Here is a 63,419-nt window from a genome sequence, read left to right as displayed (position 1 = left end):
GATTGACTGATCTTTTAATCACCAGTCGATATAAGAACAAAACAGGTTTCACCGGTATTAAAGCCGATGAGCTGATCCGACAGCAGGTTAACAAACCCTGGAAATATAGTCCACCTAAGGTTTTATTTATAAATCTGCGGTATGTGTAGATTTAAATGAATAAAATAAATCCAAGTACGAACAATCCAAACCATTAGACAAAATTAGAAGTCCTAAAAAAAACGGTATAGGCAAAATAGTGCAATAAGGCAAAATAGTGTAATCAGCATATGTATAAAAATATACAAGATGCCCACAATTTTTTTGCTACTGTGTCATGCTGAATTGTCGCATAGTGGAAGTAATTTTTTTTTTATAAACAATATTTTTATTCAGTAAATATCTGAATTTGGACTGGGGAACAGGCTAAGCTTATGTATAACCCCTCTAGCTGATTTAGATACATACATACATACATACATGCAGAGAAATGGTGATTAACGTCTACTCAACACAAACTAGGTCATTTCGGGACTAACGTATGATTCAATTTTATTTCAATAATTCGCTTGCACGTAGGGGTACTTAGCAGTGGGGGAAACCGGACAGGCGCCCTACTACGGTTCACCTACAAGCCGGAAATCGAAACCATGCCACTTGACTCGATGACAGACCTTCCGGTCCAACGCGCACGCGTTACCCAATCCCTTATAATTATAAAACATATTGGATACATATAATGGATAATAGAGATATACTGGACCTCGGTTTTCCGTCCCATCCGAACGACTAGACATTGTCAATTGCCAGGCCCTTCGTCCTACGCGACTGACAAGGACGGGGGGGGGGGGTCACGCCGGATAATCCGACGAACCTTCTCGGCCAACGCAGGGATAGAACACTGGACCTCCAGGTTAGCGTGCCACCCTCCTACCCACTGAGCCACCGTGGTGCCATATCCACAAACGTATCCATGCTAACTATGTCAAATTTAAGTCGCCAGTAAATTTACATTACATGGCCCCGAGTTCACAAAGCATTCTCAGACTTAAGTTAAGATTTTACTCAAAATTGTTCCTCTTATTTTGAATAAAATATAACCCTTTATAAAACTTTGGTTGTTTTAATGTATCAAATACAACAATCAGTGGCGGCGCCAACCGTCGGTGATTGGAGGGGCAAAGCTGGGGCAAAGTCCAAGGTTAAGGGGGCAAAGGCACAAGCTTCAACTAGGGGTAGGGGGCCTCCCCCAGAAAATTTTGAAAAACAGGTTGCCGGAAATGCAGCCTGGCAGTATTTCAGGCACTGATCGATGAGGTAAAGTGTCAAACGAACGGATTTGCGAATCACGACGAAGCCCACTCACGAGCGTCAAAGTAGGGAGTCCTCCCCCAGAAAATTTTGAAAAATAGACTGCCGGAAATGCTGTCTTACAGTATTATGTCAGGCACCGATCGTCGAGATAAATCGATCTGCCCAGATACCGTTCGACGCCTGATCACTAGTTTATCCGACTAGAGAACAAAATGTCAAACGAACGGACTTGCGAACCTCAACGAATTCCCCTTGTGAGCGCCAAAGTAGCGAGTCCATTGGGGACCTCGCCAAGAAAATTTTGAAAAATAGACTGTCGGAAATGCTCAACAACATGCAAGTTTATGACTGAGTGGGGATGTGGGATTTATTCACCGTAGAAGGTATTGATTACCGAAACGTATCGCAAATACTTTTTTTTATTTTCTAAAATTATTATGGGGGGCAAACAGAGGTCGTCGCCACTAAAAACAATAAGGAACTGTTTGCAAAGTTTTGTGTTTCTGGATCAAACATATTTCTCATTGAAAGTTGAGTAAATTCTTAAAGATACATTATGGGAGATTCGATAACGAGTTTGCAGTTCTCACTATAATAGTAAGACGTTGGCTCGCTAACCTGGAGATCCCGTGTTCGATGCCATAAAATTCATCGAGATGGAAACCTAGGCCCCGTATACGTTGACGCAAAAAAATAACAAACAAACTCTTGATACTTGAGTAAGCCGTAGTACCGCTGTCCAGAAAAACAGTTCTCGCTATAATAAATAAAAAAATAAATAGATAATGAAAACAGAATATGATGAAATTTTCAGTCAAATTGCTTCACTCTGAACCGCGATAGTAGCCTTTCAATTTTAGGCTAATCCCGATCATCATTACGAACGTTGGTACGGTAATAAACACAATCTCGATTATCCACGTTTACGCTAAATTATCCATCACAAAATGTATTCAAATCAACTAAATACCTTAGGCTAACGATGCCATCGAGAGTGGATTATGGTCTGGATAAGTTAATTAATGTCTAATTAATAATTTAATAATTTAGATAACATTTCAGGCCTAAAGAAAGACCTACAAAAGGTAGATGATTTAGCTCTTGCATAATGCATGATTAATATATTTTAACGTCTGAAACATAACACCCTCACAAGCCTATGTGGCGCCCCAGGGAAAAACTTTCAGTGACGCCCCCCCCCCCCGTCACATACTGTAACTTCTTTGTTTGTTCGGTGTCTGCTCTCATTTGACTTTCAAATACAATATTTTAAACAATATCTAAATTACTATTTATTAAATCAACTTATAAGTACAAATTTTAAGGTTGTTTTCCCTTCAGCCCTCCATTTGATCCAAAAAAAAACCCTTATAATATATACTGGAAAAATCATAATTCTACCCTCTCTATTTGCTGAAAAATGATCTCGTTTACACAGGTTTGGGGGCGCGAAGGCCGGTGATGTGTTATCTCTACCGCCAAGGAGAATATTTCTGCTGGTCTGGTATGCACTTACTTAATTAGCCCCACCCCCTCCCCCAAGAAGTATCGCCCCCGGACATATACCCCCTCACCTCCCACCCCCTATATGAGGGCCTTGCTGAAACATATATTTTGATATGATGACATACAGTAACTTTCATTTGTAAGATCATAGTCGGGTAAAGATAAGCCATATGGAGTGGATACCTAGAACAAATTGCAACAGAATATTTCTGGATGGAATCTGGTAGAGGGGTCCCAGAAGGGCTCAAAACCAAAAATCGCCCAAAATAAAAAGATAGGTTTTCAAGTAATTAGTATAAATCCAATATGGTCGCCATTGGCATCTTAAAACTCCAATATCTCGGGAATGGTTGAGTTTGGAGGGTGTAAATGTATTACGGGTAGATAAGAAAGTGGTACAGATGGCTCAGAAAAACAAAGCGAAATGACGTCCCTATGACGTCATACCGCCATACGGCCAGCAATTTGAATAAATCCAATATGGCCGCCATTTGCACCTTAAAACTCCGATATCTCGGGAATGGTTGAGTTTGGAGGGTGTAAATGTATTACGGGTAGATAGGAAAATGGTACAGATGACTTAGAACAACATAGCTACAAGACGTTCCTGTGACGTCATACCGTCATACGGCCAATAATTAGCATAAATCCAATATGGCCGCCATTGAAACCTAAAACTCCAATATCTCGGGAATGTTTGAGTTTGGAGGATGTAAATGTATTACGAGCAGATAGGAAAGTGCTACCAAAGAACTAGAAAAACAATGCCATGCGACATCCTTGTGACGTCATAAATCATACGGCCAACAATTAGCATGAATTCAAAAAAAAAAAAAGATAGGTTTTCGAGTAATTATCATAAATCCAATATCCGATATGGCCGCCATTGGCACCTTTAAACTCCAATATCTCGGGAGTGATTGATTTTATAGGGTGTAAATGTATTAGGGGTAGATATAAAAGTGGTACCAAAGAATAAAAAAAAGCATAATCCATGACGTCCCTATGTAAAGTCATACGTGCAGCAATTGGCATAAATCCAATATGGCTACCATTGAAACCTTATAACTGCAATATATCGGGAATGGCTGAGTTCAGAGGGTGTAAGTGTATTGCTGGTAGATAGGAAACTGGTACAGATGACTCAGAAAAACATTGCCAAATTACGTCCATGTGACGTCATAACGCCATAGTCCAATCATTAGTATAATTCCAATATGGCCGCCTTTGGAAATCTTAAAACTCTGATATCTTATGTATTATGGACAGACAATGTGAAAAGGCGTAATGATTAAACGAAGAACCGGGACAACTCTTCGACAATGTTATGATAATTCACGAACGGGGGATTTGGAATTCGACCAGAAGAGATTTATCAAAACAGCAGCCACGCTAGTCTGCAGTAAGATTATTAAACAAAATCCATCACACATCCAGAAAAGTATTACCTGGACCAGAAACTTTCAACTGTTTAAACGATCCTATCGCATCATTCTATTTATCCGATTTGATTAAACAATATGTGCCTTCTCGTTCCTTACGTTCATCTCATAAACCCAACTTGTATGTCCAGTACAGAAGTCAAAGTTTGGTGAAAGAGCTTTTGCGCACGCAGCACCAAAAGAATGGAACAAATTGCCTCTGGAAGTCCAAACTTGGCTATATATTTAAACGACGTCTAAAAACCCGTTTTTTACCCAAACTTTAATACTATAATTTAAATGCTTCACTTTCTATTTGTATATTGTAACTTGTCTATTCCTTTGTATTCTTTTGTTTATTTGTATATACATGTATGTTTTTTTATAATCATATCAACGCTGTAAAGCGCCACAGAGCAGTCAGACTGACTGAATGTTCAGCGCTATAAAAACGGTTATTATTATTATTATGTTTGGTAAAAGCAGCGAGACCCCAAGCAATTTTAGACCTATTTCATTCAGCGTTCGCGATACAGCTACATTATATTTATGGGCCAGGATTTCTGATCGGTACTTTGAATGCGCACGGCTTCTGTATTTCTTATTTGAAATTATTTGTTTCCTTTCTGATCGTAAAATAAAACTACAGGTTAGTTCGTTTGTACAGCTTTACTATTAAACTGCTTGCAAGGCTTCTATGTTCCCCATTCTCAATAAAGCATTGATGATACTCGTAGCTATTGGAGTTTTAAGGTGCCAATGGCGGCCATATTGGATTTATGCTAATTACTCGAAAACCTATCTTTTTATTTTGGGCGATTTTTGTTTGGGAGACCTTCAGGGACCCCTCTACCAGATTTCGACGAGAAAAATTATGTTGCAATTTGTTCTAGGTCATTTATTATTTTTACCGGACTATCATGTGGGCAATCCGTATCCCAAGAAACATATAAACAAATTTTTTCTAAATTGCAATTAATAAACTGATCAAACATATTCTCTTTAATAGATCTACAAAATATAGTTTAAAAGATAATCCGTTTTAATCGATGTATTTTATTAACAGATTATCTTCTTAATAACCCAATCACTGATCCTTACTTGTTTCATTAATACCCAAGATCTATTGGCGTGGGAAATGGTTTTATTTTTAAAAAGGTCATTAATTTCACAGACTGACAGACAAAATGATTTTAAGATCGGGAATTTCAGAGAATGACATACAAAATGGTTTTAAGATCAGGAATTTTAGAGATTGACTGATCTTTTAATCACCAGTCGATATAAGAACAAAACAGGTTTCACCGGTATTAAAGCCGATGAGCTGATCCGACAGCAGGTTAACAAACCCTGGAAATATAGTCCACCTAAGGTTTTATTTATAAATCTGCGGTATGTGTAGATTTAAATGAATAAAATATATCCAAGTACGAACAATCCAAACCATTAGACAAAATTAGAAGTCCTAAAAAAAACGGTATAGGCAAAATAGTGCAATAAGGCAAAATAGTGTAATCAGCATATGTATAAAAATATACAAGATGCCCACAATTTTTTTGCTACTGTGTCATGCTGAATTGTCGCATAGTGGAAGTAAAAAAATTTTTATAAACAATATTTTTATTCAGTAAATATCTGAATTTGGACTGGGGAACAGGCTAAGCTTATGTATAACCCCTCTAGCTGATTTAGATACATACATACATACATGCAGAGAAATGGTGATTAACGTCTACTCAACACAAACTAGGTCATTTCGGGACTAACGTATGATTCAATTTTATTTCAATAATTCGCTTGCACGTAGGGGTACTTAGCAGTGGGGGAAACCGGACAGGCGCCCTACTACGGTTCACCTACAAGCCGGAAATCGAAACCATGCCACTTGACTCGATGACAGACCTTCCGGTCCAACGCGCACACGTTACCCAATCCCTTATAATTATAAAACATATTGGATACATATAATGGATAATGAAGATATACTGGACCTCGGTTTTCCGTCCCATCCGAACGACTAGACATTGTCACTTGCCAGGCCCTTCGTCCTACGCGACTGACAAGGACGGGGGGGGGGGTCACGCCGGATAATCCGACGAACCTTCTCGGCCAACGCAGGGATAGAACACTGGACCTCCAGGTTAGCGTGCCACCCTCCTACCCACTGAGCCACCGTGGTGCCATATCCACAAACGTATCTATGTTAACTATGTCAATTTTAAGTCGCCAGTAAATTTACATTACATGGCCCCGAGTTCACAAAGCATTCTCAGACTTAAGTTAAGATTTTACTCAAAATTGTTCCTCTTATTTTGAATAAAATATAACCCTTTATAAAATTTTGGTTGTTTTAATGTATCAAATACAACAATCAGTGGCGGCGCCAACCGTCGGTGATTGGAGGGGCAAAGCTGGGGCAAAGTCCAAGGTTAAGGGGGCAAAGGCACAAGCTTCAACTAGGGGTAGGGGGCCTCCCCCAGAAAATTTTGAAAAACAGGTTGCCGGAAATGCAGCCTGGCAGTATTTCAGGCACTGATCGATGAGGTAAAGTGTCAAACGAACGGATTTGCGAATCACGACGAAGCCCACTCACGAGCGTCAAAGTAGGGAGTCCTCCCCCAGAAAATTTTGAAAAATAGACTGCCGGAAATGCTGTCTTACAGTATTATGTCAGGCACCGATCGTCGAGATAAATCGATCTGCCCAGATACCGTTCGACGCCTGATCACTAGTTTATCCGACTAGAGAACAAAATGTCAAACGAACGGACTTGCGAACCTCAACGAATTCCCCTTGTGAGCGCCAAAGTAGCGAGTCCATTGGGGACCTCGCCAAGAAAATTTTGAAAAATAGACTGCCGCAAATGCTCTACAACATGCAAGTTTATGACTGAGTGGGGATGTGGGATTTATTCACCGTAGAAGGCATTGATTACCGAAACGTATCGCAAATACTTTTTTTTATTTTCTAAAATTATTTGGGGGGGCAAACAGAGGGCAGACCAGATTGATGGGGGGGGGGGGGGGCGCCGCAACTGAAAACAATAAGGAACTATTTGCAAAGTTTTGTGTTTCTGGATCAAACATATTTCTCATTAACAGTGATTGAAAGTTGAGTAAATTCTTAAAGATACATTATGGGAGATTCGATAACGAGTTGGCAGTTCTCACTATAAAACTAGATAACGTAAAGGCAATTTGCTGAAAATTTCATACGATAAACAGCATAGTCTCGATTATCTATTTAATCGTTTAATCGAGAAGGAAAGTTATGCAGTAAATCGGCTCACAATCCACTTAAGATCACAGGCTAGCGATGCCATCTAGAGTTGATTATGGTCTGGATAAGTTAATTAATGTTTAATTAATAATTTAGATAACATTTCAGGCCTAAAGAAAGACCTGCAATAGACAGATTTAGCTCTTGCATATTGTATGTTTAACTGAAGTCTGAGAATGCTTGGGGCCTGTATTCATGTTCTTCCATTACGTATTATCTTGTACTTCTCTAACTTCTTCCAATACAAATCTCCCAATTTGATTAAAACACAGATCCTATTTCGTTTCGTTTTTTATAGTTCAAAATTTCGTTACGAAATATAGATCTGTATTTCAATCAGATTGACAAATCTCCGTATTTATCAAATACAATGTTTGAAAAATCCATTTTAATTAATTTGAAAGAGGGGTAGGCTTAACATTTGTTAAAATATGGAATTTGAAAAGTCCATTTCTTAAATTAGTCGCCAACCAATATGGCATATACGGTAAATATTTAAATTAAACCGTGGGAAGAACATTTTAGTTTTTTCTTTTTTTACAAAAAAGACAGTTAAATTGCAATTAGTAAACTGGTCGAACATAGATCTACAAAATATAATACAGATATTTTAAATAGTTTAAAAGATAATCCGTTTTAATCGATGTATTTTATTAACAGATTATCTTCTTAATAACCCAATCACTGCTCCTTACTTGTTTCATTAAGATCTAATGGCGTGGGAAACAGTTTTAAGACTAGTATAGGAATCTCAGTGATTGACTGATACCATAACAAAATTGTTTTTGAGATCAGGAATTTCAGAGATTGGTTGATCGTTTAATTACCAGGCGATAGAAGAATAAATTAATTTTTTGGCTGTTTATTTATACACCACGGTAGTCGTTCGGATGGGACAAAAATCCGAGTTCCCGTGTTCACATTTATACGCCCCCGTACTCGTTCGGAATCACAGTTACGATATGTAGTAATATTTTTTGATTTCGAAGTTTTGTTTTGATATTCTCGGATATACGTGTACATTCATTTTATTAACCACTAATCTGTCAACCGGTTCCTTGATTTGTCATGTATTGAGTTAGATTTCCGACTCGGGGTTGGCGCCTAAGGAGCTGCCTTGTCTAGTTTGCCTAGTTGTTTGAATGGTACGAAAATGCCGACGTCCCGTGGAGGCTATACATACAAAATCAAACGCATGGATACGGAGGCCAGTCGTGAGAGACAACTGCAATCCACAGTCTCGTGCCAGGGCTATGTAGATTATTGTCTAAAAAAAAAAGCACTAATAACAAGAGATACAAGCGATAAACGAGGGGCCCTCAGTGTACAGGGTTAGTGAGCCAGCTCTCCATTCGCTGAGCCACAATGGCTTCCAAATTAAATGAAATGAAATAGGGCTTAACTGTTCTGCTCCGACTGGGAAAATGAAGACGGACATTCCCCATCCAGTGTGTTATTAAGGAGCTGCCTTGTCTAGTTTGCCTAGTTGTTTGAATGGTACGAAAATGCCGACGTCCCGTGGAGGCTATACATACAAAATCAAACGCATGGATACGGAGGCCAGTCGTGAGAGACAACTGCAATCCACAGTCTCGTGCCAGGGCTATGTAGATTATTGTCTAAAAAAAAAAGCACTAATAACAAGAGATACAGGCGATAAACGAGGGGCCCTCAGTGTACAGGGTTAGTGAGCCAGCTCTCCAGTCGCTGAGCCACAAGGGCAGCGGCGCTACGGTTTACATTTATATCGAATTCAAGCTGCCAAGAGATTTTTAACGCGCACACCAATGTGCACACGGGACCTCAGTTTTTCGTCCCATCCGAACGACTAGACAGCTGTAATTGTCAGGCCCTCTGCAGGAAAACCCCTATGAAGTTTCTCTGCCAACACGGAGATCGAACCCGTGACCTCCAGGCTATAGCGAGCCAACGTCTTACTCACTTAGCCACAGTGGCTACCAACTACCAACACAACAATCGATTAAGAAACATACGTGTGAAGTCTAATCTATCGATAAGTAACAGATAAACACATTAAAATGTTAAAACGATTAGGATTATTGTCAAGAGGGGAGAATTCGGTCACTTTTATTGGTGATGTATTCATTGTGAAACTTGTATATTTATCAAGTCACAAGGAGCAATCAAACCGTCGGTGACCACAGGGCATTTTAATTTAAATGTATTTTAACGGCCCCCTCCCTCGCTATCTCTATCAAATCAACCAATAGGCCTTTAAACTATTCTTCAATTCCAGTATTGTTTATTTTATAAAGACGGCCGTCCCACGTGATCATCGGAACCATGGGTGGTTAATCTGCGACGAATTGTCGATGGCTTATCGCTGTTTTCTGTACGAAGGACTAAGAGAACTAGATATACGGGTATAATGAAATAGCCAGCGGTCACAATGATTACATTGGATATGTTTCTTTACATATGTGTTGGTTAGATTGATGAGTATTGATATAGTTTACTCGCGTGCATTAATTGATAAAAAAAATGTGTAGAGAATTGTACACTTCATCCGTCGTCGTAGCAGCAATTAAGATGACGGCGGTTAATGTCTCGACTCCACCTTCTTGTAACTTGAAATGAATATTCATGAAAGAAAGAAATGAGTGACAGATTATTTTGAGTGACATTTTAAACAAACAGATTTATTTTTTGTATGAGATACCGAATCAAACAGTTGTTTCTTTTTCTATTTATGTTAAATCTTTAAATATTAAAATCAATTGTCATTTAGCTGGTAATATCCTATTGTAATGATTAATCGTTTCTATTGTTTCCAGTTAATCACGTTGAGTTGTACCTATTTATGATAAGATCCGTGTCTCTGTAAGGAAGGAGAGCTGTGCTGTATGTTAGGTTAAGGTCCCTTAATCCCTTCAAACCCCTCTACACAGTACCGCCATTGTCTAGAAATTAATGTCACAGGTAGATCGAGGTGTATTTAATCGTCCCCTGTTCTTCAAGGGGTCATACAGTGTCGAGATGATACAACCCTACAAGCTACTTCAATCCTTCTATACAACCACCAACATCAAATCAAATATGTACCATCATCTGTTCACGTTATTTACCAGTTTTATGATTATCCTGGAAGTTACTGCTCGTGATTTAAGAGTAGGAACATGGCCAAACAACGTTCCAGATAAATCCAGCTTCATTATTTCCGAGGACCAAGAGTTGATCACCACCAATCAAGATATTTTACAATTGTTATTTAATAATGGTAAATCAGTCGTAGATTATCGTAAAGCATCCACGGTTTTTATGGTGAAATTATTTAATGAGTTACAGCGAGGACAGACTGTAACACAGGGATCAGATCAATCGTGGAACAAACCGGATATTTCTCAATCAGATACAATACGAAGTTTCTCAGCTAAAGGTAAGATTGTCTTCTTAAAAAGTGTTTTATATTATAAAGAATTGTCATGTGATATTTGTATTATATGGCACTGTTCTGGGACCCTTCAATAGAAAATGAAATGAAATGGGGTTGAACGTCCTACTGTTCTGCTCCGAACTGGGCTAATGAAGACGTGCAAACGCCAAACAGTATACTATCAGTTAAATATTTGCCAGGCTCCGGCGCTACACCCTACTCTTATATCGAATTCCAACTTTCAAGGGATATTTTACGTGAACGTCATTGTGTACACGGGACCTCGGTTTTTAATCCCATCCAAACGACTAGACAACTGTCCTTGTCAGGCCCCCCTTCCTGCACCACTGACAAGGGGAAATCACGTCGGAAAATCACGATGTACTTTCTCGGCCAATGCTGGGATCGAACACACGACCTCCAGACTAGGGAACCAGCGTCTTACCCACTTAGCAACCGTGACCCGACCCCCTAAATATAGGCAAACTGGGTATCTTCGACAACACTCACGAGTGCTATGATACCGTGCTAGTGGAAATAATTATCAGTATAGTCTGCCCAAGATTGCTACAATACCAAGCTATAAGTATAGTCTGCCCTTTGGACAACATGCACCACTACTATAATAAGTATAGTCTGCCACGTGGACGACATCCACCAACACTTTAATATCATGCTAGTCGGGGTTAAGTTATAAGTATAATCTGCCCTGTGGACAACATTCAACACTGCTATTATAAATATAGTCTGCCTCGTGGACGACACCCACACATACTATAATACCATGCTAGTGGGGGTTAAGTTATAAGTATAGTCTGTCCTGTGGACTACACTCACCACTACTATAACACTATAACCATAGGGGAAATACAAGACTTCAAACATAACTGTCTTTAATCACAATCTTTGTTTGGTTTTTAAAAAATCATATTAATATAATTTACGATTATTTTCATTTCAGCTAAAATCAGTTCGACAAAGAACTCCAATAAAAATGTTTACTTTCAAATACCAGAGCTACCAGAAAATGAACGACTGAGGTCGGCCGAGATCAGATTTTTACGTCATCCTATCAAATACGTGCCAGGTGTAAAGATGAGGTTCAAAATTGAACTAAAGCGAGGCGATACCGTGATCAAAAAATTAGCTTTAAGGACAAAACCAGAAACCCAAGGTGAACACGAAGTTATTGATGTTAGTAGAGTTGTTAGACCTTGGATTAATGGTTACCATGGAAATATTACAATTCACATGAAAGTTCCAAGAAAACTTAAATTAACCAAAAAGCGCGGTTCGGGGGATTCCGGTTCTTTAATAGTATTTTATTTAGAAGATGGACAATTTTTATCAAATGTTTATAAAACTCAAGAGAAACACAACAAAGAATCCGGTTTAAACAATGTTCTCTCCAGACAGAAACGACATAAGATCGAACGTAAAGGTCGTAGACGCAACGGAGGAGAGTGTAAACTCTACAATTTCGAAGTGGATTTTAATGTCATAGGTTGGGGCCAGTGGGTTATTCACCCTCAAAAGTTTAATGCTGGATTTTGTCATGGAGAATGTGCTTCTCCTATCGATGTAAAATATAAACCTACAAATCACGCCATGTTGAAAGCCTTAATGCGTAGTAAGGTGAAGAATATAGCGCCCAGTGCATGTTGTGTACCAACTAAATTAAAGCCATTAAGTATGTTATATTATGAATATGATGAGATAGTTGTCAGACATCACGAGGAAATGATTGCAGCAGAATGTGGCTGTCGATGAAATTGTATTCAGGATTATTGTTGGCAATAAAAGTGCAAAATTTGGAAAATTTTAAACCATCTATTTTTATTTACCAGTTTATCTATTAGTAACCATGGAAACAGTAGAGTAACTATGGTGATCACATGAATCACTAAAAGTGCTCAAACATGGAAATATGTAAGAAACTCATTCTTTTCTGGTATAAATTATATATAATTGCATTTTAAATAGGCCCTTATATAAATTGTACATACTTGTATATTTAATATTTACTAGTATTAATTATATATACGTGTTTATTTACTGGCATAAATTGTATATACGTGTATATTTACTGGTAAATTCAATATTTACTGGTATATTCAATATTTACTGGTATAAATTTTATATACTTGTATATTTACTGGTATATTCAATATTTACTGGTATGGATTATATATACTTATATATTTACTGGTATATTAAATATTTACTGGTATAAATTATATATACATGTGTATCAAATATTTACTTCTGTATAAAAATATTGTCACTCGGTGCAAACTTTAGCCACGCCCACTCACTCTAAAGCTAGGCTAAGGGCTGGGTGGGTATAAAGATATAAAGGAGAGACACAGAGTGTCACAAACTCAAGCCACGCCCACTTAATTGAAGTTGGCACATCACACGGTGCTGTTTTATAATATATATTTTGTGAAGCTGATACAGGCGTATAATGTTGTTTATTATTTTGTATTGATCAGATTCTAGATAAATACAGATTATGTTGTTTATTTTTATTGTTCGTTATTTATCACATCCGAAGTTTAATTAAATAAAAGTTGAAAACGAAAACCTATGGCCTTGCGGACTTTAATTAATGAAATGAGGTTTAAGGTCCCTTCTTTCTTGCATCAAAAAGATTACGTACTAGAATAAAAGACATGGGGTGGGGGTCACGGTGGCTAAGACGCTGGCTCGCTAGCTTGGGGTCGCATGTTCGATCCCTGCATTGGCCTAGAAAGTTCAACGGGGTTTTCCGACGTGGTTTCCCCTTATCAGTGGTGCAGGACGTATGGCCTGACAAGAACAGCTGTTTAGTTGCGAAAAACCGGGATCCCTTGGCAGCTGGAATTGGATATAAGAGTAGGCCGTAGTGCCGCCGCCCGGTCAAAATTTCCCTCATAGTACACTGTAAGATGTCGGCTCGCTGACCTTGGGGTCCCTTGTTCGATCCCCTCTAGAAAGTGATTTTCCAGATCGTTCCCCTTGGACACTGTATGGCGTATGCCCGTCTTTATTAGCCCAGTATAGGTGCAGAACAGAGGGCTTGACAAGGACATCTGTCTATACGTTCGGATGGGACGAAAAACCAAGGTTCCGTGTATACATTGGCGTGCACGTAAAAGATTCCCTGGCAGTTGGAATTTGATATAAGAGTAAACCGTAGTCCCACTGCCGGGCAAAAATTCCCTCATAGCATCTTGCGTTTGCCCGTCTTCATTAGCCCAGTCTAGGAGCAGAACACTAGGACGTTAAACTCCAATTCATTTCAAAAGAGAGGAGTGGTGGGTGGTGAATGGTTTAATGTTTACGCTTAAGATCATAAGGTCTATCATTGAATCGAGTGTCAGTAAGTCTATAATGGTGTGGTTTCAAACCATGAAATAGAACGTGAAAATTACATCGCCGTAGATTATATCTAGAGCACTTTCCTGTGAGTTTCAGATAGAAAATGGAACCAATGATTTCGTTGTCAAAATCTTTCGACAATACCCGCAGCAATTGGACTAATGAAGATGGACATACGTCATAGAGTGTGCTATGGCTGCGATTTTGGCCGATAAAGATGGAAGCCTCCAATGGAAGAGTGATGTTAAATACAATGAAAGAGAGAGAGAGAGAGAGAGATGGGTTTTAACGTCCACTCGACACAAACTAGGTCATTTCGGGCCTAACACATAGTTCAATTTTATTTCATCAATTCGCTTGTGCGTAGGGGTCTTTAGCAGTGGGAGGAAACCGGAGGGCATGAGGTTGGACAAGCGACCCTACTCCTTGTCACGTAGAACCGGGGACTCGAAACCCCGCCAGTTGACTCAATGACAGACCTTATGATACAGCGCGCATGTGCTAACCATTCAGCCATCCAAGTCCCCTAAATACAATTAAACTTAACACATTTGATTAGGGGACCATCAAAGGTGTTACATTTTAATTGTATTTTATTGTTATTTTCATTGCATATTCTGTATATATTTGCTTACAATTCACATATTTGTATCATTTGCTTGATAAAGACGAGAGTATCCTCGTCGAAACGTCACTTAGCATTAAACTCAGTAATTGTGTATCCATAAAATTGTACACTGTGTTAATATGTTCAATTACTAAATGCCAATCAAAGAAGATCATCTTTAGACTTCATTAGGTCGTCACCCTGGCCGTCTGTGAACAATTGGGTTGTGAACGCGACAGAAGCTACAGTTTTGGACGGATTCATTTTCAATTTGGTATGAAGCATTCTGGTCATGAGCATGAGAAGACAAATCCTATCGATATTCAGCGTTCCGTAACCTTTCATACCAGATTTGTGCCCCTTTTTGCGAAAACATTGTGAACACCACTGAGTCTGTATATTATAACAGATTTTTTAATTAAAAAAAAACTTGCGGGAAAACTTATGGGTAATGAGGGGGTGACACCCCCACCCCACCCAACTGAAAACCTTGTGAATGCGACAGAGGCTATAGCTTTAACAGAACTTTTCCCACATTTGGCTTGATGCATTGGATGTATGAGACGACCAACCCTGTCAATATTCAGCATTCCAGAGTTATTCCCCCCCCCCCCCTGTCTAGCAACCTGTCCTTCATTTTGGGATTTCCCAGTGTCTTATTCTTTTCGGTTAGCAAATAAAATCATTTGCATTACATGATAACTTGAGTTTGCATAATTGGATTTTGTGTAAATTTCAACAGGTTTATATTGTCCTTTCTACACAGAAAGTGAGAGAGAGAAGGAGGAGAGAGAGAGAGAGAGTTTAACATCCACTCAACACAAACTAGATGATTTTTGGACTAACATAATACGGTTCAATTTTATCTTAATAATTTGCTTGCATGTAAGGGTCTTTAGCAGGCAGTGGTAGGAAACTGGAGGACCCGGAGAAAACCTAATAAGGTTGAAAAAGTGATCATAGTCCTCGAAATATTCAAGTGGGGCCTCAAAACCTAGCCATTCAACTCAATTACAGATATTATAATCTAATGAGCATGCACTAAAACATTCGGTCAGAATCCTCAACACCCCCTCCTTTTCTACTAGAAACAATAAAATAAATACAAACAGTGGACATTTGCCCTGTGAACACGTAAACGAACCCTTGACAGCTGAAATTCAATAAAGATTAGGCAGCCACAATTCTCCTTATAGCACACTGCATGGCCTATGCTAGTCTACAAGTTCAGTAGGCTGGTGGGTGCAAAAGAGTAGCATATTAAACTCAACTACATTCATTTCATTTGATACGACTAATTTTTATTATCTTGATATTTTGGGCGAATTTTTATCCAGCGTTCACCAGTATGAATCTTCATATGTTCTGTCAGTTGATCTCCAGAGGAGAATGATGTCTTACAAGCGCTACATTTAAAATGTGTTTTGATGTGCTTCTTCTGACTGCACTTTTGGGAAAATGATTTATCACAAACATCACATTTAAAAGGTTGATCGCCGGTATGAGTTCTTATATGTTGTTGCAAATTTGACTTCAGGGTAAATGATTTACCACAAACATCACATTTATAAGCCTTGTCACCAGTATGAATCTTGATGTGCGCTCGTAAATTAGATTTCAGGCTAAATGATTTACCACAAACATCACATTTAAATGGTTGATCTCCACTATGTATTTTGACATGTGATTGCAAATTAGCCTTTAGTGTAAATGATTTACCACACACATCACATTTAAAAGGCTTGTCCCCTGTGTGATGTTTCATGTGTTTTTGCAATCTACATTTCCAAGAAAATGATTTATGACAAATAGAGCATGGCCAGTCTGCTTTTTTCTTTAATTTTTCTCCTAAAGGCACATCATCAGATTGACCGAGTTGATTTAAATCAGTTTTACTACAATTATGTTCCTGTAAATCAATGAATAGAGTGAAATTCTTTTGACAAACTGTACATTGATGTGTGGTACATTCTGTTAACTCCTTTTCTTTAATATGTACTTTACTATGTTCCTCCAATTCTATATATTGTTTAAAACTAATTGGACATACTGTACATTGATACAAAGTACTTGCTTTAGACTCCTCTTCTTTAAAATGTACTTTATAATGTTCTACTAAGTCTAAATATTGTGTACAATGCTCCTTACAAACTATACAGTAATGTGAAGTAGTAGCTACATGTATAGACTCCTCGTCTTTAACATGTATTTTATAATGTTTTTCTAAGTCAGTGTATTGCTTAAAATTCTTGCTACAAACTGTACATTGATGTGACGAACTTTCCATACATCCCGCTTCTATAACATGTTTCTTGTGTATTCTATTCTCAACAAGATCAGTCTCCGCCCCTTCAACATATATTTTGTTATGGTTTGTTTTTGTACTAAAGTTTCCGAAACCTTCAACCTTTTCAACTTCATGTATTGTCTCTTGTTTAAAAAGTCTCCTGTTTTGATCATCAGAGTTGTCTCCCTCACTTTGCTCAGAGTTATCTCCCATAATTTGAACAGAGTTGTCTCCCTTACTTCCATCAAGTCCCACAACTTTGTCTGGTTTCTCATCTTTAATATTTTCTATGTAACCAGTTTCTTCCTCATCATCATGTATTTCAGTCTGGTTTTCAACATCGTCAGTTTTCTCTTCTTTAACATGTATTTTATTGTGGATTTCCAAGTATTCATACCATTCAAATATCTCATCACATACAACACACTGATGAAATGTTTTAACATCCTCAGTCTCCTGTAATATATAAAGTTTCGATATCATTACTTTCTTGTAGTGCGGAAAGGACATGAAATGAGGTTTAACATAATTTTTTCCTACTCTTACTTCGAATTCCAATTGGAGAGATTAAATTTTCTTACAATATCTTGTCTAGCCTACTAGGATAGGGACAACATATATTACGCACCAGTTTGTTTTGACCCTGTGAAGATATTTCGACCTTGATCATTTCACAACATTCACTACTAGTGACACTATCCGTCTTTATATATGCAGGTTCCAATTCAACTTGGGGGGCTGGATGGACGAATAGTTAGCATGTGCGCGCTGTATCATAAGGCTTGTCATTGAGTCACCTGGCATGGTTTTTAATCCCCGGTTGTATGTGACAAGGAGTAGGGTCGCATGTCCAACCCACGTGGGTTTTCTCTGGGTCCTCCGGTTTCCTCCCACTGCTAAAGACCCCTATGCGCAAGTGAATTATTGAAATAAAATTAAACCATACAAAACAGATTCGTTGGACTGGATGGTAACCAAATGCTCGATCAAGTAAAATCACTTTTATTTGGCCAAATCAGGTACAACGAATAGTTTAACAAAGGGACTGTGTGTCGTGATCTAGACTGTTTCTAATGAAAATTATATTTGTATTATCCAATCAGAAATAAGAGGTTCCCCAAACACTACGTCATCTCATCCAACGGAGTTAGTATTCAGAAATTATTATTCCTTAAAGATACACTATGGGACATTAGATAAAGAGCTGGTAGTTCTCACTATAATAGTTAAATACTAGATAATGTAAAAGGAATTTGCTGAAAATTTCAGTAAAATTGATCCACTCTGAATCGAGATTTTAGCGATTGAATTTTCAGCCTAGCCTCAATCATCATTACTAAAGTTGGTACAATAAAAAACATAGTCTCTATTATCCATTTCTTGATTAAATTATGAATGGAAGTCAAACAGCAAATCAGAACCTAATCCAATACACATCGAAGGCTAGCGATGACATCGAGAGTTGATCATGGTCTGGATAAGTTAATTAATGTCTAATTAATAATTTAGATAACATTTCAGACCTAAAGAAAGTCCTGCAATAGGCAGATTTAGCTCTTGCATATTTATGTTTAAAGTTGGATTTGTAAATAATAACGCTATAAAATGATTAATTTAGTGACATTGGGTGTTGTACAAGAATTAAATAAAGTCTTATAGTGTTCAATACAACGGAATGAAAGTGATACTGTTACATGTAGTGAGTATTGAGGAAATGTCTTCACCAAGTGAAAACAATATGGCGAATGATATACCTTGACCCTATAAAAGTATGCTAACAAGAATCAGTAAGAAATTTTAATCACTTCAAGCATGGAAATAAAGTCACCTGTCAGGTACAAATTCAAGGTTTGTCATTTTTTTCAGCTCTAATTTGTATTTTTTTATTGATATCATTAAAGGCATTTTTATTGACTAATGATCAGCCAAAGTGATTTGCATTCAATCAAATTTTCATCTTTAGCGTCCATCTAATTCAAATTGATTACGGTACCCTAATTAACAAATTTATCGAAACTGACTTCCGAAGTGATTACAGCAACTTGCAAAATCACTTCAAGGTGCGATTGAATGATATGATCAGGTGATCACATCGTTTTTTCAATTATGTCCATCCACAAGAATAAGCGTAATTAACGAACTCGCTGACATACTTTGAAATGGACTATAATATCACATGGTATGGTATCTCCACAAAATTCAAATCGATATGGCAAATCTATAAAAAAGCCTTAATACATATCCGGCGCAATGTTAAAATATCAGTTAGCTTGCAAATACCGTATTAATACAGATGTCTAACTCTGAGTTGGACCCTCACATTTTGAACAAAGAAACTGTGCACAGAATCATTTATTCAACCCAAATATATAGTTCACAAATGGTAAAGAAAAGTAAACATACCATTTTCTCCTTTTATACTGCCAAACGCAGTCTCAATTCCAAGCCAATTCATTAGTACCGGTTCGTGACTTCTTTAACACTTGCAAAGCTATTTTCCTTGTGGACATTTGCAATTATTGACATCCGGTTAATACAAATTGTGATGTGGACTAAGCAACCCGAATAACTCACAATTTTCGAAAAATTTAACGTCGAATAATAGACAATTTCAATTTTATTTTTACGCAAAATGCCCATCCACTCTATAATATAAATCTTCGAAAAATGAAATGGGGTTTAACGTCCTACTGTAAAGTTCCAACTGGGCTTATGAAGATGGGCATACGCCATACAGTGTGCTATGAGGGTAATTTTGCCCGGGCAGCGACATTGCGGCCTACTCTTATATCGAATTCCAACTGTCAAGGGATATTTTACGTGCACGCCAATGTATACAGGGTACCTCGGTGTTTGTCTCATCCGAATGACTACACAGCTGTCCTTGTCAGGACCTCCGTCCTGCAGCACTGACAAGAGGAAACCACGTGGGAAAATCCCGATGAAATAAATCTTCGAAAGAAATAAAAAAGTATTTTTGTAAAAAATGAATGTAATTGATATATTTGTATTTTAACAACTGTGTTGTTTTTAGCAAATGTTGACGCCAGACTGATGAAGGGACAGAGACGGCTAATAAAAGGTTTATATTTATAGCATCGGATAAAACAAAACAAAACAGTTTTTAAACCAGTAAAGGAATTTTTATATATTTACAACATCGGATGAAACAAGACAAACAAAACAGTTTAAATATTCACAGTATCGGGTGAAACAAAACAAATCAGTTTATGTTTACAGCATCGGATGAAACAGAACAAAACAAATCAGATTATATTTACTGTATCGGATGAAACAAAACAAAACAAAACAAATCTGTTTTTAAACATTAAAAATGAGCTTTATATTTACAGTATCGGATTTTAAAAAAAATAAAACAAAACCATTTTTATACCATAAAAAAGAGTTTTATATGTACTGTATCGGATTAAACAAAATAAAACAGAACAGTTTTAACCCATAATAAACTGTATCGGGTAGCAGTTTTAACCCATAAAAAGGGAGTGTTTTTTATGTGCTGTATCGGATTTAACAAAACAAAACAAAACATTAAAAAGTAGTTTTATATTTACAGCATCCGATGAAACAAATCAAAATCAAAACAGTTTTTAAACATTAAAAAGGATTTTTATGTTTACAGCATCGGATGAAAAAAAAAAGTTTTTAAACCTTAAAAAAGATTTTTATATTAATGCAGTCTTTCATGATCATTCTTAAAACTGGAATTTTGCTGAATTAGAAAGTTAACGAAAACAAACTTGTGTTTCATCCACAACTTGGGACTCTTATTATAATAAACAACTTCTCTCTGACAAAATCCCTCTGAATAAGATATAAAACTAAAGAGAATAGAATTCTACATTAGGACATGGTATTCTTAGCTCAGTCCCTGACCAGGAATTAGAATAATCATCTACATATAAAATATCAAAAAAAAGGTTTTAAGGGAAGAATTTTCCGAAACTGAAAGGGACAGCATCTTAAAAGAAACAGACTTTCTTAAAAGAAAGAGCTTAAAAGCCTGCATTTTCTTATTGATCTGTACGATCTGTACATTCTAAAAACTTTGTACTTTATGAAATATCTGTACTTTTCTATTGATCGGTACTTTCTAAAAACTTTGTACTTTCAAAAAATGTCTGTACTTCCTAAAAAGTCTGTACTTCCTAAAAGGTCTGCACTTTCTTAAAAGAACCTATTTAGAATTGCGCGTCTTTCTATTTCCGAGACGTAACCTAATATGGAGGCAAACACTCTCCAATGAGTTAAACTGGCTGGGCGAGTTAGGGGGCTCAATGAGAAATTAGTGATAGGTGGATCAACTCTGCTATCACGGGGAATGAGGTGGTCGCTATTAACACGTTGCATCAAACTCCAAAGATTTTCGCCGACCCCTGGGATAGCCTGGGCCACAGATCGCAAGGTTAATATCCTTTTGCTGATAACTCCCGGACACGGGGAGGCTAACCTACCTCGGGGTACCCGAAAAAAGGAAGGGGGATGAAGTGTCAGCACATGTAGTTTTAAACTGTTACTTTTGTATCCACATCCAGGGACTGGGCACAGTGAGGCTTTATTTAATCTTTGATTGCGCTTCTTCGTGTCCACGGTAAAACCACCGACAGGGCCACAAGGTCCGACCCTTCGTTCTAGAGAAGGGGCTAACTGACCTCAGTGACTGTTTGGGGCAAGATAAGGAATAGACGTAGCCACAATAGATGATGCAGTTAACTAACAACTAAAGCGAGCAGACTTTGCAGGTGACTGGGATCTGAACTTCTTAGGAGCAGATGGTACTAAAACTGACTCCGCGCATCCTGGTCTGGCATATTTCAATCCTGGGCGCCTTTGTCCAGATACAACTAGTGAGCCAAAAGCATTTGGGGCATCATTGCCACAGCCTATAGATTTATCCGGCTTTAGGCCTGGCACGGCTGGAATGGACTCAACATCTGGACCTGGTCTTAAACTGCAAATCGACTCTGCTGGTAATGTCTTCGGCCGAGTAGCAGATCTAATTTCAGATCTTGAACTCAGGCTACCTGTATGCGTCTGGTTCAAACAACTGCCGCTAACAGTTTCGTGTTAGTTTCAGGAATCTCAGAGGACTTGAATGATCGACCTGCCAAGTATGTTGGGGGCTGAGTTGTCAGGGACATTAACGGGATGGGATTATGAGTACTACCACGGAGAGTTGGTTGTATCTGCCGACTAACCAAAGATGATCTAAGGCGAGTTGTACTGTTTTTTGAGTGTGTCAATTTGGGGATACGGGATTCATAGATATTTGGCGTGGTACCGGGAGAAGGTCTAGGATTCTTCCATTTCAATTCTTCCATCTTTGGGCTGCCTGATCTGCGGTTGGTAGATTTGCTAGTTCTTTCTATTTCAGGTAATGACGTTTTGTTCATATTGGAGTTGACAGATCTATGATTACTTGATTTGATATTGCTGAGAGTTCTTGCAAGTTCAAGTAGTATTTTGTCCTCCTTTTTATAGATAGCAAATCTACCATTACGAGATTTGACTTCATGATAAGGCATTGCTTTGTCCGAGGATGCCATTTTGTTCATCTCTGAGTTCGCAGATCTGTGGTTTCCTGGCGTGGTCCCATGGAGAGTCGTTTTCCCCATCGTTGAATTCGAAGACCTGTCATTACTGGATTTGGCATCTCGGGAAGTCCTTGCTTTGTCTGATAATGTCGTGTTTGTGGTCTTTGAGGCAAGAGAACTGTCCTTACTTGCCATATCGTGGGAAGTTCTTGCAGTGTCAGTTGGTGTCATCTTTTCCATCTTTATGTCGGCAGATCTGTTGTTACAGGACCTGGTATCTTGGGAACTTGGAAGGATATCATGTAATGTGCTTTTAGCAATCTTTGAGTTACTTGATTTGGTGTCGTGGAAATTTCTTGTGGTGTCCGGTGATGTTCCCTTCTCCATCTTTATCCTAGAATATCTATGGATACTTGATTCAGTATTGTGGGAAGTTCTTGCAGTGTCAGGTGATGTCCCCTGCTCTATCTTTATCCTAGAAGATCTATGGGTACTTGATTCAGTACCGTGGGGAGTTCTTATCCCGTCAGATAATGTCGTTTGCTTCATCTTTGAGTTTGAAAATCCAACGTTAAATAATTTATTATCGTGAGAAGTTTGTGCCATTGTCTCAATCTTCGTGTTGTCGGATTTTCTTAGCATGTCTTCGATTTCTGTGTTAGCATGTCTGCATGTATTCGTACCTAGAGAAGTTTTTGTCAATTCTGGTGATATGTCCTGACTTGATTTACTATCGTGAGAGGTTCGTCCCATGTCATGTAATGTCATTTTCTCTATCTTCGATTGTGAAGATCTGTGTTTAGTAAACCTTTTACCAATGAGAGACTTTGGATTATACAAAGTGAATTCTTCCATCTCTGAATGAGCAAATGGATGTACACAATAAACACATTGATTTGGTAAGATCAGTGAGTGTGAAAGTATCCCGTGCTGATAAAACCATTAACTTCTTCTTTGAAGTACTGGTATTTTCACATACTGTTTCGCTAATAATATGACTTTAAATTACTATTTACACAGTTTAATAAAAAAAAACAGGAGATAAATTCTGTTGACGATTCCTAGATTTTCAAATAATTTTCTGTTTAAATTCCAGCCATAAACCACAGACTTCAGTGAAGCGTTTAACGTCAATAGTTTCCTGTAATATATAAATTAGTAACATTAGTTTTAGTGATAAACAAAAATATATACTTCGTTTTCTGTTGAGCCGACATTTAAAATCCTAAATCGACTATTTTTATTCGAAAACACTATACATATATATACTTCGAGAGTTTTTCGAAGTATTTATTCCCAATCTGATTAAAACACAGATCCTATTTGGTTTCGTTTTATATATTTCAAAATTTCGTTTTACTGGCCTTTACTACGCTAGAGGAGGCCATCGAAAATATAGAAGACGAAACGAAATATGGATCTATATGTTAATCAGGTTGTATTTATTCCGCATCCATTCGGTAAATTGAAAAGGTTTAATTAGTCGTTTTGTGTATAACAGATGTGAACCGGAGTAGGAGCCATTACAAAATAGTATACTAATTTTTGGGTATGGTCGCCATTCAAGTACATACGAAATGAATGACTGAAATGGGGATGGGGATGGGGTGGATGGCCGAATGGTTAGCACGTGCGTGCTGTATCATAAGGCCTGTCATTGAGTCAACAGGCGGGGTTTCGAATCCCTGGTTGTACGTGACAAGGTGTAGGGTTGCTTGTCCAACCTCGTGGGTTTTCTCCGGGTCCTCCGGTTTCCTCCCACTGCTAAAGACCCCTACGCCCAAGCGAATTATTGAAATAAAAATTAAAAACCATATGTTAGTCCCGAAATGACCTAGTTTGTGTCGATGGTCGAATCCTTGTTGCCTTACCATATTGGGTGGTTGGGGTGGAGTGGAGTGGGGTGGGGTGGTGGTCTGAGCGTGAAATCACAAAATCTGTCATTCAAGTGTCGTGGTTTCGATTCCCCGCTTGTATGTGTCAAGGAATACGGTCGCCTGTCGTCGGACGTGAGTTTTCTCCGGGTCCTCCCACTACTAAAGACCCCTACGTGATAAAAAATTATTGAAATACCAGTTTGTGTCGAGTGGACGTTAACCTCCATTTCTCTCTTTCTCTCGCACTATCATAGCTGCGAACATTGTATGTCCCATTGTTAAACTCTACCGTAACAGGACATATTTAAGTATTATACATTTTTTTAAACAAATATTTTGTTCCCCTTTAATATTGGGGCCACTGATCAAGAGTGAATATTCACTAGGCCGCTACAATCACTGAGAGGTGTGACATCGGTTCGGGTTAATTAACTCACAATATTAACTTTTTTCTTCTGCAAATTAAATTCTACAACATTATTTGGAAGTAATATAAAATTAGATAAAGGTGTATATGGGTATATAAAATGAGTAAAAGACATCAGTCTGTCCGGACCAGTTCACGATACTTCATCATGCGTGAACAGTGCACGCGACATTCAGACAATGATCGACGATGTGTGAAGTGACTTTACATATGTAAATAGGAATATTTGAACGTATAAAGGCCAGTCATTAAATACATTGGTAGGCCTATAAGAAAAATTTTGACACCCCACTCCCCCTTATTCCGGCCCTGAAAGGAAAGACAGCGTGTTTGGCAGTAAATATGACAAGATTTAGCATCAAATAGGATGAAAAGGGGGCGTTCCTGTTGCCATGCAACCGCAGGACGGCGTCGTATGCTTAGTTTTAGTATATGACTTTCCAGTGAAACCTTTGGTATATCTAAGAACACCAACTAGTTCATATATATATATATATCCATTTTCGACTGAAAACACCACTGCGAACTGTACAAAATACGGACACTATTTCCAGTACCTTCTTGAAGCCAACGCCGGTTTGATATTTTAAGCACGATTTTCACGTGCAGCAACGGTAAACAGTTACTTGGACGAGGATTTGACCAACCCGAGTAATTCATAACCCAGACCCAGTTTACGATTATGTTTGCATATTTGATTTTCTGATATCAAGACCTAGTGAAATGGCATTTGAAAAATGATTTATTTGAATAGTATGTAAACATTAACCCCCAGAGAGAGAGAGAGAGAGAGAGAGAGAGAGAGAGAGAGAGAGAGAGAGAACAATATTGGTGTCAGTCATTATCACATGTGTGATAAAACTGGTTAAACACGTTCCAAATATAATTTTAACACAGAGATCATTGTTACGATAGATGCGTTATGAAGATTTCAAGAAAAGGAAGTTAACTTTCAATATAACTGAATGAAGTGAAGAGTGATAACAGATACACGGGCGAATTTATGCTAACTAAAAGTTGTTATATGAGACTGTGAGAGGATATTAGATAATTCAAAAAAGTAATTGAATGTCACTAGATAAGGGAAAACGAGAAAAATAGAAATAGTCCTTACATTCGATTGTTTTTATTCATTCTATACTTAATAAAAACATAGTAATGTACTGACTTTTCAACAAACACCATGATGTAATAAAGACGGACGGGCATACATGTACAATCATCAAGTGTGTTGCAGGGCCTATTTTAAGGATTATTTAAGGAGAGCTTATGATCTAATCTAAGGCACATGCGTTAGCCAACTCGATTACCATACTTGAATATAGCCTTAGTCACTTTCCGTCTTCATTAGCCCAATCGATGCAGAACTGCGGGACGTTAAACCCCATTACATTTCCTTAGTCACTCATCAAGAAACCAGTTAATTTGGTATTCACTGGCTCAGTAACCTGGAGATCCCGGGATGGATCTCGCTGCTCCTCATGCATTTCCAACCTAGTTTCTCCTTCCCAGTGGTGCAGGATAGAGTGGTGTTCCCTTATCTGTGGTGCAAGACGGAGTTATGTCCCCTTGTTAGTTAAAGGCATTCTAGTCCTTCGAGTGGTACCTTATATGAACAGTCTGTTCACTACAGTTAAAGCGAGAATTTCAAATTTTCTAAGAAAGTCAAAACATAATTATGTCTTTTGCTCAATAGGTTATCAAATCACTATTATACGATCATGGGCATTATTTCCCACCCTTAAAAATCTATGACACAGGAAATAACAACACAATTACCTCCCCTGTTTTGCTATTGACAACACGGGGCAGCCATTTTCCAACGTTGGAATTTGAAGTTAAAAATGATATTTTTGCCAATTTCTCAGCTGGCAATAGCGAATTATAGGATTGATAGGATTATTCTTTAACAAGGTAGGACTGTTTATGGATACCATCTATTTTATGGCTTTATTTTAATACATTTTAAAAATATAACTTGAAAATTTGCAATTGCAACTTTAAGGTTTCGTGATATCAACAAGGAAAAGATCCCGAAGAGATTCGAACATTTATTTATCTTAAACTTCAGATGTGATAAATAACGAACAATAAAAATACACAACATAATCTGTATTTATCTAGAATCTGATCAATACAAAATAGTAAACAACAACACATATTTACTTGTATAAACAGCTTTACAAAATATCTATTATAAAAAAAGCACCGTGTGATATGACAACTTCAATACAGTGGGCGTGGCTAGACTTTGTTACGCCCTCTGTCCCCCTTTATAATAATAATAATATATTTATTTCGTACTAAATTGAGTACACAATACACAAATACTTACAAAACTATGAGAAAAGTAATAAATATACAAAAAATATACATTCTCATAGTTAAATGTCTAATATGTGGACAAGTGATGAATAATTTCATTTAAATTGTTTTTATCCGTTTTACAAAACGTTTGATCCCTTAATAAAATCATACAATACCATGGACGACAAGTACCCACCCACCCAGTGTGAGAGGGCGTGGCTAGAGTTTTGCACCGGGTGGCAATATACATGAGAAAGTATATGTAATTAATACCAGTAAATATATCATTTATACCAGTAAATATATCATTTATACCAGCAAATATTTAATACACAAGTATATATTTTATACCAGTAAAAAAATTAATACACACGTATATTTAATTTATACCAGTTAAAATTAATACACAAGGATATATAATTTATACTAGAAAATATACAATATACACATCATACCATGGGATTTACTGGTACCAGTAAATACACAAGTATATATGATTTATACCGGTCAAAATTCAATACACAAGTATATACAATTTATACCAGTAAATACACAAGCATATATAATTTATATTAGTAAATATTAAATATACATGCATCAACAATTTATGCCAGTAAATATGAATGGATTTCTTTCTCCATGTTTATGCACTTTTAGTGATTCGTGAGTTACTCTACTGTTTCCATAGTTACTAATAGATAATCTAGCAAATAAATTGTTTAAAATTTTCAAATTTTTGCACTTTTATTGCCAACAATAATCCTGAATTCAATTTCATCGACAGCCACATTCTGCTGCAATCATTTCCTCGTGATGTCTGACAACTATCTCATCATATTCATAATATAACATACTTAATGGTTTTAATTTAGTTGGTACACAACAAGCACCAGGCGCTATATTCTTCACCTTACTACGCATTAAGGCTTTCAACATGGCGTGATTTGTGGGTTTATATTTTACATCGATAGGAGAAGCACATTCTCCATGACAAAATCCAGCATTAAACTTCTGAGGGTGAATAACCCACTGGCCCCAACCTATGACATTAAAATCCACTTCAAAATTGTAGAGTTTACACTCTCCTCGGTTGCGTCTACGACCTTTCCGTCCGATCTTATGTCGTTTCTGTCTTGAGAGAACATTGTTTACACCGGATTCTTTGTTATGTTTCTCTTGAGTTTTATAAACATTTGATAAAAATTGTCCATCTTCTAAATAAAATACTATTAAAGAACCGGAATCCGCCGAACCGCGCTTTTTGGTTAATTTAAGTTTTCTTGGAACTTTCATGTGAATCGTAATATTTCCATGGTAACCATTAATCCAAGGTCTAACAACTCTACTAACATCAATAACTTCGTGTTCGCCTTGAGATGCTGGTTTTGTCCTTAAAGCTAATTTTTTGATCACGGTATCGCCTCGCTTTAGTTCAATTTTGAACCTCATCTTTACACCTGGCACGTATTTGATAGGATGACGTAAAAATCTAATCTCGGCCGACCTCAGTCGTTCATTTTCTGGTAGCTGTGGTATTTGGAAGTAAACATTTTTATTGGATTTCATTGTCGAACTGATTTTATCTGAAATGAAAAAGAAAAAAACATAAATTAATTACAAGAAAGTGTCATTGTGATTAAAGCCAGTTATGTTTCAAGTCTTGTGTGTTCCCAACACGCATGTTATAATAGTAGCTGTCAGTATTGTCCACGGGGCAAACTATGCTTATAATTTACCCTACTAGTATGGTAATATAGTAGTGGCGAGTGTTGTCCACAAGCCAGACTATACTTATAATTTTGGAAACATCTAATAGAACTTTGTCATGGTTATTTTACTTACAGACAAATCTAGATACTGGAAAGTTATAATACGTTCTGCTGGTCATATTGATAAAATTAATATAAACAAACAAATTTTCGCACTAGCTCCCAAAGGAAAACTGCTTATATGTTTTTCCTCATCAATAAAAATCTCACTGATATTTGTTGTGTTGGGTGTTTCCCAGTTTACATCAATAGTGTCACATCAGTTTTGCCTAACATATTGTTATTTACCTTAATACTTTATCACGTATAACTTTTATAGCCCGCGATATTACTTCAGCGGAAGCGGACGTGCAATCAACATATCCAACAGCGTTCCAGAACAATAAAAATGGAAAAAAATGTGTTTATAAGATGACAAACTTACCTTTAGCTGAGAAACTTCGTATTGTATCTGATTGAGAAATATCAGGTTTGTTCCACGATTGGTCTGATCCCTGTGTTACAGTCTGTCCTCGCTGTAACTCATTAAATAATTTCACCATAAAAACCGTGGATGCTTTACGATAATCTACGACTGATTTACCATTATTAAATAACAATTGTAAAATATCTTGATTGGTGGTGATCAACTCTTGGTCCTCGGAAATAATGAAGCTGGATTTATCTGGAACGTTGTTTGGCCATGTTCCTACTCTTAAATCACGAGCAGTAACTTCCAGGATAATCATAATACTGGTAAATAACGTGAACAGATGGTGGTACATATTTGATTTGATGTTGGTGGTTGTATAGAAGGATTGAAGTAGCTTGTAGGGTTGTATCATCTCGACACTGTATGACCCCTTGAAGAACAGGGGACGATTAAATACACCTCGATCTACCTGTGACATTAATTTCTAGACAATGGCGGTACTGTGTAGAGGGGTTTGAAGGGATTAAGGGACCTTAACCTAACATACAGCACAGCTCTCCTTCCTTACAGAGACACGGATCTTATCATAAATAGGTACAACTCAACGTGATTAACTGGAAACAATAGAAACGATTAATCATTACAATAGGATATTACCAGCTAAATGACAATTGATTTTAATATTTAAAGATTTAACATAAATAGAAAAAGAAACAACTCTTTGATTCGGTATCTCATACAAAAAATAAATCTGTTTATTTAAAATGTCACTCAAAATAATCTGCATTTTAAAACAACTGTCACTCATTTCTTTCTTTCATGAATATTCATTTCAAGTTACAAGAGGGTGGAGTCGAGACATTAACCGCCGTCATCTTAATTGCTGCTACGACGACGGATGAAGTGTACACATTTTTTTTATCGATTAACGCACGCGAGTGAACTATATCAATACGCATCAATCTAACCAACACATATGTAAAGAAACATATCCAATGTAATCATTGTGACCGCTGGCTATTTCATTATACCCATATATCTAGTTCTCTTAGTCCTTCGTACAGAAAACAGCGATAAGCGATCGACAATTCGTCGCAGATTAACCACCCATGGTTTCCAATGATCACGTGGGACGACCGTCTTTATAAAATAAACAATACTAGGAATGAAGAATAGTTTAAAGGCCTACTGCTTGATTTGATAGAGATAGCGAGGGTGGGGGCCGTTAAAATACATTTAAATTAAAATGCCCTGTGGTCACCGACGGTTTGATTGCTCCCTGTGACTTGATAAATATACAAGTTTGTTGTCAAATTTACTTCATCTTTTCTCATTCAATACATCACCAAGACAAGTGGCCGAATTCTCCCCCCTTAACAATAATCCTAATCGTTTTAACATTTTAATATGTTTATCTGTTAATTATCGATAGATTAGACTTTACACGTATGTTTTTTAATAGTTTGTTGTGTTGGGACTCGTGGTGGCTCGGTGCTAGCGGGGCTGACTCACAAACGAGGAAGATACCGGTACACCGATGACCACATCGGCAGCTTGGCGCGCACGTAAAGAAATCTCGGCAGTTGCTTCTTCAAGATGCATTATGTAAGATTTAGATTAAGAGCTGACCGTTCTTGATACAGTAGTTTAAATATAGATAATGAACCTGAATATAATATTACTTTAATCTGAGCGGACTTATCACTGTTTGGAGTTTTGACAAGATGTGGAAAATGATTTTTATTATCACAACAACGGTACTTGCTAGTCGAGACTTAGCCTCGCTTCGCCATGTTAAAATTAAATCATTAAATAGCGAATCATGTTTAAATCACCGCCATCCGATGACCCAGAGCAGTGGTTCTCAACCCTTTTTTGGCAACGGCACACCTGGGGACACATGAAAAAATAGTGGCACACCTGGCTAAATATATAGTAAAAATATATATATGAATTTTGCAAAATACAAACATGTTAATTCAGACGGCATACAACCGTAGGCAGAGACAAGTCATAGACACAGAGAATAACCCAAACCAAATAAAGAGAAACAGCTATGATCTTATCAGTTGACACCAGTGGATACACAATTGGGATCACGTGGTTTTTCGCATTTTCTTAGTGCGCCGTTCAAAATTTCGCGGTTAACTTACGAAGATCTGGTTGAGAAGCACTGACCTAGAGAGTCGATTATAGGCTTGTCCTGTGAATAAATCTTTGAATAATAATTTATATAACGTTTGAAGCCCGTAAAAAGACCTATAGATAGACTTAGCTCTAATGTATCCGTGTATAGACTGGATCTTTTATTAAAACTTTTTCATTTCTGAAACATAAAATATTGTTGTCTATATTTTCAAAAAAGAAAGGAAATAGTTATACTCGTATGATAACATACAGTAATTCTCATTTCTTATTTCTAAGACACATATGCAATGCGCGCCCGGGACCTTCAGATTAGTATACCCCATGAAGCATGGAAACAAATCTCAAACATCACTACAACCGTGGGAAGAACTTTTTAATTCTTTTTTTTCGTTCAAAGACAGTTAAATTGCAATTTGTAAACTGGTCGAATATATTCTCTTGAATAGATCGACAGAAATATAATAAAGATATTTTAAACAGTTTAAAAGATAATCCGTTTTAATCGATGTATTTTATTAACAGATTATCTTCTTAATAACTCAATCACTGATCCTTACTTGTTTCATTAACTTCTAATGGCGTGGGAAATAGTAGGATTTTTCATAAAAACTGCTTTTGAAAAGAAAATTATAATAACAGTAAAAAAAGTAAATCAAAAACTGAAACGAAAAAGACACCTTGACAGTTGAAATAAGAGTACATTGTATGCCGCATGCCCGTCTTCATTATCCCAGTATTGGCAGAACAGTAGGACGTTAAACCCCGTTTCATACCCCACCAACATTGAAGCCGCTGAACGCCATTTAATAGTAAGTGCCGGGGGGGGGGGGCTGCACCACACAACAATTACACAAAACAGATCTACGGACAAGATGCAGAAATCAGAAACAAACGTATATTAATTAAATAGAGTGAGTAATCCGTTCTAGACTATAATAATGTGAAAGCTGAGATCTCTAATGTCATAAGATTAAGTCCTTGACCAATTGTTGGTTCCAGATTCATAGAGGAGCAACTAGTGGATGAAACATGGAAATGTGTGATATGTGATAAATATATTTGTCATATGCCATCTTCATGTTTAGAAATTATCATATCTTCTCTTGTTTGTGAGTGTGAACCAGCAGTATTTTGGGGACCAAACTAGATAATAACCTCAACTCCGTCCCTTGCATGGTATGGCGTATTCCATATTTGGAATTTAGTACTGTGGTCAATCTATGACGTAAATCAATTAGGGTGTAGGCACCTATAAAAGAGAGTGTGGGATGCTATTCGACAGAACTCGCGCAGCCCGTCATCGGGGGTCGTAATGGGGAGGGGTGGGGGTGGCCGAATGGTTTGCACGTGCGCGCTGTGAAATGAAATGGGTTTAACGTCCTCCTGTTCTGCTCCGACTGGACTAATGAAGGCGGGCATATGCCATACAGTGTGCTATGAGGGAAATTTTTGCCCGGGCAGCGGCACTATGACCTACTCTTATATCAAATTCCAACTACCAATGGATCTTTTACGTGCATGCCAATGTATACACGGGACCTCGGTTTTGCGTCAGGCCCCCCTTCCTGCACCACTGACAAGTGAAAGTCACGTCGGAAAATCCCGATGAACTTTCTCGGCCAGGGATCGAACACGCGAGCTCCATGCTAACGAGCCACCGTCTTACCCACGCTCTATCATAGGTCCGTCATTGACACAAATGGCGTAGGGTCGCCTGTCCAACCTCGTGGGTTATCTCCGGGTCCTCCGGTTTCCTCCCACTGCTAAAGACCCCTACGTGCAGGCGAATTGTTGAAATAAAACTGAACGATATGTTAGTCCAGAAATGACCTAGTTTGTGTCAAGTGGACGTTACACCCCCTCTCTCTCTCTCTCTCTCTCTTTGAGAGCGGAGAAGAATTGTGATTACCATTTGCTTCTAATCTGCTTAAAGAAATAAATTGTAGAAAAAGAACCTGAACTGTAGTATTGATTACGGAAGGTAACACAACGTCCAAGTAAGAAGTCCGGAAGTACTACACTAAACGAATAAAAGAATGAAACGGGGTTTATTTCACACCAGCTCAAACTTGGCTACATTGCGCCGCTCTCAAAGAAATAAAATGAAATGGGATTTAACGTCCTACTGTTCTGTCGAGTGGTCTTTTACGTGCACGCCAATGTTTACACGGGACCTGTGATTTTCGTCCCATCCGAACGACTATACATTGCCCCTTGCCAGGCCCTCCATCCTACACCACGCCGGAAAATCCCTATGAACATTTTACGTCAACGCAGGGATCGAACACGAATCCTCCAGGTTTGCGAGCCACCGTCCTACCCAACTGATCCACCGTGACCCCCCGTCTACAAACGTATCGAAGCTAACTATGTGAATTTTGAATATTGTCGCCAGGTAAATTTGTATTACCTTTATTTTTGTTCTTAATTCATTATGTATTACCACATAATCCTCTTATTTATCAAATGAAATGAAATGGGGTTTAACGTCCTACTGTTCTGCTCCTAACCTGGGCTAATGAAGACGGGCATACGCCATACAGTGTGCTATGAGGGAAATTTTGCCCGGACAGCGGCACTACGGCCTACTCTTATATCGAATTCCAACTGCCAAGGGATCTTTTACGTGCACGCCAATGTGTACACGGGAACTCGGTTTTTCGTCCCATCCGAATCTTATTTATCAAATACGAAGTTTGAAAACTCTATTTCATTTAGTGTGCTATCGAAATAAAGTTTGTTTTTACCGCGAGTAACGCTATGGAGAGTAAGCTAAATATATGGACATTATGTATGTTTAGTGGTCGAGAGCGAGACATTAAGTAATATATTGATAATGCACGAGGCGTTAGCCGAGTGTTGTTTCAATATATTACGAAATGTCTTTAGCTCGAGACCATTAAACAACTTAAAATATAGACACTATGCCGCACGTGCTTTTCAATGAAATACGCCACGCGAGTCCAATATTTCATCTAGTTTAGATAATGTACGATTGGCAAGTTGCCCGTACATTATTGGAAATAATGGTACGCCAACATCAAAGGATGACGTCACAACTGTATTTTAATCAAGATTAGTGTGCGCCGGAACTTAACCCGATGCTACAAATTCCCTTAATGTTCAAATATGGAATTTGAAAAGTCCATTTCTTAAATTAGTCGGTAACCAAAATGTCGTATACGGTGAATATAAAATGTTAAATTCAATAACCGTGAGAAGAACATTTCAAATTTTCTTGTTTTAAAAACAAGACAGTTGAATTGCAATTAGTAAATTGGTCGAATATATTCTCTTGAATAGATCGAAAGAAATATAATAAAGATATTTTAAACGGTTTAAAAGATAATCCGTTTTAATCGATGTATTTTATAAACAGATTATCTTCTTAATAACCCAATCACTACTCCTTACTTGTTTCATTAAGATCTAATGGCGTGGGAAACAGTTTTAAGATTAGAAATTTCAGAGATTGACTCATACAATAACAAAATGGTTTAAGATCAGGAATTTCAGAGATTGATTGATCTTTTAATCACCAGTCGATTTTCACTGTTCATTTATACGCCACCAGTGTCGTTCGGATGTGACAAAAACTCGAGGTAGCATGTACACATTTATACGCCACCGTAGTCGTTCGGATGGGACAAAAACCTCTGGTCCTGTACATGTATACCCATTTATACCCACCGTAGTCGTTCGGATGGGACAAAAACTCAAGGTACCAGATTCGTTCGGATGATTTATACGCCACCGTAGTCGTTCGGATTGGACAAAAACTCGAGGTCCCGTGTACACATTTATACGCCACCAGAGTCGTTCAGATACACAGTTACGATAACATGTCATCATGTAGCAATATTTTCTATTTTTCTCTAATTTCGAAGTTTTGTTTTGATGTTCTCTGATATACATACATTTTATTACCATCAACCTGTCAACCGATTCTTTGGTTACTCATGTCCCGTGTTGGAATTCCGACTCGAGTTTGGCGCCTTGTTCTTCTTCTACTAGTGTTTAACGTCCGCTTCCACTGAGGGTGATATCGCAGGCAAGTTGTCTTACTTTATTATGCCTAGCGAACGCACAAGGGCCTTCCCCGTGGGAGGAAACCGGAGTAAACCCACGAGGTTGTGAAGGCGCCCCTATTTCCAAGCCACATACGCTCACACCAAGAATCGAAACCATGACCTTAAGTCAGAGGTGACCGTCCAGCTAAAGCTCGAAGCGTGACACGCTAGACCATTAGGCCATCGGAACGGGTATCACGTATGTAGTACTACAGGACTTCTTCTTGTTGTGTTTACTTTCTAGTGATCTTTAACAAGACTACAGCATAAAATAGTTTCACAACTTTATTTCTAAGTTGTGCTGGCTTTGATAATGGGTGGTAGGAATTTCTGGGTGAGCTCTAATCCAGCTCGCCTCTACACCCTAATTTATACCCCCTAATTTCTGTAGGTCTTCGATAACCTTGACGTTAATTCCCATGCCGTATAAGGAATAAAACTCTCTATTTCCCACAAATAAGATAGGAAACATTACCTATTATTGGTCTCTCAACCATAGATCAATAAACAGCCATATTTTGACAATGATTATGATTTAACCAAAATATCACTGTTTTTTTATGTATAACTATATATTCACGTTCATTAAGTACGTGTGATTTGAAATGAAATGAAATGAGGTTTAACGTCCTACTGTTCTGCTCCTATACTGGGCTAATGAAGACGGGCATACGCCATACAGTGTGCTATGAGGGATTTTTTGCCCGGGCAGCGGCACTATCGCTTACTCTTATATCGAATTCCAACTGCCAAGGGATCTTTTACGTGCATTCTAATGTATACACATCTGAAAGACTAGACAGCTGTCCTTGTCAGGCCCTCCGTTCTGCACCACTGACAAGGGGAAACCACGTCGGAAAATCAGGATGAACTTTCTCGGCCAATACAGGGATCGAACACCCGACCTCCAGGCTAGCGAGCCAGCGTCTTAACCACCTAGCCACCGTGTTACACGTAAACTAACATGTAAAGTTCGTCTAGTTGCTTGGATGGGACAAAAAATCCGACGTCCCGTGTAGGCCACACTTTATTAGACAGTGCACAGGGAAATCAATAGGACGCATTCACATCGAATTAGAAATAATCTGTTAAAAACTGAGGCCTCCATCGCATTCACAATCGAAATCATTGTGTCTTCACCAATGGTAGTCTATACGTATTACATGCTTTAACATTAGTGGGGAGCGGCCATTTTGATTGAAAGCTTCTGTCGAATTTTCACGAAATTCGAACTGAACCGTGTTGTAACGGTGCTATTTTGTAACGCTTTTTAAAATAAACTTGTAACCTATAGAGTGCCCACAAGCTTAAATGCGACTTTTCGTACAGGGGCAATAAAGGTAAAATACCACATAACTATCATGTATCAGGTGCTGTGAGAGGTGGCCATCTGGCCGGAACTTCGCGCTGTGGGTCCCCAGCCCTTCCTCATTTCCTTTGAGGCTCTCGTCCCCGTCAGAATATCCGGATCCCGGCAGGTAATCGAGGCCTCGTCCAAGCCAGTAGAACGAAACTAAACTGAAACTTTTACTTTCGCCTTTTTTTTTTGCTTGCTTGCTTAAAATTTCCTGTTTAAATCGTCTACATCTGATTATTATTACACCAGTAAAACGTAGTACATGTATTTGGTATGTTCTGTTAAATTTTAGTTTCTGTGTTTTAGCAAAGTGACCTCAAGTTATCCCACATACTCCAAATTGACGCTAGAGACCATGTATCTTTCAAGCGTCCTACTTTTTTTTTGCATGAACTGGGCTAATGAAGACGAACATGCCAGGACAGTGGTGCTACGGCCTACTCTTATATCGAAGCCCAACTGTCGAGGGTTATTTACGTCCACGGGAACGTTTGTCAGGACAGCGGTGCTAAGGCCTACTCTTATATCGAAGCCCAACTGTCGAGGGTTATCTAGGTCAATGCCAGTATGTACACGGAACCTCGGTTTTCCGTTCCAGCACCCCCCCCCCCCCACCTCCTACACCAGTGACAACTTGAAACCACGCTGGAAAATCACTATGAGCTTTTTCGGATCGAAAACGGGATCTTCAGGTTAGCGAGCCACAGCGACTCAATCATTTGTGAGAAACAAGTGGTCTCTTGTCAGTTAAATGGAGTTATCTCCCTGGACGCGTTAATATTCCAATTGACACAACAAAAAATGAAATGAACTGGAGTTTAAAGTCCTACTTTTCTGTTCTGACTGGGATAATGAAGATGTACATACGCCATACAGTGTACTACGAGGACAATTTTGCGAGGACAGTGGCGCTACGGCCTACTCCTATATCTAATTCCAATTACCAAGGGATCTTTTACGTTCACTCCAATCTGTACACGAGACCAGGGGAAATCACCGATAAAAATACAATTTAATAGAAATCTATATATTTGATGGTGTTTTCTTTTATTTTATACAAAGCAATATTTAAAGCTTCGATTTTCTAATTATTAAAACGCGAAATCAGATCAAAAGTTGTAGAAAGTGTCAAATCAAAATTTTAAATTTCAGGTATTTTTTTCTTTTTGTTGAAAATATTTTTCAATTAAATTCGTATTCATGATTATTTATGCAGCTGTCTTTGGTCGGCAAAAACAGATAAAGCGACAGCTTGGAAGATTTCTTGGAAGTTTTAACAGTTTATTCATCTGAAATTATAAAATAATAGAAATGAAATGAAATGGGGTTTAACGTCCCATTGTTCTGCTCGGACTAGGCTAATGAAGAAAGGTATAGCCATGCAGTTTGCTATGAACGAAATTATGCCCGTGCAGGGATACCTCTACGTACGTTCAACTTACGTGCACATCAATGTATACACGGTACTTTGGGTTTTCATCCCTTCCAAACTACTATAGACCCATACGACTCAAAATAATAAAAATGATCAAATACCTTTAAAAAAGAGAATTTCTTACGTTCATGACAATTCGGTACAGTCCATTAATCTAATGAAATATATTTTTGCCTAAAATTCAATTCAGCAACGTGTCAATTTCCTCGGCCAATGGAGGGTTTGAGCACCGGATCTCCAGGTTAGCGAGCGAACGTCTTACTCACTGAGCGGCCGTGCCCCCCTCCACAGAAGAGAAGGCAAGCGATGATAGTAGCAAGTGCCGGGGACTGCGCCACACATAATTTACATAAAAACAAATCTATGGTCAAGACACACTACGCAGAAATCACAAACAAAAAATCAAATTAAGTAACTGGATCCGGGGGCTAGCCGTAAGCGTCCACGGCGCTGCGCTGTACAGACTTCACTCAAATTAGAAAAATAATAATCAGGAATATAACCCAGGGCAGAGAAACCATTGTGTAATGCCAGCATGAGTCATGATCTGCTATATGTTACAAGAAATATAAATGTAAACATATTGAAGTAAAAATTACCTATACAAGTAACCGTATCGGTGAAATATATAAACCGGGTTCGCCGAACCTAACTGATTAAAAATTACAGTAAAAACAGAAACGTTTGAATGTAAATCAATTTATATACATTTATATTGCATTATTGTATGCGTTGCTACCCATTTGTGTCAATTTCTAGGTCCCAAATATTAGCGATTCAGCTCCTTTAAGAGAGAAATATTTTTAGTATTCAATAGAATCGAGGTATTGAATATATCGAATACAAAGAAGCAAATAAGAAAAATGTAAACCGTCTCGAAAGACAGCCGTCTGCTGACTAAATGACGTGACGTAAAAGGCGGTAGGTTGCTAATGACGTAAGGTTTTGAAAGTATAATAAAAACCACAATAAAAAGGGCGATAATCCAGATAAGATAACGCCAAATGGTTAATAAGCTACCGATTTAGGAACTAATCAGAATTATTCAGCTATGTAATTGCTCAAAAATACGAAATGTAAATTCCTACAAGAATTGCAAAACAGGTATGCTGAAGAAATCGTACTGTGAAAGTGTATTTATATAAAGGCATAAAATAAGGGCGATAATGCAGATAGGATTAGGAAACTACAGGAAATTTAAAATAAATATTAATTTGGATCATTATAAAATATGTAGTCGGTAATATACTTATAAAAAATGTCAAACTTGGTATCTTGAAGAAATGGAAGTTTAGAAATGTATTTTAAGAATGAGTTCGCGAGAGAGTCATGCAAAATTTAAAACAAACCGGCACAAGCGGTGTCGGGCGATTTTGACCAAACTTTGCAGATTTGGTCATTGGGTACCTCGTATATCCCACATGAAATATGAGGGTTACCAACCTTGTAGTTACGGAAAACCAGCTATGGCCATTTTAGAGTTAAAAACCGTCATTTTTTGTAATTAAAATATTTCCCATAAATTGTCTATTGATTTTTTTAAAAAATTGTTTGATTATTTTTTATGACTGATCTTGTCTACTACTTCAGTATATATGACTATTGAATTTTTCCGAAACCATTTGGTTTTGACAAAATGAATAGCACGGATTTCTTTCATATGAAATTTGATGGTCGAACTTGAATTTGACATCATTTTTCCAATAAAGTCCTTCATTGCCTGGATTATTAGGCCTGATAATACCCCATGCAACCGGCTTCCAGTAACCCTGTGTAGGACAGGTACAGATGATTCGGGAGTTCCACAAGGATAAGTCCTTGGACCTGTCCTTTCTGTAATGTATACTAAGAATTTGGGACAACTAATCGATAATCATGGTTTCTAGGATGATATTCTTATGCAGATGATACACAGCTGATCGCAAGGTATTCCCTTTCAAAAACTGTTTCATTCCCTAATTTTTCTGACATCAAATTGTGTACACATGCCATTAAAGAAATATGTTGAAATTAAATTTAATTGAATTAAGTAAATCAGAATGTATTTTATGTGGTCAAAATACACATCTGAAAAATACAAGTTCAAATGATGTGGTTGTACGAGATGCAATATTTGTACCATGAGAAACTGTGAAGAGGTTAGGTGTCCTCTTGGGGTCCAATTTGAGCATGGACAGTCACATTAGTGAAATTTGTCGAAACTGTTATCTTTGGTCCAGGAACATTGGCCATATAAACACTTTATTAGCCAGGAAGCAGCTGCTACACTTGGTATTCCCAAGGATTGACTACTGTAACAGCTTGATGGTAGAAACATCTAGTGCCAATATTAAAAAAAAAAATCAACTTGTAGAAAATACCGCAGCTCGAATTCTTACCAGATCATCAAAACACTCTCATATAACTCCTGTTCTGAAATCAATTTATTGGCTGCCAATCATCTTCAAAAGTCTGTCTTTGACGTATCAGTGTGTGAATGGCTTGGCTCAAATATACTTATCTAACTTTATGCACATACAAGTTCCCTCGAGTAACCTCCGGCCGAACACACATTCATCAGTTTTGTTGCTCAAGGTGGAAATTAATATCTTTTGGATACGGATCGTGCTCAGTGAATGCGCCTAAACTGCGTAACAATCTTCCAAAGATCATTAAGTCACATCAAACCCTTTCTTGTTTTACATCAAGACTTATCAAGATTAATTAAATTAATTTAATTGTATGCGCAGTGGACATGCTTCTGTACATGGAGTACGTGCGCTATATAAATGTACATGTACATATTATTATTATTCGTCAGGCCGAAGTTATATTTGCACTCCAGCATCCAAGATGGTGGATGAAATCAGCTGTTCATTTTCCCGTATTTTGCTCAAATAAAATGCGGTTTAGTAGCCAGTTATCCAAAAGAAACTATAATAGCATATTCCTGAAGCAATAGCCAGATAAATGCCGCTCTGGCCATTGCTGGATTGACTTCAAATACTTACGTTTTTGAGGGAGTGTGTCTATTCTTCCCGTTTAATCAAATCGCTCCTAAGTAAAGTCTTTCGTTTAATCTGGGGTCTTCCTTAAAAGTTTGGACAGTGATTTAAGGTATTAAAAATGGTGAAAGTATTGTTCTTCTCCAAACAGTATTGGTTACATTTTTGCCATGTTGATAGCCTTGTTTCTCAGGCAATTAGTTTTTCTGCGATATTCTGCTATGCACTGGTTAATTGGGCGTAATAAATTTCGTGAATCATAACGTAACGTTGTGTTAACATATTTGAAACTCTGTTCATACCAGAATGATATTGTTACGCAGTTAGGTATTGGTTGTTAATCGGACTATTGACCAATCATAATTTGGAACAGAAAATTGCTTTCATTACGGCAGTGTTTAGTGGGATTGGGTCTAATCAAACGAAACACTGCGGAGAGTATGCTAAAATAGTGACCTTAGCTCATATACAATTTGTTTTTATACGTCCACATTTTCATATATTGTCGTCGCCCCTGTCCGTCCGGACGTCGGTCCACAATTGTTTGTGAACAGTCTACAGGGCACAATTTTTATCCGATTTCAATGAAACTTGAAATATAGGTTTATCGCCCTAAGATCTCGGTTCCTTTCGATATGGTATGTATCGGACTGTAACTTCATGGATTATGGCCCCTGATTGTACGAAAAATCACGTTTTTAGATTGTGAACACTGTAGAGGTCACAATTTTTATCCGATTTGGTTTAAACTTGAAATGTATGCTTATAACCCAAAGATCTCGGTTCCTTTCGATATTCGCCCATATCGGCACGTAACTTCCTGAATTATGGCCCCTGATTGTACGAAAATCGCGTTTTTAGCTTGTGGACCCTATAAAGGTCATAATTTTTATCCGATTTAACAAACATTATTGTTATATCACCGTTAAACCCTAAGGACGGCTGAGTTCGAATTTCGTGAAAATCGGCCCAAAACTGACAGACAAAATGGCCGCCGTTCGTTCTCAAATAGCGTAAAAATATGGTATATCAAGGTTGTGGACCCTATAGAGGTCACAATTTTTATCCGATTTTGTTGAAACTTGAAACTTAGGTTTATAACCCAAAGATCTCGGTTCCTTTAGATATTCGCGCATATCGGAACGTAACTTCCTGAATTATGGCCTCTGATTGTACGAAAAATTGCGTTTTTAGCTTGTGTACCCTATAGAGGTAGGGAGTTTAGTCAGTGACGTCATACGTCATGAAGAATGGCGAATCTATAAATTTTTACATTAGATTATTTATTAGTACAAATAATATCGCTTGCCTTTAAATGCAAAGTATTTTATTTCTATGTCATTTAAATATCCTGTTCAAAATAATCGTTTTTTTAAGGTAGAAAATGTCTTCTAGTTATTTATATTTATCGTTGAAACTACGTTACTTTCTGTTACCGCTCCACAGACGGCACCGTTTTGACGCTCTCGATATAACGGGTTCCCCTCTTCGTCTATAAATATACACGATTTCCTGTATGCTCACCCAGATAAACCGTATATGGATGTATTCGGCATTTTCCGTAGATTCCGAGCGTGTGTGCCTCTTTTTGATACGAGCAGACGACCGGAAACGAGAAGTCAAAACCTGAAAGATGAGTGACATTTTAGTAAAAGTTTGATAGACTCGAATAAAATTTTTATTGGAGGCACCGATATTAAGTTAGTTCAACACGTTAGCTAACTAGTAATTACAAATTTAAAATAACTTTCATTCATGAAATCATGTGTAAATTGTATTTTGTATCGGCAGGTTTTCTCTACTTGACCCCAAATGGCCGAACATGACAGCGCTCCACTTACTCCAATTACGGATACAACAAACCATATCATTGTTGATTGTTTGGTAAATAAGTCTAGTATTGGTAAGAAATCAACCTTTTTCTACAATTTGTTTGCTCTGTTAGTACTAAATGCTTAATTTATGGTATAAAATGAACGAAATGATGTAATATATCTATAAAAAGAATAGCGTTGAAGACTCCATTTACAATAAAACGCTGTTGAATTTTTGCGCATGCGCAATGATAAAATGGCTGTTTCGTAAATTAACGTCTCTCCCTGACCAAGCACACGTTGAATTATTTGTTTATATCAATAATATTTTATAAACAAATGAAAGTCAAATTTATTGTGTCTGGCATGGCCAGTGTTCGCTGTAACAAATATTATTAAAAAGTAAAAACCTTAAAATCACTTGTTTCTAAGGAAATAAATGAGTTACTTATGGAATGATTTAAATTGACCAAATAAGACGGGCATTGCCAACGAATAAGCCTATAGTAGTAGTACTAGCTAGTAGGGCTTTAAATAGTATCATGTCGGTATTTCTTTTCCCCGATATATCCGTGATAGATGTAATGTTCTTATTGGTGTTTCTATTGTCATTTACCTTCCCTTGGAACCATACAATTAAATTTGAAAACTTGTATAAAATTAAAACATCAATTCTATATTATTATACCTATATCTGTCTTTACCCCAAGCCAATTATATTCAACGCAATTGAAAATGGAGGCCGGAAACGTGATCTCCTGGCATTTCAGGCACTTGTGTGGAGCCATTTAGAAGTACCTACCCCAGAAAAAAATAAAATTCTGCCACAAAAATAGCGCATTCTGGTGTTATTTCAGTGGACCAATCAATGCGAGTGCTATGAAATGATGGCATTTCTAGAGGAGGGGACTGGACGCAACTGAGATTTTTGTGGGGGGCCCTGGGGTCTGTGCCCCATGGTTAATCCGGGGTTAATTATATTTTAGCTGTAGGCCTACTATGCAGACGTAATATAGTGTAATGAAATTAATTTGACTTTAACCTTTTAAAATATAATTCTTTTAAAAAAATCCTACATTACTTGATTTATAAGAGAATACCTGGGCAAGTCAAATTCTCACCTAATTTTGCAAATTATTCGCCTTTGATCGAGCATGTCATATCCAAATGAATTATAGTGACAATGATAGCATTCATATTTGTATTTTTAATTAGATATTCCCAATTAAAAAAATAATAAAAGAACAATTTCATTAGAATTTACTAGATTTTAATCATTATTTTTTATTATTTCAGGACCACAATTTAAAAATATTGGTATTAACTTTGAATGGATTAATAATAGCTTGACGGAGTCTTCCAACTAATACCAGTACCACTACCACAGTTACCAATGGTGTCATCATCGAATTGCTGAATCTGAAAAAAAACAACACAATTACTAATTGGGTAAAAAAACTCTTCAATCTCAGGGAAGCCACTCAACCACGTTCATTACACTGTCAGTGGACTAGGATTTACAAAAAAGCTTTAGCACTAAGGAGAGATAAGATAAAACACACAAAATACCTCACAACCTCTTACTTTCCACCAAACCCAGCCACTAAATCTACCACAAAAAACTCTGTAATTACTGGTTCTGATCTGAAAAGTGTACAAACAGATGCATGTAGCCCTACTTTAGATGAAAAATCAACACAATACCTTCAACTGTCATTTTACCTGAAGAAACCACAGAGACAATATCAGCACAATCTATAATTTAACCTTCAACTGTCCTATCGAAAGAAACAACTACAATTAAGCATCATTTAAATTTGATCAAGAGAAAAGTTAAAGAATCTCGTATACAGTATAATAAAATTAAACAGAAAATAGGACATTACAGTATACGCAATGTTAATAAGCGTGAAAAACGTGCCAAACATACAAAGAGTGAGTTGATTAAAACTATCAGAGAGCTAAAAAATAAAATATCCGAATTTGAAATTCAAAAACGCAATGCTGTTAAATTAAAATCAAAATGGCGTCGAAAAGCTAAAATTGCAGAAAATTTGAAATGTCACAATTGCTCAGTAAAAGATGAAAAGATTATAAGTCTAAATGATTTAGTTCGCTCCTTAGAATATGACATTATTGATGCTTCTGATGATACAAAACTTGAACATACAGAACAAAAAGATACAAAGCTTCAGTTTAAAGAAATTAGAGAAGGACATATTGGGTACTCCGACAATATAAGGTTGCTTTATATGAGACTTTTGTCACTTGGTATTCCAGTTTCCAAATGTAGTGATGTAGTTCATAGAGTTTTAACAGGTCTGACAGACTTGGAGTTTGGAAAATTGCCGTCAAAATCAACAACCAGTTCAATCCAATCGGAGTGTGAAGTGGCTGGACAGATACTAGTTGCTGATGTCCTTCTTCATGGTAACAACATGACACTCCAATTGGATGGAACCAAGAAAAAGTTCAATGAGTATGGAGCATATCAGGTTACAATGAATAACGCTAGTGGCCAGAAAGAAACTTACTCCCTGGGAATGAAAGAAATGTTAAAAGGGGATACAGACTCTTTCATCGACACTATGTTTTCAGTTTTTACTGACCTAGCAGAGACGTTTAATGATTCCCAAAAAATCAACGAAATAAGGACTAAAATGTTGGCCAACATTAAAAACCTTATGACAGATCGACATATTGTAAATAAAAGTTTTAAAATCAAGTTTGAAGAACTTATAGCAGAATTATTTGATAAATACCTTGCAAACTTTAGAACATTAGATAATCATTCCAAAAACCAGGTTGTTGAACTACATAGTCTATTCTGTGTATTACATGTGATTGGAAATATGGGTAGTGTTGCATCAAAGGCACTGAAAGTGTATGAGTCCATCATATTACCACCTGAAAATAAAATAACAAAATATTCATTTGACAAAGGTAATGCAAGAACTTTTGATTTAATTTTTTAACTTTCTCAATCTTTAACTATTTCTGGCAGTCAAAGATTTGGACGTTTTGCGGATTGGGAAGCATTTTTGGCAGCACCAGAGAGAAATGTTCACAATTATCTTGTTTCATTTCTGCGACACCGATTTAATATTTTATTTGTAAATGGTGGCGCAGCCGTCTTTCATCGTGAACATATAGCTGAGTTTTTTCATTGTCAAATGGCACCAAACAAATTAATGAAATGTATTTCAGAGAGCATAATCTCACCTGTTTGTGTTGCTGAATGTAGAGCTCTTGGTATATTTGTAGTTTTAATTTCGCAGCCTCTTTGGAAGATTGTAGAGCGTGATGTTCACGTGTTAGATTTGAATCCATATTGGTTAAAACTTCGTAATGCGCTTTCAAACTATTCTGCAGATGCGTCTGATCTCTTAGATGGAAAACAGCTTTTCGATGTCTCCTTCATGAAACAGGTTGGGCATGAACTGTTTAAATGGCCTTCAAAACCAGATTTGAAATGTGTTGACACTATTTTTATTTTAGTTAAAGGATTAGTAATAGAACTGGAAATTAAGTTGCTCAAACACAATTGATAGAAAATATCGTGATTACAAATTGAAATATTTCTAATAGTAATATATTTGTACACAAGTTTACTATAAAAATGAAGTATTATTAAAGATGCAGTATCTAAGACTCGGTCATTCTTGCTATAATAGTTTAAAAATAGATAATGAAAATGGAATATATATTGAGAATTTCAGTCGGTTATGAATGTTTAAAATTTTGAAAAGAAATGAGTTAAATAATCTTGATAGTCAAGTACCATTGCTAAGATAAACAAATTCTTGATTATGTATTTTTATATTTAATGAAAATATGGCAGACATTGTCTAATCCCCTTAATATCTCAGGGCATACAGTGGTCAAAAGAGTTGATTATGGACTTGTCATGTGGATAATATACACTGTAACAGTAGTAATGATTTATTTGAATCCAGAAAAAAGACCAACAAGATCAGTCTAGAATTTAAGAGACATAGATTCCCCACTCCCAACCCAAACTGATCCTTATAAGACTTAAATACAAGTCCTGATAATTACAACAGGAATATTGTCCTTTTTAAAGGACTTTTAATCTAATGAGTGTTCAAATAAATTTAAAACTAAGGCATCAGATGTCCTAGAGAGTTCACAACATGTATGAATAAATGTCTAAATGATAGGGTTATTTTTACGATTTGAAGCCAGAAAAGACCTGCAATAGACAGACTTTGCTCTTATATAATGCATTGATCAATAGGGCGAAAGACGAGAATTATAGCATTCTATTCCCGTTGCTCAAAGCGGGGTGGGGTGGGGGTTCTCATGACCAAGTATTTTGGTATCATAAGTTCTCCTCTCGGTTGGCGCCCCCCCCACTCTCCCGTTTGACCACAAGACCGTCGTGCCAGTGTGTGGCAATGCGAAAAACATGGTAATGCTAGACAGACACCCCTCCGATGCGTAAGAAACTGGAACCACTCGGGGTCAATATGGGATGTCACCCAGATAGTAGCCTTTCGGCAGATGACTATAATATACCTTTTAAACGTATGATGATCTGGTAAATGTAACCACTCTGTGGTATATTGATCGAGTATACTGTTATAAGGGTATATGTAGGCGACTATATACTATATAGATATACATGTACCTATTAAACAAGTATCTGATTCACGTCACGTACAATTAGATGTCATCAATCACCCTGTGGTATATTTATTCAAGTGTTTATAGATATAATAGTGATATAGCTAACATAGTTTTACTATTTACTTTAATTGATAGATAGTTAGTATTTAACTTGCTGAAAATCTGTGAATTTGATCAGCTTGATTATGACAGAATGATAACAGCAACCATTGTCAGACCATCATTGAAATGAAATTTAGTTATTACCATTTAAATACACTGATTATCTGTTTTCTAATTTTTTATGTGTTTCAATGATTTTAATTTCGTTGTGGTTGAAACAAAAATAAAATTTCATAAATATTTCCTGGAATAAGTTTTGAATGAGTCGCCCAAGAGATTTCAAGGAAATTTCCATTTTTGGAAGGGAGCTGGGAGATTCAGAGAAAACCCACGGGGATAGACAAGCGACCCAAATCCGTGTCAGGTACTAGTGTGAGATCAAACACCACGCCATTTGACACAATGCCAGACATTATGATCTACGACCCCCTCCCCCAATCACACACTAAACATTGTACTAATAAGTAAATAAAATGAAATGCGGCTTAAAGTCCTACTGTTCTGATCCGACTGGGCAAATGACGACAGATACTAAAGGCCCCGTCAGACCGGGGCGGCGTCCTTACTGCGCTGCTGCAAACGTGACACAACACGAGAGAATGTCCTAAAAAATTACAAACTTTAAAAAAATCGCCTCCTCGCAGCTTTCCAGGTCAGATCGCATAACCTTGGCGTTTGTGTTGAGCATGTTCATTGGAGACCACAGCAAGCACGATATCTGGTGTTTCATCACGCTTTTACCGCGCTAATGACGATATTGACGCGCTCTGAGACCATTTTCCGTCGCAGTAAGGACGCCACCCCGGCGTATAATAAGGAAACTGTGCATCTAGGAATTAGCTGAGAAGGGGCGAATTTAAGGGATAGGGATCAGGCATCAGTTGATTGCAAGGCCGGCGGAAGCACCGCCTGATTTGGGGGGGGGGGGGCTACCTTCCGGGGGTCTAGATCTAGGCGATTTCTTGTTAGTAAAATTACTCAACAATGAAGTGAAGTTTTAATTCTTTTTTAAATTCCTTACTATGGAAGCACTGTAGTCGATGGTGCTTTCCTGTGATGCTGAACTGGACAAATATGTGCATAATAATACCAAAGCTGTGACCACTCTAGCGGTCACAATTTTTATCCGATTTTGATTAAACATTCAATGTATGTTCATAACCCAAAGATCTCGATTACTTCGGTATTGGCACATGTCGAACATTAACTTCTTGGTTCTTGGTTTATGGTCCCTGACTGTACGAAAAACCACAGCTTTAGCTTGTGGGCCCTCTAGACCTAATAATTTTTAATGATTGTAAATCACAGTTACACCATAATAATGCTCGAGTCCGAATGTTGTGGACCCAGTAGAGACATCAAATTTGTTTATCTAATTTCGATGAAACCTAAAACAAGTGTTAAATAACACTAGTTCATGGATGAGTTAAAGTTTGGTGTGCATCATTTCTGGAGTTATGCCTTTCGCGCAAAATATGAAATATAGATGATGTCTGTGAACCTTCCAGAGGCGACAATTTTTGTCCGATTCATGAGATGAAAATTAAACAATGTGTTAACAATGTGTTATAGCCCCTGCTATAGAATGTGAGAAAAACTCTACCACGTCGTGTTTTAATTACCCAATCTATCATAGATACAACGGAATTCAGATGGAATACAAAATTTAAGATAGACTGCCCAGTTAACTGGGGGCGAGGGGGCGGAGGGTCTCTTTTCCTTCTGAAAGTCTTCTCTGTTAAAATTAGGCTGAATAGTTACTTGCGTGCAATAACCTGGATAAAATAGTACTTGCGGCTAAAGTAGCACTCCTCTCCTCCGCCGGGCCTGGCTGATTGTTGACCCAACAGTTTCATTAGCAATAAATTTCAAAATAACATATTTTACACTATTAAAGTTTGATTGTAATTTACTTGGATTTAAGTTCGCCATATACACTATATCACCAATTTTAAAATTATGTGATATCGCATTCCTACGTTTATCAGTGTAATCTTTCATTTTCTTCTGATAATCTTCATGATGTTTTAATACTTTCATTTGATCAATAACATCCTCTTTCAAACTTGGAATTTTAGTTTTAATGTCTCTTGATAATAATAATTTTGGTGGTGTTTCTCCAGTTGACCTGGTAGGAAATGATATATATGCAAACAATATTTTATGAAGTTCTGCTTTCCAATCTTTCCTTTCAGATTCTGCTGATCTTCGGCATGTCTTCAGGTATCTATGAAAACGTTCAATTTTCCCATTTTATTTGGAAAATACGGTGAAGATTTCGCATGTTTTATGTCACAAGATTTTAAATACTGTTCAAATTCTTCACTCACAAATGATTTTCCATTATCACTTACTAAACAATCAGCATATCCAAATCTAGTAAATATTTGTTCTAAACATTGAATTAATTTCTTTGATGAAATGTCCTATATTATGACAGCTTCTGAAAATGATGAATAATAATCTATTAATGTGAATATGTAATAACTTCCCTCTATTGGACCAACTAAATCTACTCCTATTTTTGACCAAGGTTTCTTTGGAATTTCAACAGGTATTAATGGTGTATCGTTCATCAACGGTTTATTTTGAACACAAATTTCACAGTTTTTAATCAAATGTTCTACTTGTTCGTCCATATGACACCAATAGAATTTCTCTCTCAGGAATTGCTTTGTTCTTACTATTCCTTGATGATTTTCATGTGCCAACTTTAAAATCTTCTTCTGCATTGACATTGGAATAATAATTCTATGTCCTCTCAACAATAAATCATCACATTCTGATAGTTCATTCTTTATACTAAAATAAGGAGAAAGTTCTTTAGATTCATTTGTTAACCATTCTGTATTTCTAATCTTTTCTAAAACTTTTGTCAATACATCATCCTGTTTCGTAGCTTCTCTAATGTCTTCTAAATTTACAGCTGTCAATTCCTTTTCAGTTACTTGTAAAATCTTCCTGATGTAATCCTCTGGTAAACTTTGAGATTCTTCTACTTTATCTGACAATGGTAATCTGGATAAACTATCGGCTGTATTATTCTTTCCACTAATGTGCTCTATATTAAATTCATATGGCAACAATCTGTAATTAGGTAAATTTCTAATTCAGGATCGTAATATGCTAAGCATGGTTCTGATGTTAAAGCAATTTTTAACTCTTCTAAGGCTCTTGCAGCTTCTGAATTCCAATTCCATTCTGCTCCCTTTCTAGTTAATTTTCTTAATGGTTCTACTAGGTTTGTATAATTTGGTATAAATTTACTCAAATATCCACAAGTTCCTAAAAATGATCTTAAAAGTTCGTTCGTTTCTGGAGTTTTACGCCCACTTCCACCTAAGGTGATATCGTAGACAAGATCTTAAATGTGATACATTGGTTATTTCAGGAACATCTAGTATGGCTTGAATTTTCTTTGGATCAGGTTTGATTCCATTTCTTGTGATCTTGTAACCTAGAAAATCAATTTCTTCCAGTCCAAATTTACATTTTTTATGTTCAATTTAAGGTTCTTTTCTCGACACCTCTCGAACACTTTTTGCAGTCGGTCTGCATGAGTTATGAAATCATCAACATAGTATTCTACGCCTTCACATCCAGTCAATACATACTTCATAGCTTTCTGGTATGCTTCTGTAGCTGAAAGACCAAAACATACTCTTTTAAATCTGTAACATCCAGACTTGGTAATAAAAGTAGTAAGGTTTCTACTGTCTTCAGCTAGTTCTATCTGATGAAAACCTTTTCTGGCATCAATTTTGGCAAAAATATTTCGAACCATTTAATTGATGAAGGATATCATTTATAGAAGGTAACGGGTGTCTTTTTCTTACAACAGCTCTATTGACATCTCTCAAGTCAATGCATAATCTAATTTTTTGCGAATCTTTCTTAGGAACTGTAACCAAATTTGAAATCCATTCAGTTCCCTCATTTATCGCTTCAATTATACCATCTTCTAATAATTTTTCTATTTCTTGATTCACTGCTTCTTCCATAGCATAAGGAATCTTTCTTAACTTCTGAACTACAGGTTTTTCTTCTTTATTCACAGTAACCTTGTGAACAAAACCTTTCACTTTTCCTAAACCATGAAAAATGTCATCATATTCTTCAAGTAATTGTTCTAATTTCTGTTTTTCTTCAGCTCTAAGGTTCTTCAATTCACTTCTTTCTTTACATGACATTTTCTTCGACGTTTCTTCGCTTGGTTCTTCATTTTCAAATACTGCATTGGTTTTTCTAAAGATTCACAAGGCAAAACTACTATTACAACTGAGTAATGAAGCAGCATCTCCTTCTATAACAAATATTTTTTTCTGTTATAGAGTTAATCTTCCATTTCAATTCAGCATGAAAATAACCAAGGCAATTTAAAGGTGTATTCTGACCATAGGCTATAAATTTCGTTTTGGATTCTTTCAGTTCCATATTTCTAAAATGTTTGTGATAAAGTTTTGAGCTTAGTATGTTCTGTTTTGCTCCAGTATCTACAATAAGTTGAAGATCTTTTCCATTGATGGAGATTTCAATATGCACATCAGACTTCATGAAAAATACATAATTTTTATTTTCATCATCTCTGTCTTGTTCATCTATGGCTCTGATTCTATTTTTCTTTTTCCTATCTTCCTTCTTCTGTGGACACATTCTAGCTAAATGACCTAATCTATGACAAACTAAACATTTGGTTTGTTTGGCTCCATCTATCAGCTAAATGATCTGTCCAGCCACAGCGATAACAAGAAGTAGTACTAACATTTCTATGCTCTGTTCTTGAATTCTGGGGTTGGCTAATTTCTTTCTGTTTCCATCTTTTCTGTGTTTGGTTCTAGTCAATTCTATTTCTTCCTTCTAGTTTCACATTTTGTACTTTTTCATTTCTGTTCTTTCATGGGCTCCATTGAAATCTGTTCTCTATATAATTAGTTGCTTCATGATTTCCTGACATCGAACTAGCTTGATTCTTTGCTCTTTCGGAGTTTCTTGCTATGGTCAAAGTTTTCTCTAGAGTCAAATCTTCTTACTGTAACAGCTTTTCTCAGAGTGAATTCGAATTACACTTTTCTACTATTTGATCTCTAATCATTTCTTCTTCTAATTGACCAAATTCACATGTTTTCAAAAGCTCTCGTAGTTCTACAACATATTCTTCTATAGTTTCATGTGGATGTTGTATCCTTCTTCTAAACTGATATCTTTCAGCAACAGTATTTCTTTTCGGATTAAAATGTTCATTCAAAATCCTAACTACATCTTCATATGATCTCTTGATCCCTGGCAATGATGAAAAAATTATCTGACAAGGTGGGCCCAAACTATGCAGTAGTGTAGCTCTTAATTGTATGGCATTTTCTTTTCTGTCTAAACCACTAGTGCTATTCTAAAATAATCAAATGATTCCATCCATACTGTAAATTCTGTATATAAATCAGATGCCTGACAGTTAAATTCTTTCGGTGGAGGAATAACAAATGTACTTGTGTTTTCATCACCCATCCTGAACTATGACCCCAAAAATGGCGCTTATTCAAGTTATTTTCTTGTGGTCATTTCTAGAATTGACTATTTATTTTAACCTTTCCTTCTATTTCTATTGATCATTCTTCTTAGATATCTTGATTCTCTTACATCCTCGTCGCCATTATGTTGTGTCGTGCGTTCGTTTGAGGATAGATTATCTAAGATACAATTGTTTATTTATTCTTAATTGTCTACATTCTGGTTTCATGCTACCGGTCTCCATCTTTTCTTTAGGATAACTCCTTTCTTTTGTTTACTGTATTTATCTCCCTTATATCAATAACAACATTGTGATTTGACAATCCTTCAAACGTCCTAATGTTTTGCTCCGAACAAGGCCAATGAAGACGGACATACGCCATACAGTGTGCTATGAGGGAAATTTTGCCCGGACAGCGGCACTACGGCCTACTCTTATATCGAATTTCAACTGTCAAGCGATCTTTTACGTGCACGCCAATGTGTACACGGGACCTCGGTTTTTCGTCCCATCCGAACGACTAGACAGCTTTCCTTGTCGGCCCCTCCGTCCTGCATCACTGACAAGGGAGAACCACGCCGGAAAATCTGGATGAACTTTCTCGGCCAATGCAGGGATCGAACACCCGACCTCCAGGCTAGCGAGCCAGCGTCTTACCCACCGTGATCCCCAGCCCATTTATTAGTCGTCACTTCATATAAGCAACATATTGAATATTGAATACGTAGCACAGGTAAATATAGTTGGTTGATCGGATGATCTTAAAGCACCTGCGATGTAAATACATGGGGGTAGGAAAGGTGCTGAAAAAACGGACGAAACCCTGTGAATATGGTCATACTACGCTATACACAATCGTGGAATCGCGTACAAATTGATGCAAGATATTACTATTGGGTGGTAGCCCTTTGGGCAATGTCAAAGGGCTTCAAGGTTCCGGAAACACAGATAAAAGTCTTGTCGATAACTGACTGACCGAACAATACAAAACATCTAACACACTTGGAGATACAGTATGGTCTATATATTTTCGTTACAAAGGGAAGGGACACCAATTGCTAACGTCGGTAATCACTGGCATCCTCACTGATTTAGATATTCTGTATAAATTTGAAACCCGTGGGATGCTAACGGTGACGTTTAGGTGTTAACGTGTTGTTAAAAGAGTCATTAAAGCGGGATGCGGGGAGATGGGGTTAACGTCCATTCGACAAAAACTAGATCATTTCGGGACTAAGATGTGGTTTAATTATATTTCATGAATTGACATGTACGTAGGGGAGGAGAAAATCGGAAAACTCGGGGAAAACCCACGAAGTTGCACAGGTGACCAGACAGGTGATCTAACTCGCACGTCTTAGCCTATGTGATCGTACAAAACATTTGATAAACAACGTTCGAAAGTAAACAATATTTAAAATAAATGGGATTAAAAATTAGAAAGTGTACAATATTTAATATACATCGGATTTAAAATGAGAAATTACACAGTATTTTAAAAACATGAGATAACAAATTAGTAATTCCAGATAATTTATGAAATAAAATCGTTTTTTGCGTCCTACTGTTCTGCTAGGGCTGGGCTAATGAAGAAAGGCATACACTGTGCCTTTATTTGAACACCAATAAGTACAGGGGATCTTAAATTTTCAAATTGCACAATAATTAAAATACATGTTCCAAAAAATTCGAAATTACATAATAGTTAAATTAATGGTTTTAAAAATTCAAAATTACTCAATATTTGAAAAAATAGAATAAAAATTCTGAAATCAAGCAATATTAAAAATACATGGGATTAAAAACTGGCAATTACACAATATTTAAAATACATGGAATAAATAACTGGCAATTACACAATACTTTTAAAAGATATTGGATTTGAAATTAGACATTACTCAATATTTAAAGAAGCTAAATCGCTATTATTTGGGACCTGGAAATTGACCCAAATGGGTCGCAACGCATATAATAATGTAATCTGATTGTATATGAACTGATTTACATTCACTTGTTTCCGTTTTGACTCTAATTTCATGACATGAGTTGTGGAATATGTTTAGCCTCGCTCTTTCTGGTCACTTGTTACGATTCGTGTACCACTGGTAAAATGTTTATTTTTTCTTAAATATTGGATATCAGAAGCCTACCCTTTCCCGGTAAGATTTGATTTGAATTGACAAATAATTCGTGTTTTCAACGTGTAAGACTTTGGATGATATTGAGTTAGAAACTTAGCTACTTTAAAATATATTGAATTAAAATTTCGAAAGTTCACAATTATTAATATGCATAGGATCAAAAATTATGCATGCATTAAAATACATGAGATTAAAAATTTAAAATTACGCAATATTTGAAAAAAAACAGGATTAAAAATTAGAAATTACACAATATTTAAAATACATGGAAATAAAAAAACTGACAATTACACAATTTTTAAAATACATGGGATTAAAAATTAGAAATTACACAATATTTGAAATACAGGGAATCAAAAAACTCGCAATAATATAATTTTTAAAATACATGGCATTAGAAATTTGAAATTACACACTTTTTAAAAGACGTGGGATTAAAATCAGGCAATTACACAATATTTGAAATACATGAGATTGAAAATTAGAAATTAGATAATATTTGAAATACATGGAATTAAAAATTCGAATTTAGATAATATTCAAAATACATGGGATTAAAAAATCGAAATAACACAATATTTAAACGATATGATATTAAAATTTCGAAATTACACAATATTTAAAAGATATTGAAATAAAATTAGATATAACACATTATTTAAAATATTAGTGCAAAAGTGAGGTTTTTAAAACATCTCATCAATCGATCATTAGGTCCGTACTTGATTTAATGATCGGTGTAAACCGGGTACACGGGAAGTAGCTTACTACATGTGGTGCAGAGGGAGCAGGATTTATTTCCAAGATACTTAACATCGAAAACGCTTACTCCGTATGAATTTTTATTTTTTTTTTATATTTTTAAATAAAGGAAGAAAGTTGGTTATTTAAAATACATGGAATAAAAAACTTGCATTTACACAATATTTAAAAGATATGATATTAGAAATTAGAGATTACACAATATTTAAAATATATTGGATTAAAATTTCGAAAGTAGACAATAATTATTAAAATGCATAGGATCAAAAATCAGAAATTATGCATGAATTAAAATAACATGGGATCAAAAATTCGAAATTACGCAATAATTTATGAAATAAAATCGTTTTTTGCGTCCTACTGTTCTGCTAGGGCTGCAGGGCTAATGAAGAAAGGCATACACTGTGCCTTTATGTGAACACCAATCAGTACAGGGGATCTTAAAATTTCAAATTGTACAATAATTAAAGTACATGTTCCTAAAAATTCGAAATTACATAATAGTTAAATTAATGGTTTTAAAAATTCAAAATTACTCAATATTTGAAAAAAAATAGAATAAAAATTAACTGGCAATTACACAATATTTTTAAAAGATATTGGATTTGAAATTAGACATTACTCAATATTTAAAGAAGCTAAATCGCTATTATTTGGGACCTGGAAATTGACCCAAATGGGTCGCAACGCATATAATAATGTAATCTGATTGTATATGAACTGATTTACATTCACTTGTTTCCGTTTTGACTCTAATTTCATGACATGAGTTGTGGAATATGTTTAGCCTCGCTCTTTCTGGTCACTTGTTACAAATGACGATGGAACGCACTATGGTACACGATTCGTGTACCAATGGTAAAATGTTTATTTTTTCTTAAATATTGGATATCAGAAGCCTACCCTTTCCCGGTAAGATTTGATTTGAATTGACAAATAATTCGTGTTTTCAACGTGTAAGACTTTGGATGATATTGAGTTAGAAACTTAGCTACTTTAAAATATATTGAATTAAAATTTCGAAAGTTCACAATTATTAATATGCATAGGATCAAAAATTATGCATGCATTAAAATACATGAGATTAAAAATTTAAAATTACGCAATATTTGAAAAAAAAACAGGATTAAAAATTAGAAATTACACAATATTTAAAATACATGGAAATAAAAAAACTGACAATTACACAATTTTTAAAATACATGGGATTAAAAATTAGAAATTACACAATATTTGAAATACAGGGAATCAAAAAACTCGCAATAATATAATTTTTAAAATACATGGCATAAGATATTTGAAATTACGCACTTTTTAAAAGACGTGGGATTAAAATCAGGCAATTACACAATATTTGAAATACATGAGATTGAAAATTAGAAATTAGATAATATTTGAAATACATGGAATTAAAAATTCGAATTTAGATAATATTCAAAATACATGGGATTAAAAAATCGAAATAACACAATATTTAAACGATATGATATTAAAATTTCGAAATTACACAATATTTAAAAGATATTGAAATAAAATTAGATATAACACATTATTTAAAATATAAGTGCAAAAGTGAGGTTTTTAAAACATCTCATCAATCGATCATTAGGTCCGTACTTGATTTAATGATCGGTGTAAACCGGGTACACGGGAAGTAGTTTACTACATGTGGTGCAGAGGGAGCAGGATTTATTTCCAAGATACTTAACATCGAAAACGCTTACTCCGTATGAATTTTTTTTTTTTTTTATATTTTTAAATAAAGGAATAAAGTTGGTTATTTAAAATACATGGAATAAAAAACTTGCATTTACACAATATTTAAAAGATATGATATTAGAAATTAGAGATTACACAATATTTAAAAATATATTGGATTAAAATTTCGAAAGTAGACAATTTTTAAAATGCATAGGATCAAAAATCAGAAATTATGCATGAATTAAAATAACATGGGATCAAAAATTCGAAATTACGCAATATTTGAAAAAAACGGATTTAAAATTATAAATTACACAATATTTAAAATACATGGAATTAAAAAACTGACAATTATACAATTTTTAAAACACATGGGATTGGAAATTATAAATTACACAATATTTAAAATGCATGAGATTAGAAATTAGAAATTACACACTTTTTAAAAGACGTGAGATTAAAATCAGGCAATTACACAATATTTGAAATACATGAGATTGAAAATTAGAAATAAGATAATATTCAAAATACATGGAATTAAAAATTCGAATTTAGACAATATTCAAAATACATGGGATTAAAAATTCGAAATAACACAATATTTAAACGATAGGGAATTAAAATTTCGAAATTATACAATATTTAAAAGATATTGAAATAAAATTAGATATAACACATTATTTAAAAGTAGGCCCGTACTTAATTTGTTGATCAGTGTAAACCGGGTAAACGGGAAGTAAATCAAGTGATTACTGCAGCCTACTCCATGTGGTGCAGAGGGAGCAGAAATTATTTCCAAGATAGTAATCATCGAAAAAGTTTAATCGGTATGAATTTTTAATTGTTTTCTTTTTTATATTTTCAAAGGAATAAAGTTGGTTATTGTGAAAATTCCCGTATAATTTATTTTCTGTTGTAACAGATGTAACATTTGATTATAACCTCACCCACAGAATGTGGCAGTTTCTCGAATTCTATATCAACAAAGGGAGACAATAAATAAAACAGAAGGTTGAAGGAGGCAGACCACCATTAATTTCCCCATTGACTTCTATGTTAATTCTGGCCTCTTTGCCCACATCCAACTTTTCCCCAAATTTTCGTTGGGCTGAATGCTTTTCACTACAGACAGAGGAACAAATGGTCACGTCTTTGCACTAAAATTTGTATGAGGTTGACCACCAAAATTTTGAGATACACAAACTTGAAGAAGCGTACTAAAAACATGTAACTAGTTGCCGTACATATCGCCGTAGCTAACCTGATAACCCTCTAATCCTTCCGCCTCAAAATCATGAATATTTACCAAAACCTGGCAGAAAATGTTAATTCAAACCCTCTTCGTCCATTCTAGACCAAAAAATCAATAAAATGGGCATGCAAAAGGGGAGAAAAGAGAGAGAGAGAATTGCTATAAATAGACGAACTAAAATTTAATGGTGGTCTGCCTCCTTAAGATTTAATTATTTTACACATACAGTATGTGACTTTAGTTTGATGGTATGTTTTAGGTACACGATCAAATCTATTATTTGTCTATAAACACAACCAACTGGACTTAGATATTGTTTCTTTTATGTGCGGTTATGTTTATTTCAATAAACCTTTCCAGATGAAGACTGAGGGGGTTTAAGTTGTTTGAAAACGTATCATGTATAATATTGAGTTGGTTGCTCGGCCCTAAGGGAGAGGATTTTAAGGGCTTTTAACACAAAATAAAACAGTTTTATTCTGCCAAATATAATTGAGATTGGCTCTTTAAATTTTAATGTTTAATATATAGTGGGTTTCAAGGAGTGTTCACACGTTAAGTTGTTCAGTTCCTCTATTTTCGGTAGTTAATGAGCCATGGTTTATATTAAATAGGATAACGTTCAGAATTGCATATACTCGATGCTAGGTGGTTTCAGTATTCAGTAACATTGGATATATTCAAATTAGAAGTATGCATAATTTGGGATCGACTGAGAATCTTCCCGAAAAGTGATAATACCTTTCTCAATGGGTTTATCAATTCCTTTGTAATTGTAAATATATTTGATTCAATGCAGAATCTGACAGACTTTCATTCCAAAAATTTTCTGTTTTGGAGCCATTCATTGATCCGGTTAAAAGGCTACCGGTGCAGTCGACATGACTAGCATACCACCATCCGCCCCCGAATCTCTTGGCACATTCCCAGTTTTCAGTATAATCAACATCGTATGTAGAGAAGGAGTTGTTGTTCAAGTTGATAGTACCAGTCAAACTGTCCCCACATGATGGTCCAACCCCAGTGTAGCCACTAATATATAATGTATAGGACGTCGATTTATTACCGATAGCAAAGTTGGAGTACTGACTGACGCAAGTTGACGCATCTGGTTTAACCAGGACTACTCGTAGTTTGTAGGTACTGTCGGGATTACCAAGTAGCGAGAGTACTTGTTTCAAACCTAGCCATTTGTTAGACGTGACATTGCCAAAACCCTCTTCATATTCTTCCAGAGTTCTATTAAAGTTCTCACGTAAACAGTCCTTATTACGGCCGAGTATTCCAGTCCATCCACCATCGTCAAATGTACAGAGTACTTCAAGAGAATCAGGAGACGCAAGCGGCTTTATGGTTGTCAATACATCATTAGTTGATCTCAAACCTTTCTCTGAACCTTCGGTGCAATCTGAAACATACAAAATAATAACATTGCTCAAAGTTTAGAAACACTAAATAACACGTTAAAACATTTAAATAAAAACGGACCCATCAAATGTTTACTGATTTGTTCAGGGGCAATAACTCAACAGAGAATACTGCTGCGTCACATAAATAAAATGGAATGAAATGGGGTTTAGATTCTACTGTTCTGCTCCGACAAGGCTATAATGAAGACGGGCATACGCCATGCAGTGTACTATGAGGAATATTTTGCCCGAACAGCGGCATTATGCCCAACTCTTATATCGAATTTCAAATGCCAAGGGATCTTTTACGTGCAAGCCAATGTGTAAGTGGGACCTCGGGTTTTCGTCCCATCTGACTGACTATACGTTGTCCCTTGACAGAGGGCCCTCTGTCCTGCAGCACTGACAATGAGGAACCACGCTGTAAAACTCCCGGTGAACTTTCTCAGCCAACGCAGGGATCGAACACGGGATCTTCAGGTTAGCGAGCCAACGTCTTAACCACCGAGTCACCCTGGCTCCCCTCACATAAATGACTGCCATACAAATTTCATAATTTAATTTTCGGTATAATATTAATCCTTTTCGCAGGGGCCCTTTCGCGGTGCAGAATACGTGACATCACATATCATGTTTAGGCCATTACATCTTTCAGGGGATGCTATTATGAATTCTATTTATTTTTTTAAAAAAATTATGTGAAAATTATTTCTTTCTAAAAGTGGAAGACCAATGGGCCCCGACTCCTCTAAACCCTAGGTCCAAGGCCCAGCCCAAACCTCGCCTTATAGGTCATGTCATCATCTTCAGAAATTCTGAGTCAATTGTCCCGGCACACGTTACTAGTATCTGTTACGAAATATTGTCTTCTTTCTGTATTTGGGGGATTTAACGATTAAATGTGAAATCAGAAGCTCGGTCATTGAATCAAGTGATGTGGTTTCGATTCCCCGCTTGAACGTGACAAGGAGTAGGATCGCCAATCCAACCTCGTGGATTTTGACCGGTACTCCGGTTTCCTAGCAATGCTAAAGGCCCCTGCGCGAAAGCGAATTATTGAAATAAAATTGAACAATGTTAGTCCCGAAATGACCTAGTGGACAATAAACCCCAGTTCTCTCCCCCTATATTAAGAATTTGTAATATTTACAAAGTATCTGTATATTTGAAAATATACACATACATTAAAACTGTTAAAACATGAAACAAGAAGTGGATGTTAATTTTACCTGATATGATATCTTGACAGTCTTCTCCATATTTACCTAATGGACAGGTACAATCGTCATCTTCGCAACGAATGTCCTGTGAAATAAAAAAAAACACAGCTACATAATCCTCTTGGAAAGGTCGTTTAGAAATAAGCAGTAATTATATTCCAGAGAATTGTGATAACTGGGTAATATGTTTTCTCACAGAAGTAAATAAAGATTCTGATCTTATTCTCCTACATAATAGATCGACCTGACGCATGTGAAGAATAGTCGGTTAATTGAGCACGTAGTGGCGATCCAAACGACTTCATAATGAACGATCTGAGTGACCTAAAGCATGTGAGTAATAGTCGATGAACTGATGAACTGGGTGATATGGATAGGATTTATGCTCCTGTATGTAAGAGATAACTTGATGTTTACAGCCCATGCCCTAAAACAGCTAAATAGAGGAACAAAGCTGGCCGTTCTTGCTAAATACTAGTTCAGAAATAGATAATGAAAAATGAATATATTGAAAATTTCATTCAAATTACTATATTCTGAGCGATTTTATGATTGTTGGAAAATGTAGCATTGATTGTTTATTATCGTAGCAACGCTACCGGACAACGGTACACGTAAGTCTCGATTATTCATTTATCGTTAAAGATTTTTTTAATCGGGCGGGCCTTCTAATCCATTTACATCTCTGCCATCTATTAACATATCATTAAAAGACAGAAATTAATTACTGCGATCGGCAATTTTAGCACTTACATAATGCATCTTTAATTGATTTTAATATAAATTACTAACCTGTGTGTAACAGGAACAACCAGTTGTGTCACCAGACATAACACAATCTCTACCATCTTGATATAATTTACAGGATGAATTAGGTGAACAATACAAATATCGCTTACAATCAGTTTTCTCTGTACAGGCTCGGGCACAATCCATTATCCGAGACGCATAAATTGATTCAAGAAATCTACTTGGGTCACAGGTGTTAACCACAACACTAGATTTACTGTATGAAGCCTTTCGATAATCGATACTTCGGGCTGGAAACGAAAACAAAAAATAAACAAATTTTAAAGGCACTATCTTGGCTATATTTTAGTGAATAGAGGCGTAGAAATACGCCCACACAGCCGTCGTGTCTTGAAATAAAGAGTGTCATACACAGCTGCTGATCTGAAAGATTAGCGCGTGCGAGTTGTATCATAAGGTCTGTCATCGAGACAGCTGGTGTGGTTTCGATTTCCCAGTTGTACGTGACAAGGAGTAGGGTCGCCTGTCCAACCTCGTGGGTTTTTTCCCGAGTCCGCCGGTTTCCTCCCACTGCTAAAGACTCTTGCGTGCAAGGGAATAATTGAAAGAAAATTGAACCATATG

At 36.5% G+C, this 63,419-nt stretch overlaps 3 protein-coding genes and 1 long non-coding RNA gene across 4 annotated transcripts; 1 reads left to right on the top strand and 3 right to left on the bottom strand.

The window, feature by feature from the left end:
• Nucleotides 1-4,585: 4,585 nt before the first annotated feature.
• LOC126816225 (bone morphogenetic protein 4-like) lies at nt 4,586-12,663 on the top strand (the record flags this gene model as incomplete). The annotated part of the gene is made up of 3 exons (XM_050542529.1): nt 4,586-4,596; nt 10,589-10,896; nt 11,855-12,663. Coding segments are annotated over 3 exons (1,128 nt in total), but the record flags the coding sequence as incomplete, so codon positions are not given.
• A 3,479-nt stretch (nt 12,664-16,142) lies between these two features.
• LOC126816183 (gastrula zinc finger protein XlCGF26.1) lies at nt 16,143-19,666 on the bottom strand. The gene is made up of 2 exons (XM_050542444.1): nt 19,554-19,666; nt 16,143-17,606 (listed from the first exon to the last, which is right to left on the bottom strand). The coding sequence occupies exons 1-2, from the start codon at nt 19,554-19,556 to the stop codon at nt 16,158-16,160; spliced, it is 1,452 nt and encodes a 483-aa protein (XP_050398401.1). The 5' UTR covers nt 19,557-19,666; the 3' UTR covers nt 16,143-16,157.
• Nucleotides 19,667-28,087: 8,421 nt separating this feature from the next.
• On the bottom strand, nt 28,088-29,810 carry LOC126816196 (bone morphogenetic protein 4-like). Its single transcript, XM_050542463.1, has 2 exons — nt 29,507-29,810; nt 28,088-28,896 (listed from the first exon to the last, which is right to left on the bottom strand). The coding sequence occupies exons 1-2, from the start codon at nt 29,808-29,810 to the stop codon at nt 28,088-28,090; spliced, it is 1,113 nt and encodes a 370-aa protein (XP_050398420.1).
• A 29,917-nt stretch (nt 29,811-59,727) lies between these two features.
• On the bottom strand, nt 59,728-62,969 carry LOC126816251 (uncharacterized). Its single transcript, XR_007678286.1, has 3 exons — nt 62,838-62,969; nt 62,055-62,130; nt 59,728-60,824 (listed from the first exon to the last, which is right to left on the bottom strand). It is a non-coding gene; the product is annotated as an uncharacterized LOC126816251 (long non-coding RNA).
• Nucleotides 62,970-63,419: the final 450 nt, after the last annotated feature.

The sequence above is a fragment of the Patella vulgata genome, chromosome 3, assembly GCF_932274485.2.
Source record: "Patella vulgata chromosome 3, xgPatVulg1.2, whole genome shotgun sequence".
Classification (NCBI taxonomy): Eukaryota; Metazoa; Mollusca; class Gastropoda; family Patellidae; genus Patella; species Patella vulgata.
Note: the sequence above shows the minus strand (reverse complement) of the source record. Positions and strands in the feature narration are given on the sequence as shown.

Bases quoted from the DNA above. Each gene is read 5' to 3' on its own strand.
- LOC126816196 (XM_050542463.1), bottom strand. From the start codon at position 29,810: ATGATTATCCTGGAAGTTACTGCTCGTGATTTAAGAGTAGGAACATGG. The intron at 28,897-29,506 runs GTAAGTTTGTCA...TTTTCATTTCAG, and splicing joins ACGAAGTTTCTCAGCTAAAG to ATAAAATCAGTTCGACAATG.